This window comes from Anticarsia gemmatalis, chromosome 16 (genome assembly GCF_050436995.1).
Source record: "Anticarsia gemmatalis isolate Benzon Research Colony breed Stoneville strain chromosome 16, ilAntGemm2 primary, whole genome shotgun sequence".
NCBI classification, from domain to species: domain Eukaryota; kingdom Metazoa; phylum Arthropoda; class Insecta; order Lepidoptera; family Erebidae; genus Anticarsia; species Anticarsia gemmatalis.
Window position 1 is genome coordinate 6,525,119 of NC_134760.1, and position 55,585 is coordinate 6,580,703.

At 35.5% G+C, this 55,585-nt stretch overlaps 7 protein-coding genes and 1 non-coding gene across 8 annotated transcripts; 2 read left to right on the forward strand and 6 right to left on the reverse strand.

Moving 5' to 3' along the window:
- The first annotated feature begins 332 nt into the window (after positions 1 to 332).
- LOC142979612 (uncharacterized) lies at positions 333 to 10,230 on the forward strand. Its single transcript, XM_076124644.1, has 10 exons — positions 333 to 470; positions 647 to 780; positions 867 to 1,685; positions 1,783 to 1,949; positions 2,063 to 2,929; positions 7,289 to 7,386; positions 7,861 to 7,994; positions 8,073 to 8,885; positions 8,973 to 9,139; positions 9,261 to 10,230. The coding sequence occupies exons 1-10, from the start codon at positions 383 to 385 to the stop codon at positions 10,135 to 10,137; spliced, it is 4,164 nt and encodes a 1,387-aa protein (XP_075980759.1). The 5' UTR covers positions 333 to 382; the 3' UTR covers positions 10,138 to 10,230.
- A 1,741-nt stretch (positions 10,231 to 11,971) lies between these two features.
- Positions 11,972 to 12,043, reverse strand: TRNAD-GUC (transfer RNA aspartic acid (anticodon GUC)). Its single transcript has one exon. It is a non-coding gene; the product is annotated as a tRNA-Asp (tRNA).
- A 2,136-nt stretch (positions 12,044 to 14,179) lies between these two features.
- On the forward strand, positions 14,180 to 16,941 carry Lsp1gamma (Larval serum protein 1 gamma). The gene is made up of 5 exons (XM_076124645.1): positions 14,180 to 14,280; positions 14,658 to 14,800; positions 14,884 to 15,702; positions 15,787 to 15,953; positions 16,065 to 16,941. The coding sequence occupies exons 1-5, from the start codon at positions 14,187 to 14,189 to the stop codon at positions 16,939 to 16,941; spliced, it is 2,100 nt and encodes a 699-aa protein (XP_075980760.1). The 5' UTR covers positions 14,180 to 14,186.
- A 477-nt stretch (positions 16,942 to 17,418) lies between these two features.
- LOC142979311 (hexamerin 70b-like) lies at positions 17,419 to 20,996 on the reverse strand. Its single transcript, XM_076124158.1, has 6 exons — positions 20,828 to 20,996; positions 20,294 to 20,400; positions 19,379 to 20,200; positions 19,150 to 19,295; positions 18,933 to 19,058; positions 17,419 to 18,259 (listed from the first exon to the last, which is right to left on the reverse strand). Exons 1-6 carry the CDS (start codon positions 20,919 to 20,921, stop codon positions 17,542 to 17,544), a joined length of 2,013 nt encoding a protein of 670 aa, XP_075980273.1. The 5' UTR covers positions 20,922 to 20,996; the 3' UTR covers positions 17,419 to 17,541.
- Positions 20,997 to 22,706: 1,710 nt separating this feature from the next.
- TpnC25D (Troponin C at 25D) lies at positions 22,707 to 25,742 on the reverse strand. The gene is made up of 5 exons (XM_076124160.1): positions 25,608 to 25,742; positions 25,112 to 25,283; positions 24,158 to 24,260; positions 23,923 to 24,071; positions 22,707 to 22,847 (listed from the first exon to the last, which is right to left on the reverse strand). Exons 1-5 carry the CDS (start codon positions 25,608 to 25,610, stop codon positions 22,819 to 22,821), a joined length of 456 nt encoding a protein of 151 aa, XP_075980275.1. The 5' UTR covers positions 25,611 to 25,742; the 3' UTR covers positions 22,707 to 22,818.
- A 3,989-nt stretch (positions 25,743 to 29,731) lies between these two features.
- Positions 29,732 to 34,284, reverse strand: LOC142979614 (arylphorin-like). The gene is made up of 7 exons (XM_076124646.1): positions 34,176 to 34,284; positions 33,782 to 33,909; positions 32,922 to 33,707; positions 32,682 to 32,803; positions 31,667 to 32,582; positions 31,222 to 31,501; positions 29,732 to 31,074 (listed from the first exon to the last, which is right to left on the reverse strand). The coding sequence occupies exons 1-7, from the start codon at positions 34,282 to 34,284 to the stop codon at positions 29,732 to 29,734; spliced, it is 3,684 nt and encodes a 1,227-aa protein (XP_075980761.1).
- Positions 34,285 to 38,266: 3,982 nt separating this feature from the next.
- On the reverse strand, positions 38,267 to 41,137 carry LOC142979283 (basic juvenile hormone-suppressible protein 2-like). The gene is made up of 5 exons (XM_076124121.1): positions 41,031 to 41,137; positions 40,763 to 40,896; positions 39,813 to 40,646; positions 39,557 to 39,729; positions 38,267 to 39,468 (listed from the first exon to the last, which is right to left on the reverse strand). The coding sequence occupies exons 1-5, from the start codon at positions 41,113 to 41,115 to the stop codon at positions 38,442 to 38,444; spliced, it is 2,253 nt and encodes a 750-aa protein (XP_075980236.1). The 5' UTR covers positions 41,116 to 41,137; the 3' UTR covers positions 38,267 to 38,441.
- A 6,444-nt stretch (positions 41,138 to 47,581) lies between these two features.
- LOC142979297 (basic juvenile hormone-suppressible protein 2) lies at positions 47,582 to 50,312 on the reverse strand. Its single transcript, XM_076124143.1, has 5 exons — positions 50,215 to 50,312; positions 49,908 to 50,041; positions 48,994 to 49,827; positions 48,737 to 48,909; positions 47,582 to 48,655 (listed from the first exon to the last, which is right to left on the reverse strand). Exons 1-5 carry the CDS (start codon positions 50,288 to 50,290, stop codon positions 47,626 to 47,628), a joined length of 2,247 nt encoding a protein of 748 aa, XP_075980258.1. The 5' UTR covers positions 50,291 to 50,312; the 3' UTR covers positions 47,582 to 47,625.
- Positions 50,313 to 55,585: the final 5,273 nt, after the last annotated feature.

Below are 55,585 nucleotides of genomic sequence, written 5' to 3' on the forward strand. Positions count from 1 at the left end.
ACATAACTCAGTCAGATGAAGAAATTGAGTTTTACTGAAGTCATAGTTTTGACGAGAGTAAAAACTTTAGAATGTTTCATAAGAATACATTTTCATGTTATAATTAATAATCATAATTACACAATAGCAGAATAAACTATGATTATGTCACTACTATTTAAATTTCAGATGAAAGGCGAGCTTCTTAGTTTAATACTGTTACTATCTATCCAATGAACACTGATCTTCATTATCGAAGGGGTCAAGAGATTATAAACAAAGAAAGGAATAACATTTTTATGCAGATGATAATGCATTAAGGAATGCGATAAGTGATGCATCGATTAGTATAAAAACTCCGAATACAGGTTGGAGAAGCACAGTTGACAGCGGTTGTGGAAAGATGAAGACTGTCTTGATCCTCGCGGGGCTTGTCGCCCTCACCATGGGTGGGGCCGTGCCCGAACACCATGACTGGAAGATGAAGACTGGTGAGAACAATTTTCTATTCACTCTCCTTTTGGTATTTACGCTTCATCTAAACTTAAATTAGTCTTTTAGAATAATTTCATTAAACTTGTATCTTTCTATCATTATAAGAAGAAAATAACCACCAACACAAGCCATTTTGTTAAAATATAACACTAATATATATTTTTTCGAACAGTTGATGCTGACTTCGTCGCACGTCAGAAGAGAGTTCTGTCTCTTTTCGAACATGTAGACGAAAATGACCACACTGCTGAATGCCACAAGGCTGGTATGGACTACAGCATCGAAGCTAACATTGAGCACTACACCGTAAGTAATATTTTAGAATGAATTTGGTGATTTTATTATTTCTTTTAATTTGAGCTCATTGCTTACTAATTTCATTATTCCTACAGAACAAGAAAGCGGTCGAAGAGTTCCTGACTCTATGGAAAACCGGCTTCCTTCCTAAATACCATGAGTTCTCGATCTTCTACGAAAGGATGAGGGACGAAGTCATCTCTCTTTTCCACGTTATGTACTATGCCAAGGATTTCGAAACCTTCTACAAAACCGCCTCATGGGCTAAGGTTTACCTGAACGAAGGACAGTTCTTGTACGCATACTACATTGCTGTGCTCCAAAGGCCTGATTGCCAAGGAATCGTTCTGCCAGCGCCTTATGAACTGTACCCTCAATACTTCTTCAACATGGATGTATTCTACAAGCAATACGCCAAGTATTTCCACAACATTGACAAGTGGGCTACTGAGTATGGCATTGTTGAGGAGAACGACAAGTTTGTATTCTACACCAACTACTCCAGCTCTTTGACTTACCCCAACGAGGAGCAGAGACTGTCATACTTCACTGAAGATATTGGTCTGAACGCTTACTACTACTACTTCCACACTCACTTGCCCTTCTGGTGGAACTCGGACAAGTTCGGAGAATTCAAAGAACGCCGTGGCGAGATCTACTTCTACTTCTACCAGCAACTGTTGGCTCGTTACTACATGGAACGTCTTACCAACGGCTTGGGTGAAATTCCTGAGTTCTCTTGGTACTTGCCCTTCAAGACCGGCTACTATCCTCAGTTGAGCACTTTCGTTCCCTTCGCCCAAAGGAGCAACTACTATGATGTTCACAGTGAGAAGAACTTCGAGCCCATCCGTTTCTTGGACGCTTACGAGAAGACCTTCTTCCAATATCTGCAACAGGGTCACTTCAAGGCCGTAAGTATCTGCTGATTAGACTCATTATAATAATTACTTTGTCTTGGTGTCCGTGTCCGTGTCCTTGGTGTTTACAAATACATTTGTATAATTTCAGTTTGACAAGGAAATTGACTTCCACAACCCCAAGGCCATCAACTTCGTTGGCAACTACTGGCAGACCAACGCTGACTTGTACTCCGAGGAGCACATCGAAGACTACCAACACTCTTACGAAATCACCGCTCGTCATGTCCTTGGCGGAAGCCCCAAGCCTTATGACAAGTGAGTACTACACGCTACTAAAAACTAGCATAATTTCTTTTTATACCTGTTTTATATCTTATTTTATTTGTTTGTTTAAGTTATAAGACTAAAAAGTAATATATTATTTTCAGGTACACCTTCATGCCAAGCGCTCTCGACTTCTACCAGACCTCTCTTCGTGACCCGGCCTTCTACCAGCTCTACCAGAGAATCGTAGACTACCTGATTCACTACAAGGAATACCTGCACCCATACACTCATGATGATCTTCACTTCGTCGGAGTCAAGGTCAGCGACGTCAAAGTTGACAAACTTGTCACCTACTTCGACTACTTCGACTTCACCGCTACTAACACCATGAAGTACACTAAGAATGAGTTGAAGAAGTACCCACACGACTTCGTGTTCCGTCAACCTCGTTTGAACCACGTGCCTTTCAATGTGGACATTAACGTTAAGTCTGACGTAGCTTCTGATGCCGTATTCAAGATCTTCATTGGACCTAAGTACGACAGCAACGGCTATCCTCTTAACATGGAGCACGACTGGAACAAGTTCTACGAACTCGACTGGTTTATCCACAAACTGACCCCCGGAGAAAACAAGATTGTGCGCAAATCTAGCGAATTCATGTTCTTCAAGGAGGACAGCATGCCTACCCACGAGATCTACAAGTGGTTGGACCAAGGAAAGGTTCCTTACGATATGTCTGTTGTACCTGACAATCTGCCCAGGAGACTGATGCTGCCTAAGGGTACCCACGGAGGATATCCATTCCAGTTCTTCGTATTTGTATACCCATACAACGGTGTCAGCACTGAGAAGGATGTGTTTAAGAACTACATCTTGGACAACAAGCCTTTCGGCTATCCGTTCGACCGCCCCGTGCAAGAAAGCTCCTTCAAGCAGCCCAACATGTTCTTCGAGGATGTTGAGATCTTCCACAAGGGAGAAGTGTACCCATACCAGCTTAACACTCCCGCTTACTTCACCCAGGAGCACTAAAATGTAAACATATTTATTTTTCTATATAGGCTCTATCATCTTGAGTAATAATGTTAAATAATTGTAGTACAATGAAGTAACATATAATATTATATAAATAGCAATAAAAATATATATTAATAATATTTTGTTTCAATGATTTCTTCATGTTCGTTAACCTTGCAGTTGATAATATAAACAAATTATAAAGAGAGAGAAAGATGAAGGTTAGAAGTGAAAACAACTCGTCTGGTCGTCTGTTGCAGGCTTCGGCTTTATGTTTGGAATTAGATTTCATACATTTCTACTGCATAATATAAACACATCTACATATTGAAAGAAAATAGTAAATAATACCTGCTTCTCAAGACTAAAGTTAATAAGAGTAAAGTTAATTTTAAAAAATTACGAAGGTCAACATGGTTCCCACTGCCATTTTTTTTTTGTTATTAGTAGATTTTCACACCGAAAATAAAATGACATGCAAAAACCCAGTGAATTTATTCTAGAGTAGGCAGCGTTTGGCATTAAAAAATCTCTAAAAATATAGTCATCGTGAGATAAGCTGGTGGTGTTGATTAGTTTTTAATTTTCGCGTGCGAGAAGTCGCTCCACTGCACTTTAAGATGTAAAAGATACGAATACTATCTAAGGTTCACTTTTGCTTACACGGAGTTACGAGATTAAAATTAATATTATTGAAGGCATGCAAAGGTCCCCAGCCCTCCCCTCGTTTGGGAGGAGACCCTTGCCCAGCAGTGGGACAGTAATGGATAAAAAAAATGGTATAGGGAGACCGCGCACTAGCCACTTTTAGCATTGACAATTTATTCGCTTTTCGGAAGGGAGATGCAGCGACTAGCAACGCACCCCCACATTGGTATATCGTCTTTATAGGGAGAAAATAAAATGTTAATTGAGTTCTTAATTTCGATAACATAATTTTTTTAAGGCAAAAGAAGATGAGAAACTACTTAAATTTTTAAAGTAAGTTTTGTATTTTTTTATGTCGGTTGACTGGACGTACTGGAAGAGCCTTGCGAGGTTTCTTGGGAAATAAGTTTATGAGATTTTATAGATACTAACTAAGTTAAATATACATTGCCATTAATATATATTTGGTATCTTTAATTATTATTCTGCAATGGCCTTATAATGATCCTGTGTTTCTTTATATCAAAACCACAAAAAATACATATATTTATGCTCAAAAATGAATACTAGATATGGGAGCACTATCCTGCTTCCAGATACTGGGGAATATTAAATATAATAAAAGTTGAAATTGTTTAAGCACTTGCCCTCCATCCAGCAGTGGGTTACCAGAAGACAATAAAAACACAATATTATGGCTGAAGTTGTTTATTTTAATGAATAAATATCTATAGAAAGAACTTCAAGAATAACAAATGTGCTATTTTTACGCAGTGAAACGCAAGAATTTTAAGTAGCAAGTAAAAAAAAAAAAAAGTAAAAGCCTCATGCTTTCCATAGAAAACGCAAATAATAAGGAAAAATGCTATCACACGCAGTGTTGCAAATCAAGCACTTACACTTAGTCAAACTAAAACGTTTCAAAACATATGTACCAAGAATTCTGAATGGTGATACAAACATGCACTCCTAGAACGACGATGACTGCCGCTCTGTGAAAAGCGGGCAATGTATGAACTTACTGAACTATGCAATCATTGAACAATTAATGTACTTACTAACTACTATTATAAAAGAAGTAAGAATGATAAACGCTACCTAGTGACTAAGTTTAAAATCCTGCACGGAACTTGCCTTAATTAGTTGACCACTGAGTTGGTACAGTGCTTTTTGCCGTGTGAACCCATTTTTTGGGTGGAATGCAGGGTTATGAGGGAGTCTCCCGCCGAAAGGGCGGGCATACAGTGCTTTTAGCCGTAGGTAACCCTGGGGTTATTGGGACCTACCAGGCACGACCACCTGAGGGCGTTCGTTTTCTGTCAAAAGAACCCAACCTTTCTTCTTAAAGTTTTATATAATCTCCCAATAACTAAGCTTGTCACATTGAACCAAAGGAGTGACAAATAAATCAAAACATTGATAATAATGCGCATCCTAGCAACAACAGATAATAATATAATTAAGCGTTATTTTACAAATAAACTAAAGGTTTATCACTATTAAATGATACAAAGCTTACATAATCTGTATGAAAGCAGCTGGTGTGGTATGATTTTCAGGACCTTTGCTACTAGGCAACCAATAGGCTTGACGCGAAGGATGTATTTTTTGAGCCCTCATCAACAACCTAGCACAAAATAGCTTATTTGTGATTTCGCGGCAATTATTACAACGGCAGTAAATTCGTTTCATAGTTTTTGGAATCATGTGTCAGTATTCGATTTAAATGAATAACTTTTTTTATTTTGATCGATTAAGTGATGATTGATTTAAGGCCTAACCTCTCTCTCATCGTAGGGAGAGTACGTTGCCCAGTAATAGGACAGCAATGGGTCACATAAATAATTTTGTATAGGGGGATGAACGAATAAAATGTTAAAGATCGATCTATAATTCTAATTGAAGAAATATTTATCGAATGCTTGTAACTATTATGTTAGTTACTGAAGTTGACAGGAGTAGACGTATCATATTATTTATTTTATGGAAACTGATGCAAGATGGTGTAAGAAAACCGAAACATTAATAAAATATTAGGCAATAAAATTACTAGATCTGAACTAAGTAATTCGTTTGATTACTACGGCGGTCTATCATGTCTAGTGACTAAAAAATCCATTCTTCTGCCTATTTTAGACATAATTATGATATTAACGTTTGTTTTCAATCGAAAAAGTGGCCAAATTTAAAATACCTCACCTAAATACAAAACAGTACCTATACAATTAATTTACACAAGAAAGTTCTGGACAGTGATCATTGTTATTATTATGCTATTATTGCTTCATTTGCACTGGAATATTTTATTACGATAAGATAGTATTAACTGTCGATTGATAATGTGTGCCACGAAAGTTCTGTGACGATACTTGCATACCTATTTATGTGCTCTTTATTACATAAAAAAGTCACATGTTTTTTATACCTATAATGTAGCATTGATGCAACTTCTTAAGTATCAAAATATATCATTTTAATTATTAAGTGAAAACCCATTAACAAATCATAAAGATAAAAAGCTCACTAGGTACGGCTACTTAAGCAAATAGCAAAGTACAAGGCTGATATTTCCATTAAATAAAATAGATAAAAAAATATTATTGCTAGGCGACGCTCATGTTCATATGAAAAAGAACGCCGTGGGTTTTCTTCCGCAATAACAGGACGCTGAAACATAAACCCACTACACTGATTAAATACAGGTTAAGCACATCCCATTTTTTGAAGAACAGTTATAAATTTTTTTTTACGAAACTTTATCAAGATGGTTTCCTTCACTATTCAGAAAGTGATTATTGTTGAAACTTCAGCAAGTATTTTGGTGTATTGTGCAGGTTATTCAAACTTGAGGTATTAACTCTACTATCACGATCGTAGTCTTGTTGTTTTGGAGTTATAAAAGAAATAAGTTTAACAAACAGAATATATTTATGGTTGTATGTAGGTCCCGTTGAGAGAGAACAATCGTATTGAGTGTTTTGCTTTTAATTAAAGCTGTATCAATTTCTTATATAGGAAGTAGACAATTGGAAATTATTGTACCCGAGAGTCAAGAGTTATTACCAATTTCATATGAGTAACTGATGATGTTGTTATGTAGTCACCCATATAATAACATCACCAGTTAGAGGCAGGTGTAAAAATCAGAATAGATATACAGGTACTTTTCAGAAGCGCATTTTATTAAATACACCTAAACTGAATACGCAATCAGTTAGGTTAAAGTTATGATTGTAATGCTGACCAACTTTCAATAAACTCTTCGTGGCACAAAAAAGCTCAACTTTAATACTAGGAATCAGCTTACTAAGGACGATTAAAGGTAATAATCAAAAATATCCGTACTAAAAGAAAAATAGAGTCAGCAAGAAAACCCATCTATTTTATTTAACACTAAAACACGCACATTTATTCAAAACTAGACAACGAAAAGTTCAAATGAAACAAAACATTTTGTAATAATACCTAGTGTACGAAATACACAGGTTTCTTCAACTTAACTATTAATAAAACTCATTTCGCTGTGAAGATCTTGAACCTCGCTGATATCATTAGCTTTTATCTCACCGGAGTGCAACACAGATAATCCCTAATTTATGCAATAACTGTGAAAATAATGTTTACTTGTTTTTTTTTTATTCAGATGATAATACTGTAAGTGACTTGATAAGCTAAGGTATATAAACTGGGTGAAATTCATCGATGAGCACAGTTGACAGCGGCTGTGGAGAGATGAAGACTGTCTTGTTCCTTGCGGGCCTTGTCGCCCTTGCCCTCGGTGGGGCTGTGCCTCAACAACAATGGAAGTGGAAGACCGGTAAGACAATTTTATAATTTTCATTTTAAATATTCCTTTAAATATTTTCTTCCTTTTCTTTAATGATCCAATTAATACACAAATTTTGTCAACATGATGTAGCAATAATGGATAAATAATAGTCTGGAAAATATTTTTGAAATATTATTTTCGTCTGAAACAGATACGCTCATCTTAAACAACTCCCAGCAGCAACCCATAAATTTAACGCCAAAAGGCTGTTTGATTGGGATTGTTTATATACCAGCTATGGGTGGTTTTTAATTCTCTTTACGGTTCTTGGTGGTAATAAATTAATAAAAGTTTCTTATTGGTCAATTCGCAGTATGTTGTGACTTACTAAGTTAAATAATGTAACTCTTACTGTGATGAACGCAAGACATTACTCAGTTTAAACTTACTACGAATAGATTTGTTGTTTATATAATTCTACCTACTCTATTAGTCGTTACACATTCATCTCTTTTTTTACAGTCGATGCTGACTTCGTCGCTCGTCAGAAGAGAGTTTTGTCTCTTTTCGAACATGTAGACGAAAATGACCACACTGCTGAATGCCACAAGGCTGGTATGGACTACAGCATCGAAGCTAACATTGAGCACTACACCGTAAGTAGTTACACTGATTTGGTTTTATCATTCCTATTAATTTAAACCAATTGCTTACCAACATCATTACATCCACAGAACAGGAAAGCGGTCGAAGAGTTCCTGACTCTATGGAAAACTGGCTTCCTTCCGAAATACCATGAGTTCTCGATCTTCTACGAAAGAATGAGGGACGAAGCTATCTCTCTCTTCCACGTTATGTACTATGCCAAGGACTTCGAAACCTTCTACAAAACCGCCTCATGGGCTAAGGTTTACCTGAACGAAGGACAGTTCTTCTACGCATACTATATCGCTGTGGTCCAAAGGCCTGATTGCCAAGGAATCGTTCTCCCGGCTCCTTATGAACTGTTCCCTCAATACTTCTTTAATGTGAACACGTTCAACAAGCTGTACGAAAAGTTCTTGGGCAATATGGAAAAGTGGGACGGTATGGTAGTTGAGAAAGACGACTATGTATTCTACACCAACTACTCCAGCTCTTTGACTTACCCCAACGAGGAACAGAGACTGTCATATTTCACTGAAGATATTGGTCTGAACGCTTACTACTACTACTTCCACACTCACTTGCCCTTCTGGTGGAACTCGGACAAGTTCGGAGAATTCAAAGAACGCCGTGGCGAGATCTACTTCTACTTCTACCAGCAACTGTTGGCCCGTTACTACATGGAACGTCTTACCAACGGCTTGGGTGAAATTCCTGAGTTCTCCTGGTTCTTGCCTTTCAAGACCGGCTACTATCCTCATTTGAGCGCTAACTTCGTTCCCTTCGCCCAAAGGAGCAACTACTATGATGTCCACAGCGAGAAGAACTTCGAGCCCATCCGTTTCTTGGACGCTTACGAGAAGACCTTCTTCCAATATCTGCAACAGGGTCACTTCAAGGCCGTAAGTATCTGCTGATTAGACTTATTATAATATTTACTTTGTCTTGGTGTCCGATTCGTGTTTACAAATACATTTGTATAATTTCAGTTTGACAAGGAAATTGACTTCCACAACCCCAAGGCCATCAACTTCGTCGGCAACTACTGGCAGACCAACGCTGACTTGTACTCCGAGGAGCACATCGAAGACTACCAACACTCTTACGAAATCACCGCTCGTCATGTCCTTGGCGGAAGCCCCAAGCCTTATGACAAGTGAGTACTATACGCTACTAAAAACGGATATGACACCGTTTCAGTAAACATTATTGAATACATTAATATAAATCGGTCAAAAATTTATAATAAACTAGAAGTCTTATTGTATTATTTTCAGGTACACCTTCATGCCAAGCGCCCTCGACTTCTACCAGACTTCTCTTCGTGACCCGGCATTCTACCAGCTCTACCAGAGAATCGTAGACTACCTGATTCACTTCAAGGAATACCTGCACCCATACACTCATGATGATCTTCACTTCGTCGGTGTCAAGATTAACGACGTGAAAGTCGATAAACTTGTCACCTACTTCGACTACTTTGACTTCAAGATGACAAACAGCATCTTGTTATCCAAGAAGCAATTACAGGACATGAAGAACAACTACGTTATGCGCCAGCCACGTTTGACCCACGAGCCTTTCAATGTGAACATCAACGTTAAGTCTGACGTAGCTTCTAATGCCGTATTCAAGATCTTCATTGGACCTAAGTACGACAGCAACGGCTATCCTCTTAACATGGAGCAAGACTGGATGAAGTTCTACGAACTCGACTGGTTTGTCCAGAAACTGACCCCTGGAGAAAACAAGGTTGTCCGCAAATCTAGCGAATTCATGTTCTTCAAGGAGGACAGTGCGCCTACCCACGAGATCTACAAGTGGTTGGATCAAGGAAAGGTTCCTTACGATATGTCTGTTGTACCTGACAACATGCCCAGGAGACTGATGCTGCCTAAGGGTACCCACGGTGGATATCCATTCCAGTTCTTCGTATTTGTATACCCATTCAACGGTGTCAGCACTGAGAAGGACGTCTTCAAGAACTACGTCATGGACAACAAGCCTTTCGGCTATCCGTTCGACCGCCCCGTGCAGGAGAGCTGCTTCAAGCAGCCCAACATGTTCTTCGAGGATGTTGAGATCTTCCACAAGGGAGAAGTGTACCCCTACCAGCTTAACACCCCCGCTTACTTCAACCAGAAGAAGCACTAAAATGTAAACATATTTATTTCCCTTATAATCCTTGACACCTTTTACAGCGATGTACAAAATACGAGTACAATAAAGTTACATTACCAATAAATATTTCTGATTTTTTCTTCCCTTTTGGAAACCCCTTCCAATACGTAAACCATCGATATAAATACACAATGAATTTCAGTATAAAGCCATAGAAAGGTTGAATATCTCCAGTATTCTATTAAATTGAAAACAAATGTTGATAGCAGTCAGTTATTTTACTGCCAAGATTATTTTTTCGCACCGGTGCTCAGTTTTCTCAAGCCAATATTACGATTTTAAATAAATAAAACTGTAGGAATAGTTTGAAATAGCGTCTAAGCCAGGTTATAGGACTTACAGTCTAATATTGCAGGACGATTTTCATTCATTGAATCTATGTGCAATAGTTAGGTACATTCACTATTATTTTGGCGCACTCCCAAACTTGAAAGAAGATCAGCATCAACGTAGTTAGCTAATATATATTTAATAATAAATTGTTCTCAACAATGGAGCCCAGTCTGTTTGGATTGCAAATACCAATGTGAGAATTGCAATCGAATTTGTAAATTCTTTTTTAATTTCTACTAAATAACCAATTCCTAAACAGAAGAAAGTATCAATTAATAAGAATGAAATTATATCTTATTTTGAAATTTTTCCGTTTACTGTTAAATTGGCTATGTAAGTTAGTCGGTCGACCTTTACGTAGCGGATATAAGATGATAAGAATTTATGAAAAGATCAGGATTGAAGGACTATTTCATGTTATAAGGTCTACCTATACCCAAACCTAACCTAACAGTCTACAATACTAAGGTTTTCTTAAGTAAGAATGGACCATTAGTACCTATACTAGAATAAGTTGTAACCCTGTATTTAAAGGTATAATATACACCAATCTTGTTGCTTGTGTCTGTCATAAAGTACCGTACACACGATAAGCTTGCAGTTTCTATAAAAAATGTCACTCGAACATTATGCATGGCAAAAAATTATACATAAAAATACACCTAAAGAGAGGTGGCTGGTATATAGGAAGAAGGCCATACGCAATGAAAATGGTTTGACAAATTAAGGTTGCTCTTAAAAGAATATAATAAGGTACTTTAGTTTTAAACAGGGGGATCTGTTCATACGAACACTATAATATATGACCCCGTTCTATAATTAATTACTTACTAAATAATTCTCCTAGCGTAGTGTGTATGAAGCCTAATTCGATAATCGTTAGGTTAATTATTGATAAGGTAAAAAAGTAAAGTTCAGGAAAAGCTATCAAAGAAGATATCAGTAAGCAATAGTAGGTATCCTGGTATAATTATCAGCTGTTACGTGTGGATATATCTGTTCCTGACCTTCTTAACAGAAACACGATATAGCTTAAAAGATAGATAATGGCGTGATTTTTAATCTTTATAATATTTATTTCTTGTTTATGCAATCAAATTTTGTTAAACTTTTGTTTTTGAAAACAAGCATTTTTGGGCCTACAAAGTCTTCTTTGTAGGCCCAAAAATGCTTGTTTTCAAAAACAAAATTCTTTGCAACTGTTTTAAGTCTTTTAGGTCTTCCTAAAAGACTTAAAACAGTTGCAAAGAATTTTACAACTAAAAAGTACATATTTACGTTATGAATTTGAATAGATTTCCAAGGGTTGTTAAATTAATCTGCCACCATTATATTGTAAAAGCAAAAATTTGTTACAAATCCATATTTGTTTTCTTATTTTTACCTGTTTATAAAACAATTTGGTGTATTTGAGTATATTGTGAGTGATTTTATTTAAGCATCAGAATAAATTTAATGACAATGCAAAAAGAATCTCTCCGGCGGGGAATCGAACCCCGGTCTCCCGCGTGACAGGCGGGGATACTGACCACTATACTACCGAAGACTTGATAACAACGGTGAAATATTCGTTTGCTTTGTAGCCGGCTAGCCGGGCTGCATTTAAGAGATTTCTTCTTCTAAATCCAACCTCCCCAATACTAAAGATGATGATTACCGTAAAGCTTTGTAACTGAGGCGCGAAGTGCATTGCAAAGCAATAATTCGCGTTTATCTTTTCTCTACTGAAAGTACCAAATAGCGAGCTGTAACGCCATGAGGCAGCTTGCAACGGAAATATTGGTAAACAATTCTTAGTGACAGTGTATACAGGGTGTCCCGAAACTCAACGATAATTCGAGACAGGATGAAAGGCCAAGTCATACCGGTTCTAGGAAAAATAAAAAAAAAATTCCATGTCACTTAGTTCAGCAATAATAGACACTTTTCGAAAAAGTAGAAATTCCACACCCTTGATCGCATTTTCAAGTCCTGTGATCACCAATGTAACAATTTCGCTGTGTTTTTTTGAATTTCGTGATCTTTATTAAATATGCTATTAATCGTAATACAAATTTATGCACAAAACATTGTTAATTTCATAAAAAAAGTAAAGTTTTAGTGAGTAATGGCTCACAAAAATATAGTTAGTTAACTTTGACGCTTCATATTGAAAAAAAAATGTACTACACTACCCTTGGCAAGTTATTTCAAAAGTTGGCGCATTTAATCAAGATTTCAAAATGGTGCAACACTTGCCACGTTTCTTGCCATTAAAAATGTTATTTTTATTTGAACGACGAGTATCCTCGAAAATGTATCGGACGCAGTGGTACAATTGTATGGCGTCCTCGTTCCCCCGATCTAAATCCAGTAGATATTTTTTACTGGGAATGCATAAAATAAAAAGTCTATTCGAAATCAATAGAAAATCTATCAGAAATTCGCCAAAAAATTGACACAGCGTCAGAGGAAATAAATGCAAGGAATTTTGCTTGACTGGTGCAAAGGTCTTTTGTAAGGCGTTGCAGAGCCTGTATTCGTGCCAGAGGAAAACAATTCGGAATTACTTTAGTTTAAGGAGAATAATTAAATAAGAACGATGGTTCGTTCATTCTTTTTTTTATTATTATTACCTATTATGTTTATTACATTAAATATTGGTTATGGACTGACTCAATTACCTCTTTACTAAAAATAATTGCTTTCCTCTGGCACGAATACAGGCTCTGCAACGGCGTACAAAAGATCTTTTTACCAGTCAAGCAAAATTCCTTGCATTTAATTCTTCTGACGCTGTGTCAATTTTATGGTGAAGTTCTGATAGGTTTTCTATTGATTTTGAATAGACTTTTTATTTTATGCATTCCCAGTAAAAAATATCTACTGGATTTAGATCGGGGGAACGAGGACGCCATACAATTGTACCACTGCGTCCGATACATTTTCGAGGATACTCGTCGTTCAAATAAAAATAACATTTTTAATGGCAAGAAACGTGGCAAGTGTTGCACTATTTTGAAATCTTGATTAAATGCGCCAACTTTTGAAATAACTTGCCAAGGGTAGTGTAGTACATTTTTTTTTCAATATGAAGCGTCAAAGTTAACTAACGATATTTTTGTGAACGATGACTCACTAAAACTTTACTTTTTTTATGAAATAAACAATGTTTTGTGCATTAATTTGTATTACGATTAATAGCATATTTAATGAAAATCACGAAATTCAAAAAAACACAGCGAAATTGTTACATTGGTGATCACAGGACTTGAAAATGCGATCAAGGGTGTGGAATTTCAACTTTTTCGAAAAGTGTCTATTATTGCTGAACTAAGTGACATGGAATTTTTTTTTTATTTTTCCTAGAACCGGTATGACTTGGCCTTTCATCCTGTCTCGAATTATCGTTGAGTTTTGGGACACCCTGTATATAGGTACAATAAATTAAAGGATGTGATAAATTTTTATGATGAACTCATGATTCATGATCAACATTTGCAGCGATATCACAATGCACTTTTTACCTACCTTCCAAATACCGGGTCACCATAATGGCCTATGACCACATCACTGAAGAGTTCAAAGAAAATGATAAAATTGCATCAATAATATTTTAAGATAGTGTTTTCTTGATAAGTAATGAGTTATAGTGTATAAAAACTGCATGAATAAATTGCAAAATCACAGTTGACAGCGATTGTGGAACGATGAAGACTGTCTTGATCCTCGCGGGGCTTGTTGCCCTGGTCATGGGACACCATGGCTCCGCGTCCAAACACCATGATTGGAAAATGAAGAACGGTGAGATACACAGCCTAGCTTCACAAATTATTACTTCTTCCATATTAAAATAGTACTTACTATCTCTTAATTCTAGAACTACTTTAACAACCCTCACTAATGGAGCTAAACAGTAATTAGCCAAGCAGTTATGTCATTTTATGTTACAACTGTTAACAATGTCAAATGTATTGTTATTGTTAGGTCGCTGGTATTTATGCATATAATTATAATATCCGTAAAATAACATACATAAAATCACGCTTGCTTTTCAAAAGGTCTTCGTCTTTTCAAAGGACCAACATTTTTATTTATTATGCAATGAAACCAAAAAAGAAATCTCTGCCTTTGCTTATTCAGAAGATTTGTTAATTACAATAATGTCGTTTTGGTTTCAGTTGATGCTGACTTCAAATATCGTCAGTTAAAAGTCTTGTCCCTTTTCGAGCATCTGAACGAACATGAACAGAAGCTGGCTCCATCTGATTGGTACTTAGTTGCAAAAGAATACAGCATCGAAGCCAACTTGGAACATTACACCGTAAGTATTCAGACTATCAACAATTCTTGAACTCTATTCACATTTTTTAAGTAATAAAACTAAATAACATTCACAATTTGCAGAACACGAAAGCTGTCAAAGAGTTCCTGACTCTCTACAAAACTGGTTTTATGCCCAAATATCACGAATTTTCAATTTTCATGGAGAGAATGAGAGACGAGGTCATCTCTCTTTTCCACGTTTTCTATTACGCGAAGGACTTCGAAACCTTCTACAAAACTGCAGCTTGGGCCAAGTTGTATCTTAATGAAGGGCAGTTCTTGTACGCATACCACATTGCCGTTGTACAAAGGTCTGACTGCGAAGGTATTGTCATTCCTGCGCCTTATGAAATGTATCCTCAGTACTTCTTCAATAAGGACATATTGCTCTCAATGTACTACAAATATGTACACGGCACTGAAACAGATAATAATTACGGCGTTGTGAAAGAGAACGGTAATACCGTCTTCTACGCCAATTACTCCAGTTCGTTGAGTTACCCCAACGACGAAAAGAGGCTTTCATATTTCACCGAGGACATTGGTTTCAACGCTTTCTACTATTACTTCCATACAGAATTGCCTTTCTGGTGGAGCGCGGACAAGTTTGGAGTATTAAAAGAACGTCGTGGGGAGATCTACTTTGACTTCTACCAGCAGTTGTTGGCTCGTTACTATATGGAACGCCTGACTAACGGCTTAGGTGAAATCCCTGAGTTCTCTTGGTACTTGCCCTTCAAAACTGGATACTACCCTCATTTATATATTGGTTACCTTCCATTCGCTCAGCGAAGCAACTATTACGACACACACAGTGAGAACAACTTAGAAGCGGTCCGGTTCTTAGATTCCTACGAGAAGACTTTCTTACAATTCTTACAACAAGGCCACTTCAAGGCAGTGAGTAATCATTTATTTATTTAAATGAATATACTGCACTATTCGAATTATTGTTTGTGTCTAAATAAAATTATATATTTTTAGTTCGACAAAGAGGTCGACTTCCACAATCCTAAGGCTATTAACTTCGCTGGAAACTACTGGCAGACCAACGCTGACCTGTACTCCGAGGAACACATCGAAGACTATCAACACTCTTACGAAATCACCGCTCGACATGTTCTTGGCGGAAGTCCTAAACCCTTAGATAAGTAAGTCAAAGTGTTACTGTACTAGCAGCTACAAAATGAATTCCCGAGGCTGTTCTTGCATTTTAAACAGCTCTGTCTGATAAAATTAAATGAGATTTAATTCTTTTAAAGGTACACCTTCATGCCGAGCGCTCTCGACTTCTACCAGACATCCCTTCGTGACCCGGCCTTCTACCAGCTCTACCAGAGAATCGTAGACTACCTGATTCATTTCAAGGAATACCTGCACCCATACACTCATGATGATCTTCACTTCGTCGGGGTCAAGATCAACGACGTGAAAGTCGACAAACTTGTCACTTACTTCGACTACTATGACGTTAATATTACTAATAGTTTCTTGCTCACCAAGCAAGAGTTCGCGCAGTTTTCAGAAAGCTTTCTCATCCGCCAACCTCGTTTGAACCACGAGCCTTTCTCTCTCAACATCAACGTTAAGTCTGATGTAGCATGCGATGCCGTCTTTAGGGTCTTCATTGGTCCTAAGTACGACAGCAACGGCTACCCTATTAACTTAGAAAAAGATTGGATGAAATTCTACAAACTGGATTGGTTTGTTCAAAAACTGAATGCTGGGGAAAACAATGTTGTGCGCAAATCTAGCGAATTTATATTCTTCAAGGACGACAGCATGCCTACCCACGAGCTTTACGACTGGCTGGAACAAGGAAAGGTTCCTTACGATATGTCTGAAGGAGCTGACAATTTGCCTAGGAGACTAATGCTGCCTAAGGGTACCCACGGAGGATATCCGTTCCAAATGTTCGTATTTGTGTACCCATATAACGGCGTCAACAAGGTAGAGGATGAATTCAAGAACTACATCCAGGACAGCAAGCCTTTCGGTTTTCCCTTTGACCGACCCGTGCAAGAAACGTACTTCCATCAACCCAACATGTACTTTAAGGATGTGGAGATCTTCCACAAAGGAGAAGTATTCTCTTACGAACTTAACACTCCGAAGTACTACAATCATAAGAAGAACTAACATCTAGTCAAATGTGTATCTAAAAACCTATGAGCTCTAAGATACTGAAGTAATTATATTGTAAATACAAAATGAGTACTTTGAAATAATTTTTTTATTATTTACTATTACTAGTTTGTATATGCTTTAGTTGTAGTTTGTAACCATGTTGATAGTAAGCCCCAATATTGATCTGGCAATTTACTCACTTTGTCACCTTTAATAAATCATGTTGCAGCGATTATTCTGATTGTTTTAATTTACACTAGTATTCATAGCGCCTGAACATTACAATACATCACTTGCTGTTTAATTCTTGACTGGCGTTTTAAATCTATTGTTATATACGAATGAAGATTCATCATTAATTCATACTAGAGGCATTATACTCAAACACACTCGTTCATACTCTAACAGAATGTAATAGTAAATATCTTTTTAGGTTAGTAATTTTTACTTATAAGCATAAATATATAAATTACAGGAATAAATAACGAATACCAATTAAAATATTTATTAATACATAATAATTGCACATAATCACAAATAGTTTTCTTATAATCAGGTAACTAGCATTCTAAAATAAAACGATGATTTTTAAATCAAATGTTAATGAAACTCTTAATATAAATGAGATGAAAAGTAGCCATTGCTCGCTACATTATTTTGTTTGTGATGAACTAAAATGTTATAAAACTTGTAATTATTAGCTTCATCTTTGTAACTATTAGATGGTCTATGGAAGGGGAAACCAAGTGGTTTCGAGTCCAGTTCATTGTACAGCTCTCCGTAGAAATGGTTTGGTGGAGCAAAATCACCATCAAAAGAATCACCAGAGGGAGTTATCATAACAAACAGCGTAAGATTCATTCCGCTCTCCAAGCCTCTTGGTATTAGTAGATTTTCAGGGAACTTGAACATATTGTACTTATTGGTACCACTTTTCTCAGACGGCGATCCTTCTAAATTGTAATACTCGTCGCTCGACAACCTTGATGAAGTTTCTGGAGACCAGTTGATAATGTTCGATCCTTTTTGCAGATAGAAATCAAACGTGTCAAGTTCAAAGAACTTAGAGTATTCTTCCCAACAATTGTCACACGGTGGTCCCAAATACAATCTTACTATAACATTTTCTCTTACTTTGGAATCAACTGTAAAGGCTAAAGTGAATTGAGAATGTTTCAGTCTCTTTTGGCGAGCTGTTATTGTTAAAGGCAATTTACCATTTCCAGTTATAGCTTTGTTTATGTTGAACTGATAGTAGTCAAAGTACGTTGTTATTTTAGGAATACTGGCGTCAACAATTTTGAAGTCTTCTGTTTCGTACTCGGCTAGATTATCCTCTCAAGCGCCCGGCCACCGTGTCACGGTTGAATGTTCTACCCCCGTCAAGCGTCCCGCCACCGTGGTACGGCAAAACGATCTTACATTTAAAAAACGTAGAAACGAAATGCTAAGACTATGTTTATCCCTTTCAAACATATTTGACATTGAAGCTGATGAAACGAGACGACGATCTAATGCACACACTTGAATAAGTGGTTGATATAGGCCAGAGAACACCTTAAACAAAATCTGACCCAACGACATGTTCCTTTATGACCAATATTGTAAATCCTTTTTTTAACTAATTTTAAAGATTTGAGTATATTTTACAGTTGGATTTTAATGTCATTATTCATTAACTACACGATAAGACCTTTCGTCATATTATTTTTTTTGCCTAAAAATATTTATTAGACTTTCTTCAAACACATGCCTAAAGTACACAATATTCAGATTAAACCGACTATTGTGCTAGCACTATCAAATATTATTTGTGGTTTATTGATTTAATCTATAGCAAATTTTATGTAGATTTCAAATATATAAGGTATGTCTAGGGTGTTAGTATTAAAATATGACGGAATCGACGCTTAAACGCCAACCGCCAATTCAATTTCGCGCGCCATTTTTGGCCCGGACGCTTAACGGTATATTTGAATTTTGACGTTGGGGCGCTCGAGAGGTTATATGGCATCATAGTGTCTTTGTATTCAGTGAAATAGTTGAGTACGTATTGCATCATGTACCAATAAATAGGATCTCTTAACGCAGTCTCTGGGTGATGTAGTAGTGATGGGGCCGGGTTGTAACTGGAAAAACGAAAATATTCATTTAATATCGATAATAAAGTCTTAATGGAACCATAAATGATTACTTGTCAGAAAAATAATAGGTACTTACATGTCGTATGGGAATCCATTGCCGCCGTAGCCAAATAAAGATCTTATAATTTTAGACGTCCTCACTCCATCATAATTAGCTCGTATTAATTTTGCCAACAAGTCAACATAGTTGTCTTCTGTCATGTTAATAGTAGTTGCGTTGTCCTGTAATGAATAAAATATTAATTTTGTAGCTCACAAATTTCCAACTTATTACCTAAACTTATGTTTTGTTTGAGAATTCTTACCATTATGATTAATCCTCTAGACATACATTCCCTAATAGCAATATCAACAGCTTTAATTTTAGCTCTGTCTTCGCTCCAGTCTCCCAATGTATTTGACCTTAAGGGGAACATAAGTCCATTTTTATGAACCAAGTATGGATTGAAATCTCCGTAACCACTCTTTTTAGGTGCAATATGTCCTTGCTTTAAATGTTCTTTTTCTAGAAGTAGTCGGGCCGTGAGTTGCTGATGTGTGTAGTAGTAATGCTCGCTGTGTCTGGGATGGATCTCATCAAGATCTCGACTGCTCAACCAATATGGATGCATGAGATGTACGCCATAGTAATAGCTGTTCAATGATATGTCTTCCCTAAAATAGTTCAGTTCTTCTTCACCTCCATTATGAGGTAGATTCCAACCAGAATAATTAGTGTTAATTATTATAGTGTCGTCCATTTTATAATACTGATTGACACGCGCATCTCCTGAATTGTTTACATTGTAATTCAACTGGTTACTGAGTCTTAAGGCTTTGAATATAGTTTCCCCGTTTACGAAAAAGTTAGGCTTTCTAATGAATGGAGGAACAAATGCAGTCTTTCCAGGATGCTTTTCTCCGTACAAAATGTTCAGATCAAACGCGTACGCAGCTAAATCTTCATTAATGTCTTCAAAATCAAATAGCTTTTTAGCGTCGTAACCGGCATTGTTTACGTTTCTTATGAGTTCAAACAGTTTAATAGCTGCTTCTTTCATGTCATCATTGTAAATGTTAAACGTTAGTCCCTTTAGAGTGACACCGTTTTTCACGTATTCGACAAAAGCGTCGTAGACGGGATTGTCCTGAAAATAAGTCATAAATCAATTTGATATTCAAATATTTTGAGGGAAAATATTTTTAATACTAGATCAAGCGCAAAATATAAGAAAAAATACCTGGAGAAGGGTTTCGATTCCATCCCATGTTATTTGCGATTTTTGTGACGATGGCGCAATACCTGGGACAATGCCCATGAGATGTTTTCCATTTTGCAGTGACAGCTCTGGAAAACAGTTTTAAATTTATTAAAAACTAATAATCACTAGATTTTCTTGTTTTCGTTGCTTCTTGCGTAACGCTATCTTGCAACGAATAAAATGATTGACCTTGACAATGACCCCTTCGACCTTTAAAATCAAATTGAGATTAAATGTTTACATCCCATGAGACCAATTAGTAAACACAGTGATTTACTAATTGACCTACTTTTACAAATATTCTAATTTTGTTTTCATCAACTGTTAAAATTGAAGATATCGCATGAGCCATGGCACTGTTATAAGATTGGTGCAAATTATAAGCAGATAATAAATCTGAGAGACTTCTATCCTTATCTCTATGTAGCTCTGATATGTGTTCAGTTTTCTAGATTCTTCGAAAAATCAGAACGATTCCATTACGTAATCATAGTAAGGAAATACTAAACATACCTCCCTCGTTGACGATACTGCGGAACTCATCCGTTGGGGCCGACAGAGTAACGCCGAGACAAATGATCCATATTAGCGCTGTAGCTCCAAACATCACAATAGCTAACACTGCAGTCAACTAGTGCCAGTAAATAGTTAAACATGGCTTATATGCACACGAGACCTCATAACTGTATTTCTCCTGATCCAATTGAGATCCTGAGGGTCGCTTTAATGGGCACAATTTTCATCGTACAGTCGGCGTCACAGATTGTTTTGTTTTGTCACCTCTGGTAATTGCTTTATCTTGTGTTATATACCAGCGGCCCACCTTCATTTACTCCAAATTGATCCTAATGTGAACTATTGTCGGTATAATATTTTAAGTAAGTAAATTCAGTTAAGTTTTTTCAAAGATTTTGTATACCAATTCATTAAAATCTAGCTTCATCTTTAAAACAACACTCTAAGGAAAATGTATAACTGCCTTTAAATTGATAAACATTTATGTATTTATTCATATTTGTCATGAGCGCCACGTTTCAGGATGTAAGCGAGTTGTTTCGAATGCCTGAGGTATATCTCCCATGTAAATAATATTTTGTAATAACTTCTTAATTTAGTACCGTTAAATTCAGCTTATGGAACTAATATCTTATTTATAGGTAACTTTAGTACTCCACGGCGTACTTTGGTATCAATTATTCTTATTCAAAATATTTGTTCAAGAAGAAATATTAATTAAATCATACCCAATTATCGCCAAGTAGTAATAACAATTAAGCAATTTTCTAACTGTCCATGTCGGTAGCGTTAAAAGCAGCACGTGTCTACACAATGTAAGTATATTGAGATATCATCCAATAGCAATGTAATAAACTTTATGTTTTTGTCGCATAATAAAACAGTTTCAATGTTCCAATTGTCATAGCGAATTGTCAGTGTTTGTATTTCGGTATGTTAATAAATTTTGAGCCTCGGCCAATATTTATTGCAGAATATTTCTTCGCGCTGACGCACAACGACAGTTTTGTATCAGTAAATGATGTTCGACATTCTATTCTGTTAAAATACCGCAAAAACATAAACTAGGCGACAAGCGTACATCGCGTCGCGTAGTGAGTCTTTATTTATACTTACCAGTTTATTTTTTGATTTTTGATTAACGAGCTATTCTTTTTTCCCGCATTCCGTCTTAATCAGTGTCTTTTTTCAAATAGTAATAATGTTTATAACTTAAATGTCCACATAATTATTATATCATCGTACTTCACAATATGTTTTGTATTTGTGTTCTTCACTGTACCATATTCACAGGAAGCAAAATGCAATTGGACAATTTTTCAATTGCGAGACTTGGAACACGGCTAATTTTGGTCTGGAGGCAATTCTTCACTTTCAAACCCAATTACCGTATTACTCAGAAATATACAATATGGAGGTGGAATTATTTATACATGTGCTTATATAACGGGGGCCGCACGGACGTATAAATCATAGTAAATGACTAGACACACAACTACTGTTATATTTTCGTACTTTGATCAACAATGCCACAAATGCCCAACGCCCGCTCTCCAAGTAATGTCAAAACTATTTGTGATTTTCCACAGGAATAATTGGGTCAAGGACATCCAATTGAAACCAAAGCAAAAGACTGTTGGTGTGTATATTTGACGTTATAATATTATTATGAAGTTATTTTAGAATGATCTCAATAAAACTGTCATGCGTTATAAATATTAGCATATAATTGTCTTAAAATTCGTTTCGTGTGAATTATTCCGGAAATAATACTTTGGAACGAACTCTGACTCCTGGCCTACCCTCGTAGGCTTTGCCTTATAATAAGTGCCTATCTATAAGATAGAGTAATGTGTAAAATAATTAAACAACCATGCTAACACCGCAATTGGTTTTGTTCTATTTATAGTGTCAAAGTCTTATGTTTAAAAAAATATAACATAGCTAAATTTAATAATACTATAATATAATAAATTTTGACGATCAGCTTAATCTCCAGTCATCATCTCCATGAATTCTGAAACAAAAAATGTGTATTAAATATTTGACCTATTTTTTACAACTACCAATAAAAATAATTCTATCTACTACTACTATCCTAATAATAAATAATATATTGACGAAAAATTATGTTCGAAACTATTATTAATACAAAACTGTAACGACGACATTAGTTTCAATCATTTATATTTATCATCGAAAAATATTGTCGCGGTGACCGATTTTATTCGATGCCTACTTTGCGGTGTGATTCTTTAAAAACAATTAGTTTCATTACATATTAATCGCGAGTAGGTAACCATTTGCATAAAACTTTCTGTTGTTAGTTGTGAAACCTTAAACTTGGTAAAAGGTCGAAATAAAAAAATATTAAATATTCTATGCTAAAACAAACTAATAGAATCATCATAGTTATCATTATAAGATAAACTATAATCATTTAACATTCCAACGACGCTCATAATTTTATAACTACCCAAAAGAATTTTTATTATATACCACTCAACAATTTTGGCAAAAAGCATTCCATCTAATTCTTTGATCTGAATCCAAAACAAGCCGAACAGATTAGTACAAATGAATTAATATTGCAGTATGCGTGTGTAAAACAACATAAATTCTATCCGTCGTATGCCGCCCGCCTTCGATGCGCTTCTAATGTTTATGCATTAGTTTGAGAGTAATGTTTACGTATCTATGCTTGCTTTCGTGAATATTTATGACGAAGTTTATCTTCAAAACCAGCTGCTAAAGTATCTAGCGTATAAGCGACTTTAACCGGATTGTTTTCTTCGGACCGATATTTTAGCGGTTTTTATAATATATTGCTAATACTCTGAACGTGGGTTGATACATAGCCAAATTGTTATGTTCACGCTTTTGACATTTCTGTCTGCGAAATGGCATCAGGTAACTGCGTGTTAACTACGGAGGCCCGTCTTGGCGAACTGACAAAATGTGGGCAGACCTCCAGTCCAATATTCCAATAATACTATGATAATATTTGGAACATCAGAGTTATTTAGCACGGATGAAAACACTGACTTCGCTTAGAATTATCTTTGTTCAGGTGAGAAAATGTAAATATTTACCATCGAAGTCGACGGTTCCGGATCCGTCAGTGTCAATCTCAGCGATGATGCCGTCTAAGTCGCTCGAGCTGAGCTTGTCGTCCAGGGCAGCCAGGATCTCCTTGAGGGTGGAAGTGGTAATGTAGCCGTTGCCTTCACGGTCGTATAACCTGTAGATTGAAGTAATGATATGTTAAGAAACACATAGGCACATAAGATTGTATTGTGGGTAAAATGTAGGCGTGTGTCATCTTACCTGAAAGCTTCTTTCAGTTCCTGTTGCATAGCCTCGGCATCCTCCTCCTCCAAGAAGTGAGAAGCGATGTTGCAGAAACCATCGAAGTTAATTTTGCCGGAGCCTAAAGAAAAATAAAAATAATAAATAATGACAGACTTAAAACAGAGAGGCTGAACCTTGAGCACAGTGTTAAGAAAATAACGGCTTTATCTTTCATTAGAAGCACACTAGATAAATAAACTATGGAAACAGAGACATGCATCTTTCAAAGGGACTGGAAGCACGAGGAGAAACAGTACGGAAATAGCCTCATTAGTTCTCGCGACGAGTAAAAATATTCGGGTGTATATTTGAAAAGGTGTCGTAGCCTCGGTACGTGTGAATTCTTGTTAGCGTTTTCTGATGATTGATCATTTTTTAACAAGATACGTTTGCAGCTGTTTTGTCCAACACTCGTTGTTTATCTGATTTTTTTTTATAATACTCCTACACTAGAACTTGGCAAACAATATTTTGTGAAACAAAACATCTGACCTTCCTTTGAAACTAAGCGCAATATATTTCCTACAATAAGTTTTATTATATTTACAGAAAATACATTGTACTAAGCGATATTATTTGTTGGACCACTTAGCTATCTTCATAAAACGTCTATAAATCTGCTACGTATATAAACAAATAAAGTAGTATAAATATTTACATTACTTTTCTGGAATTTCTTCATAAAACACACATTGAGTATGTAATACCAAACAAAAATAATCTTAGAACAATAGTATGCGCATAATACTACTACTTATAGTTAATTTGCTATTGACCTCTGTCCCATTTAATAGAAATTGAAATTTAAATAAAAGATTTTAAGTAAAATAATCCGTTACCAACAACGGACAATATTTGAGGTGAACTTGAAGCTATAATAGATGAATTGAGATTGGATGAAGAATAAGGTAATTGTGCTGAGAAACTTACTTTCCGGGTCATTTTCATCGATGAGAGCCTGCAGCTCAGAGTCATCGAAGAGCTGTCCCATTGTGTTAAGGATGGTCGAGATCTTCAGGACATCGATGTAGCCCGACTTGGTGGTGTCGAACATTTGGAATGCCTTGCGGAGCATCGCCATCTTTTGATCGTCGTCTGTGTCCTAAGAAATAATACCAATTATAGGTAAATCATTTGTCTTATCTAATGCCTTCTTGAATTGAAGAGACATTATTATGAAAAATATATTTCAGTCGGAATTTATTAGACCACGTGGTTGACATTGTCATTGAGTAGAACGGTTAGATTGAAAATCTAAATTGAATATTCAAATCAGTAACTGTCCCTAAAATGTTTCACTTCTGTTTAGTATAATCTATTCAATTTGCTTGATTTTTTGTAAATTCTGATCACTTGAATATATTTTTGTCACAAATAACTGGTCACATTCACGTCCTTATAAACTTCAAATCCTGGAGATCCTCACCATGGTGTTTGTGTAGGGTTGGCAGTAGTAACAAGAACCGAATCCGAGTGCGAGTGTTGTTACACTGGATTTTACGTCGGTGTGGCACCCTTATTTATAGCATTCCTTCCTCCTCAGACTGGAATACAAAAATAAGTGAAAAACCTGCTATCTCTCTCTCCACCGTACACGTTCAGAATAGTGACGTTGTTATTGAGTTCTTCGTCAGCGTGAATTATATCGACGTCAGATGGCAAGAATGTTCAGCAAAACCTGCATTCTACAGGAAGTGAGCTGTCAGATTTATATAAACTAATTGAAATCGGCTCATTCGTAGGAACATGCTTGATGAGATCCATTTATAGAATCATGATAGCCGTTGACGAAGCATCTCACTAGCATTATTCCAGAAGCATTTTGCGCTTCAACTGCAGTGACGTATTGTTTATTCCGTTCATTCAAAATTATGAATGTTTGTTTACACCGTTTATGATTAGTAAAGCATTTCCTTATAGCCACGCTCTAAGCTGTTTATGTAAACGGTGGTTTGTAATCAGTTGCTCATATTTTTCCTAACGCAATGAGCTGGAAAACATCTTCAATTTCTGATGCTTGTTTCAAAATTGGAGGTGTGTCATCGTGGATTTTGCTAGTAGGTAAACAAAATATATATAAATTAAATGTCTATTTTTGTGTGAATATGAGTCGTTATTCTGTGTATATAAGCGTTTAATTGCTGGAGTGTAATAACTAGTTTCGACGACAGTTAACTTTGTGATAAGGATTCAAAATAAAAGATTTGAAGTTTCCTGTTTATTTTTGAAAAATAATTCTCCGACCACAAATAGCTATCTATGGATATCCTGCTTAAGAAGGAATATTTAGTACAAGAATTACTGGTTTATATTCCTGATTGCTACGCGTGAAACTGAACACATCCAAAACGTCCAGTTTAAAGCGTAGCAGAAACTCATGCGCATATAAAGTTGTTCCTTGATTAAGAGCAGGAAATTCCTTTGATGCGGCCGCCGATTCACAACAATCCCAACGAGAATATTACGTGTAGCTACGTCATCTGCAGGGATGCTCAACATTTATTTAAGAACTGATGCACTTAAATCTAATTAATTCATGGGATCTATTTTAATTTTCTGAAACTGTTAAGCGGTGTATCTTATCCAAGGTGTTTTTTTAACTTATTTTACAAACGGAAATGATATAATCAAAGTACAAAATCTTGGCATGAGAATGTAGATTGATTATTGTTCTTAAAATAAAAGATATTTTGATTAATTAACGATACAGACATTTTGCAGAAGACCGAAATTAATTTAAATTATTTGTTCAAATTTGTACAGTAGTAAATGGTTTGCGTAAATATTTGAAAAGTGCGAGTATAACAAAATATTGAGATAGACGCTGATGATTGGTGACTACTGGCGCGTGAAACGGGTTATACAGCGGCGCCCGCGCAGATATAGACTGTCGGTGATCGGCTATAATTTTTGTGTTCTCATGTGAATGCCACAATGAGAGAAACATCTAATCTGAGTCGCGCTTTACACGTCTACCACGTGTTTATCTTAAACAACAATACAAGCTTAAATTAGGTCAGGTTACAATCTATTTTTAAATCTCTTGGTAATATTTGGAATTTTATTTTTGTACAACGCGTTCCTAAGATAGTTTATAGAGGGGACGGAGTGATGAAGATTTTCGGTTGAAATAAGGAATATAGAGCTCTGAACTAAAATGGAAAACTAATTTCAGCACAAATTTTAAAGTTTTATATCTTAATTCATATTTTTTTAGTTTTCTATTGACATTCATAATACTGTATGTAAAAACCGCTATTTTTTGGATGAACGAGTCATAGTGTTACAAACTATGTAGGTGTAGCCTATTCCCTATTGCTTGCAGCTGAAACAAAAAATATGTAAACAAATAAAAAATCATAAAACTATGTTATCGATAGGAAGACATATTTCTCCAACATTGTATGAAACACTACACTCCAGTTATTTCGGTACACAATCGAGACGTGTGGTCTCCGTGGTATAACGAACTATATTATATTCGAAAACAAATGAGACAAGATAAATAATTCACACCGACTCACGTTGATTTCTCGTTCATTTTATTGTTCTCTGCAAGAATTGTGACTTTTCCCGCAAATTATTTACTACCGTTTGAATATAAAGTATGTTTTGTCTTCCCTATTTTTTTGTTCGCTTACTAATGGGCATTGAAACGATCAGGCGAACCTTGAGTCCATGCATCCTAAAACTATTTTTGATTTGTAGGAATTTATTTATATCGAGAGCTCATCCATCAATGTAGCATCATCTTCTGTTTCAGACTGCAGTGTCATTTAGAAAATACATATTTCACGTTAATAGCGCCGTAATATTCTATCAAAGCAAATTTATTTTTTTAGTTAAAGGCTTTTCAAATAAAAAAATGCAATTGACTATAAATTTGTTTAAACAAAACTTTGATAGATGCTAGTTACTTTCATCTTGTAAAAAAATGTGCTTGTTTCTTTTTAATTGGCATCAAGCATGTCTCTACTAAAATAGTTACATGTACTTAGAGAACTATTAAATCGTGATAGACAGTAGTAAACCGTGATAGCTTATTTATGATGACAAAACATAAACCATTAAATGACAGGAAATGAGGTATCGTAAATAAGTGCGCTAATAATTTTACAGCCGGTCGCACAGATGCAGCGGCCGAGACTTATTAAATTAATTTGCCGATGCGTAACCGACATGTGACTAATTTACATAGACTTAACATTCTACAATCATAATAATTGGTAATCACAGCCAAAAGTTCACACAGAGTTGCCGGCACCTCATCCTGATTCATCGTCAATGGAGTGGAAATATAACTTTATTTTGGCACGGGACATACCATTTTCCTTGGTGAATCCATCGGCTGATATCCAAATGCCAAATGTAAATAACTCTTTAAATAGTTCACAGGTAATTTGTCTTATATTTGCGTTTTTATGTAACATTTATCTTTTGAAGACATTTTTATTAATCTGGCATGCCATTTGTGCACCCGGTTGATTAATTAATTAAATAGCCGAACGAAAGTTTGTATCAATATTAAGTTGAGGCAACTTTTTGTAATCGTATTTCGACATGTGACTGTGTTTACTTATTATTTTAAAATTTAGTTAATCATAGATATTTTTGTGGTGCAAATATTATTGACGATATATGAATACCACAGCAAACACAACATATGAAAAATATACATTTACTATTTTTAATTTCAATTTTACGTACAGTAAGTATGTGTTAATATAATTTATTACGGCAATTCTTTTAACATAACGAGGAAATATTATTTTCAACAATTTATGTATTTATGCAGCGGGAATTTGTATTTAGACTGTTTGGTTTAACGATGAGCATAAAGTTTTATTACTGTTTAAAACACATGTAATCAATAATCTTCATATTCGCGTGTTATTTCAAATGATGAATTGCTTTATGAAAACTAAAACAGGATTTGTAGGAATTTGAACAAGAACTATTCCAAATGTTAATGACCTTATACTTATTGTAACGTTTGCTTTGTAAAAACTTTGTAATCAACTGTAAAAGTATTTTCTATTTGTATTCTAGCCGTTGTCACAGTAGTGACCGATGGTTTTTAAATTTTCCGAGATGAAAATAGGGAAAGCGTAACGTCGTTGTAAAATGTTTGGAACGTATCCAAAAATAATGATAGAAAACCTCGCGAAATAGCAATAATGTGCATTCGTTCGCCTTGTTTTATATACATTTAGTTTGTTTTAATGATCAATGAAAATCAACCTCACAATCTGCGGCGATCAAAGAGTTTTATGGCTGATATCGTTAATGTCAAATATTCCTAGGTTAAAAGCTCTAAGTACAACTTTTGTTTGGTTTTGTAAAAGATCATTTGACATTCCGCTTCCTGATAAATGGATGGATAAATAATTAAAAAGTAAGCAATAAAAATAAATTTTATATTATTTTTAAATCACATTTATTGTGTAAAGAATATTTAATACAAAAGTGAAAAAAAAAAAACAAAACTTAACTCTTAACAGAATGCAAACAAAATGAAATCTACTTAAACATAATGATTGAATAGCAAAACTATTCTTGTACTTTTATTTCTGCACTTTCAATGTCAGAATCTACAGTGCGCATTAAATAATCATACATTGTAGGATTACGGTCTTTTACCACTTCTAATAGCAAGATAGGGTCTTCTTCGACTGAGTCCTGTCTTATAGAGTCTGTATGAGGAACTTCCACATTTTCTTCTACACTGCTGTCATTATTTATGTCCTGGTTACCTAACTCTACGCTTTCTCTACTCGCTTCAACATTTTCTTTGGAATCGAATAACGTTTCATCAATTGTTACTACATCTTTAGTTACTGGTTTCAGTTTTCGGTCTTTAGTGACTTTTTTATCTACTCTTACAATATCGTTTTCACTGACCATTTTATTCAAATTTCCTTCAGAGTCAACGGTGTTAAATTCCGAAGTCGCTACAATTTTATCAGATTCACTTTTTGTTACCCTGTCTCTACTAATATCCTTTACAATGTCTTTCCTAAAATCGATTATTTCCACATTTTCTTCTGTATTTACATCTGAATTCATGGTGTTTTTGTTTGCTGGTTTCAAAAAGTCTTTAATTATTTTTTTGTCTACATTAACCATGTCTCTGTTGTGATCATTGGTAACAAAAGTTTCTTCAGAATCAAATACGATGGAATTTGGAGTTATAGTTGTATCTGTTTGTGTTAACAGACGATCTTTTGGTTTATAATTATCTACTACCACATTACTTTTAACAAATACTTTTTCGCCAGTAAATGGTTTCATTATGCCATCTTTTGTTATCGTACTATCTTCATTTGTATCATCTTTAACGCGATTAAATTTGGCAACATTTTTTACTTCATCGTTTTCTGTAGTCATTGCGGATACATCAAAAGGCTTTACACGGTCTTTTTTTGTTTTCGTATCTGAACTTAAGATATCTATTATGATATTTCCTGTTTCTTCATTAACGTCGGAAGCTATTATATTTGAGCTAGTGTCATCTACCGATTTATAAATCAAATCCTCTCTGACCTTGTCATTGTTCATAGCATTGTCATCAACATTTTCTACAGTTTCCTTTATATTAACCGTAACTTTGTCAACTGGTTCTAATATTTTATTATTTGCGAATGGTTGGTCTAATTTTGTAGTATCCTTATTTAGATTTACCTTACCCATTTTTTCTTCAGAGCTTATATATTTATCATTTAAAACTTTTCTAGTTTTGGTTGTGTCTACAGGCTTCATCGGAAGTTTTTTTGTGGCTACTTTTCTTTTGGCATCCTTAATTATCATGTCTAATCCCAATTTCTTTACTTTGATTTTATAATCTCTTTCAGTCTTCTTTGCCTTATAATCAAACCTTTCCTTATCTTCAAGACCTAAAGGATAAAATCACATTATTAGTCTATATTTCAATTTTTTATTTACTTGCACTAAAAATTTACGGCGTATAAATTATTCATAAACTTTTTCATTACTTTCTGTAGCAAAAGCATCAATTATATAATCATAAACGGAAGCAGTACCTTTTTTAAGCATTTGTGGCATTGGAAGTGGTTCTACATCTAAGAAATTCTCATCTCTGGTATGATCTATAGGAAATATGCGTTTCGAGACATTTATATCAATTTCTTCCACTTTATCGACTATTGTATGGAATACTTCTTCAGTTGTCGTCAAAGTATCAACAGACGGCGTGGTATTTACAACGTCTTTGTTATACTTCGTCTTATATTTACTGTAGTCTGTGCTTGTTGTATCTTTTTTGTTATACTGCGCTTTTTTCGCCTTGTAATCAAACGTCGTTGTTTTTAATTTTTGTTTTGAAGAATCGTATTTGGTAGTTTTAAGCATATTAGGCATATCGTTTAACCCAATCACGTAGTAATCGTCATCAAGATTGGTTTCTTCGGGAATTACATCGTTTGTGCCAATATTAAATTCATTCACTTTCACTGAATAGTCATTTCCATTCCATGAGTTGTGAGTTGGCCGCAGTGATGGCTCATAGGTATCTGTGGTGTACCACAATTTAGTTACGCCAGGTCCTCCGTAATTTTCTACTTTGCTGTCTCCCTTTTGGCCTACAACGACGTATTTAATCATGGCATTCGGTAGTCCAAATAGTGCTCGGTCATCAATCATTAAATCGAGTGGATATCCAGGTGATAATATCGCTGTGTTGATCTCCAAGTTATTTCTGGATGTTGAATCGATACTCGCTTTTATGTATGGCGCAATGAAAACAAACATTTGAAGTGGTAGACCTTGAGAAGTACCTTTTGGTAAGATAAGCCTTGATGGATATCCAATTTGCGATTCAATAGTTTTAAGAGGTAAAGAATCTAACCCAAATTCAGCGTCTTCGACATTTTTACGAATATTATTTAAAAGCATAAAGTCTTCAGAAAATTGTTTCATATTTTCCGATGACCTCGTTATCAAATTTGACCCTACTCTCAGGTTCACATCAAACGCATCGAGGAGAGTAAAAAGATTCTTCTTTGCTGCTAGTTCACCAGGCATGAGCTTAGGTCCCAAATAAATCTTCATTAATCCCTTTTGGGAAACTAAGGAAGAAACGTTTACCCTCAAAGTAAACTGTTTATGGTTCAATCTTGGCTGACCTATTTTAATTTTGAACATAGAATTACTTCCTTCTATTTTTAGCGCATCTGTGACGTCGAACTCAAAGTAGTCGAATGTTGTCATCATCTTTTTCACTTCAATATTCACAACCTCTACTCCGGGGAAGTATAATTCATTTCTTTCATACGAAAGCAATACTTTTAGGGCTTCATCGACCATATCCACTATTTTCTTATTTATTTTCCAAAACATAGGATCTCTTAAGGAAGTCATATAATGCTCCAAAACTGAAGCATGCCTGTAATAACACAAAATTATTAATAGCACGTCAAATCTGTGTGAAGATTTACAAATATAAACTTATCATCAAATACAAATTAATCAATTCTTAATTTACCCGTTGTTAGTAAGATCTTTGCCAAGGAGCTGCCGAGCCAATGTCTCATAACTCCTGTCACCCGTGACAAGGATTTCCATTAAGTGATTCAATATTTGTGCTTTCGTATATCCGCTTTGACGCTGAAAGAATTTTATCTTTAATATGTTATTATCATTACATTGATAGCGTGTTTAATAGAAACCTTGAACAAAGTATAGTTCAATAAAGAATTTACTATTTAATAATAATGATAGTTACCATATGGCTGACGATGGCTATAATGTTGTTTTCAATCGTTTGCAACACTTGTAAATCTTCGTTTACTGGCAGATCCAGTGTCGATGTTCGGTGGCTGAATTCATTTCCGTCCGAATATATCAACATGGGATCGTAAGGAATATCGCTCGGAGAATTCCAGTTTACGCTATCTATCTCTGGCAGCCCATTAGCGTATCTTTCTAAATTATATCTAGCCATAAATTGCTTCATCATCTGATACATATTTTCACCGAAATTTCCATTAACGTCGTCGTTAAACCACGGGGCCAATTTTAGTTTCCTCAAAAAATAATACGTATTTAATCCAACGTCTTCACGGAAGTAAGCTAGTTTGGAATCGTCGTCGTTATCATAAAACAAAGCAGTGTAATTTGCGTCAATAGTGTAGGCATTTCCTTCGTCGCGTATAGTATCAGAAGGTGTGAAATCTTCGCCAGCGAAAATTGTAGACGCCTGTATAATTACATCTTTGTCGATAAAGTAGTTAGGTATCAATTCATATGGTGCTGGAATAGATAGCCTTTCTGTGTCTCTTCTGTTTAGAATAGCCATGTACAGAGCATTCACGTATAAAACGCAGTTCAAATTTTGACGTGCCCAGGCGGCAGCTTTGTAAAATGTATCAAAATCGTTAGCATTGTATAGAACTTCGTAAACGATTTTTAATTCCTTCATGTGATCGGAATCATACTCTGTGAAAATTGTCCCTTTTGGTAGTAAGCCTTTTGTTATAATGTTTTGTAAGTTTGTTATTACTTCTGGCTCCTGAAATCAAAAGAAAATGAGATTCTATTGTCTATAATTATTCGAAAACTTATAAAAGGAATGATAATATTTACCGTGTAACCTGTGGAATCAAAGGTAAATTCTTGTGCCAACCTGCGAATAGTAGGGTAACTGCTAATTTCGCAAACATTTTCGAAAAGTGGGAGCACTAATTTCTGAAGTTGTACCCATTGCGTGTGGCCTAAAATGAAATCAAATATATTTTATTCAAGTTAACAATAACGATAAAAATTATCGTGACAGTTAGTTTGTACGATGGCCACCAAAGTATAAATCACGTGAAGGAATAGCATAAAGGAAATGTCATAATAATATTAATATTTGTACGACTTTCTACCAGACATGTAGATGAAATACAATAATTATGAACAAGATTTTCCCGTTTTTTTTTTCAAACTAACTTTAATGACTACGAAGAAATGTTAAAATGTTAAGACAAAATCTTACCTGTTGTCGTAGTAGGTGTCGCCACTGGAGCAGTGGGCACTTTTATAAGATACCCCGAAATGTGGGTAATCACCACTGAAACTACTAATACTAATGTTACCGTCTTCATCTTGCTAAGTCAACTGTGATTCTTTCCAATAATTCAACCAATTTATATACAAATTATTTTCAAAGTTCATAGACATTGTTGATAAAATAGGTGAATGCACTAGGAATGTAATATGACTAAATAAACAGGTCAACATCCCTGTGCCCTATGTAATTTGTTTATTCAATAATGCGCAACCTTTTGTAAGTGTCTAATCATAAGATATTGAACTGTGTAATTGTAGTTCATAGTACTTTCGTCAACCGTCATTTAATAAATTGACAATCTATAATTATAAATAGTCAAAACATATTTTTATGTAGTATTTTATCATAATAGATTCATAAGCGTCTGAGAAATCTCAATAGCTTTTTCCAATGCGTAGACCATGTTGCAGTTTTCTACAACGATGAGTTTTGGATTCAGTTGGAAATCAAACCTTGTGGACATACATACACAAATTCAGAAGCTCTTATAGTTACCACTACTATTACTAGTAGTTCCCTATGTACCGTATTGTTACAATGTAACAATTATACGATAATATAAACTAAATATAAACTATTCAGTTGATAATTTTTGATAAGTTAGTATAAAAGATTAATCGCCGGTGAACATTTTTATTAACATTTTATTAGCAGTGGGTTAAACTCGTTTTTGAGTTTGGGGAAAATGTTTCATAATGAAAGGTCATCACGCTGGTCTTCATTTCCATGTTGAAGCCGTAAATACAAGTATGAGCTAATAATACATTTTTTTGTTAAGTACAGATTCGGCCAGGTTAAGAACAATGGGTCCTACAACTTTTGGTGCATAAGGGAATCGAACCTACGACACGCGGATGCAATGTTATCGGAGTTTTGACCACCTTTACCATTATACCCCATTCCATCGTCTCTTACTTACTAGTGATGTAGGACTATTGAATTTTAGAATATAGTTTTTTTCTGTTTAAACAAAATACGTTATATTTTTTAGGGTAGGTAATTAATGTCTACGTGACTTGAGTTCATGATGTTCAAGAACAAACGAAAACATCTTAATCATTGACCTGTTGCCACAATAAATGCAGTCAGATGTTTCAATTCTAGATAATGAATTAATGACACTCAGTTATGCGCGGTAATACGTTAACTAGTTGAACTATTCTTAATTACTAGTAGCATCTTGCTGCTACTATATTTACGTTAAAAGATTTTCTATTATTTTCTAATTGTAAAAATCTCAAATTGGAATTTCAAAATTGTATGGTTAAAGTCTATCTCTACCTATGGGATAGCATATTTTGTAATTACCGCTCAGTTCGACAACTCGCGTTCTCATTCATATTCAACTACATTTTAATAGAACCGTGTTTGCAATGATTTGCCTATCAATATCTATAGTAAGGAGACACTTTTTGGAAAGAAACTTCAAAACGTTAGATTCAAGATTTAACTTTAAGCTTGATTAATATAACCCATGCAATTCGATATAATAGGTAGCCTAGTAGTAATCATGTACTTTATCACTTGCTTGACGTTTGGTCTATGCCGCTGACGCAAACAGCTCCCCTCATGATCAATCATTGTAACAACCAATTGTTTATAATCTGTCTCTTGAAAAGAGTGGCCGTGAAATTGGCTAAGGCTTTTTTATAAGGCTCTAAATCTCTTTCCTTTTACTTTATTGTCAGTAAATGCTACGACCAACATAGGTGACAACATTTGACCTTTATGAATAAACGATTTACTTAGGATTTATAACAACATCACTAAGCTAAGGGTAGCACATAAAGTTCATCGACATAAGCTGGATCATTCTGAATGCATCAGGTTGAACTCTGTTCAAACCGTACAAACTGGTGACTATCTCAGATACATTGCGGAGGTCAAACGGGCAATGCTCCGCGTAAAATAGCCAAGTACTAAGAGTTAATCAGTCAGATCCGGTGAGTTAAGAAGCTGACCTGATTATTATGTAACCAAAATCTTTACGTTGATGACCTACACTCGTACTGTTTTGTGTTTCTTCATTCAAGAAGTGGTTTTGACCGTCTTACGACGCTATTGTGCTGATTTTGTATGAACTGTTTGACATTTAAGATTTCAGGAGGTCCAAAGAAGCACACTGTTAACAGGAGAGAAATGTGCAATGTGTAAAGTATAGACAAAAAATCAAGTTTCAAGGAATTAACGTTGTCGATGGTGTTGTAACGGGCACGCAGCTGAAAAATTGTTTATTCACTGATGTCCACAGATCTTAAAAATCAAAGTAAATTTGATGGTTTTGTGACAAGTTAAAACCTAAATTGCCTACTAATGTTACTTTTATTACATTCAACAGTAGAAATGTGTTACCAAAGTTTCTTCGGAAAGATTCTCGGTTAATCTGAAAGTAATTCGATGATAACTATTGTTTGTTATTTAATGTCGAAATTCTACTCGTTTATCGCCGTGTCACAGCCCGCAGAGAGTCAAAGGTGACTTTGACGCTACATTTCAAGGTGAAAAATATTAACCAAGAAAAAGATTATCAATGTTAAAGAACATTGATAATCTTTTTCTTGGTTAATATTTTTTTGGCTTATAAATGCAAATCCCTGAATTGTATGCACGATGTATTGACCATGGTCTAATCAGTAAGGCTCTTACTTGGTTGAAGCATTATTATTAATTATTTTTTTTATTGGAATTTCTTCCCACACCTGATCTCGTGATACTACTGAATCACTTAAATAGCTTGATGCTTTGACTTGATTGAGAGCGAGGTAAATGCCAGAACTGTGCATAGTTACTTGCCAACAGAAACAGTTAAGGAATGATAAAATCACTAGCGTGTGTGTAACCGCAAATTATTTCGCACAGTCGGAAAGCATGTAGAATAGTGTTCTGAATTTCGGGGGCACAGAGAATGCTGAAACCATGGACACTTTTGACAATTGTGACCATTTTCATCGTGAATAGACCTCTGACAAAAGTCCCTGAATTTTCAAGCCGGCTTACCACCACGGCCAATATGACTTGCTCCAAAACGTCAAGCAGTCCAAGGTTAAAATGCCTGTTCATGTTAATCACCGATTATTATCAGTCAGTAAAAGACTTTGCGTTTCCTAGGAGTTGCTAAATGCTAAATAGTATTGTGTAGTCATTCTACAATATTTTGAAAATCCCAATGTTGTGTTATGTTACTGACCTTACCCAACAAATTCTCGAAATCAAAATCTGAACCATATCGCAGTCTGTGACCTTAAATATGAAAAATGTCAACCACGTTATCTTTACTGTCGGAGTCACAGGCCATTTAGCACCAATGTAATAATCTTTTTTTATAAACAGAAACAGTTTTATGAAAATTCATAATTATCTATTTATTAATTAAACAAAAATGACATTGTTTTAGATAATTCTGGTTTTTAGGATTTCGCACATTTAGTCTGTCTGGACTAAGTGGGCATTAAAATTAAAATCTGACAAAACACAAAATCTAGCGATTTTCATACTTAGGTATAATGTATAAAAACTAGTTTTTATCAATAAGAGCAAAAAGAACACGTTTTAGAATTTTTAACTCATCATTACAAAATAATTAAATAAGAAAGTATTGACACAACTGATTTATTAAAATTTGCAGAAAAATGTATACCTACTTTCCATAAGTTTTGTTGAAGCGCCATCTGGGTTAAAGTCTGGAAATCTAGTGTACTAAAACTAAACTGGAAGCTTGTTTTAGTTGCCAATAGATGTCTATACTTGTACACTGGTTCTATGAAAATGCCCATAATTTTCGTATACTTGGAAAATATTATATTGACTTTAAACAAATTTTAATTTGTTACATTCTTTTTGTTAAGTTATACTTGTCGATAATAAAAGATTAGGTATTATGATAATTTTAAGTATACGTTCAGGTCACTATTTCAAACTGAACAATTGCTAAAATCTGTGCACTGCTCTGCAGCCTCTCTATCAATTTCTAAATAGAGTGTTATCTCGTAACAATAAAAATAAATCTTAATTTTTTATATTATTTATTTAGAACTACAAATAATTGCACAAGCTTTTACTACACTAAAAAAGAAAAATACAAACTCAAGTCATTATGCAACTACTTTATCTGTAATTCAAAAAATAAATATTACTGCTTTCAATGTTGCCAGGGTCGTCGGTTCGATTGAAGTCATCATCAGATTTAATTAACTAAAAATCAGTCAGGTTGATGTCACGGTTGACTTTCATGTTGATGTCGGTATCAACGAAGTATGTGTCAACCATGGTCGTTCTGTCAACCAAGTTGTAGTCCTTCAGCACCCAGCGGTACCACCTGGTCTTCATGTCGCACACCATCTTCTTGTGGAACACTACTACGTCAACGAACTTCATGTTAGGTGTGAAGAAAGTACCGACGTCAATGTGACGATCCAGAGGGAAACCAAGAGGCATCTTGTCGAGAAGAACAGTCGATCTGAAGTCAACCATAAAGTCCTTGCGGTTCATGTCAAACATGTTAACGTCTACATTGTCAACCATTCTCAATGGAGTGACACAAACGTATAGCATCATGTGCATACCACCAACATGACCCTTAGGAAGCAGCAGCCTGGTCGGGAAACCAGTGTGGTAGTTCCTTAAGTCCTTGACGAACATGTCTCTGATGTCGGTGATAGTCTCCATCTTCTTCCACAAGTCCCGGGTCATGATGCGGTCCTTCACAAGGTTGTGCATGTCATATGAGTTCCTGACAATGGTATTCTTGCCGGTGGTCAGTTTGTATAAGAAAGTGTCAAGTTCAACAAAGTTAAGACGGTTAATGTTGATGTCAATGAGGCGGCCGAGATGATCCTTCTTGGGGCCGAGGAAGACTCTCACCACACAGTCGACAGTCTTATCAGACAAGATGTCGAGGGTGACCTTGAAGGGCTGGTGATTAAGACGGCGCTTGCGTACCATGAAGACCATGTCGGTCTTGGTCTTTTTCACTTCCTCGTCAGTCAGTACAACGGCGTTAGTCATGTCCATGAGATAGTCATCGAAGTAGGTGACGAGTTTGTCAACCACAACGTTGTCGATCTTCACTCCAGGGAAGTAGAGGTCTTCCTTAGTGTAGCTGGGCAGGCGAAGTTTGAACAAGCACACAAGATCGATGATGCGTTTCTGCAGTTGGTAGAATACTGGGTCACGAAGAGCAGTCTGGTAGTGGTCCAAGACAGTTGGGACAACGAAATATCTGTAAGAAACCAAAAAAAAATGTGTTGTAGTTATCATTTTCATTTTATCTTCTAAATTAGGTTCTGAAAAAATAACAGAATACTTACTTGTCAGTGTGAAGAGTGTTCAGTCCAAGGGCCGCCTTCATGACGATCAACAGATAGCGGTAGGCAACGACGTGTGTCTTGTCAAGAACAGTCTTGTCAATTTTACCGTAGATCAGTTTGCCGAGCATTTCGATGTCATCATATTTGGTCAGTTCCAGCCTGATTCCATTGATCTGAAAAAAGATTTTAACTTAGTAATTGTTACATTCACCTAATATCAACCACTAAAGACGATTGTCTAAAGGCTTAGACTTACTTCAATGAATCCTTTAATGATGCATTCCCTGATGATCCTCTCGTACTCATCGCAGAGACGAATAACATCAAGATTGTAATCATGAGCAAGAACGTAGTTGTTGAATCTGACGGGGAACTCGATTCCGTTGTGCATCTTCATCCATGGCCAGTATCCCTTCTTGATGGTCTTATGCCATGTGAATTCCTTGATTTTACCCATGCCGTTGGACAGACGTTCTAAGTAATACCTGGCCAAGATCTGTTGGTACATGTAAATAGTAAGCTCAAAACGCCTGGTCTTAACTTTGTCGAAGATTGTGTCTTTCATCCAGAACGGATAATCAATGTGGAAGTAGTAGTAGTAAGTGTTTAGGTCGATATCCTCAGTGAAGTAGCGGAGCCTGTCCTCGTCATTGAGATACACACGCTTGTCATAGATGTTCTCGTCGATGATGTATACATCTTTGTCGGTCTTCTTGATTCCATAGAAGTCGCACAGTTTCAGGTCCAAAAGTCCCTTCCTCATTTTAAGTAAGTAAGCCTTTTGAATAACATCAGCGCGCACAAAGAAGTATGGGTAGATCTCATACGGAGGAGGGAGGATGATTCCTTTGCAGTCCTCACGATGTCTGACTGCCACGGTAAGAGCGTACACGAACATGCCTTCGTTAAGGTACAGACGCATCCAGCAGGCGGTCTTGAGGAAAGTGTCGAAGTCCTTAGCGTAGTACAGCATGTGGAACATGGTGATAACTTCTTTAAGCTGACGGTCAACGTGCAGAGTGAAAATCTCTCCACGAGGCAGATATCCGACCTTGATCATTTTAAGGAAGTCTTTCACAACATCGATTTTCTGGAAATAAATAATTACATAATTAATAAATGTTGTATGCGACGCAAAGAAAATGTTTCAAATATGCTTAGGTAATACATCAGAATTATATAAAGTAAATGTAACCTTGCACTTACAGTGTACCATTCGGTGTGATCATCGATCTTGAAGTTTTTGCCCATGTCCACAAGTTCTTTGTACATAAGAGGCTCCATCACATGGTTCAAAAGCTTCAGGATAACCATTTGCCTTTGCTTGATGTCTACCGTAACTGTGATAAAAAAAATAATACATTATGAACAATTTATATTCAATGAAGAAATCACTAAGGAATTGAATACAATTTAAATTAAATTTTAAGGACCAGAGAAAATTCTGTTACTGAATTAATAAGAAGATGCTTACCAACGCCGGTTGTGACATCGTCGAACTCAGGTCTAGCCGTGGCCATGGCGGCCAGGCCGACTACCAGTAACAGGACAGCCCTCATCGTGGAGTGGACTCAGTGTGAGATCAACTGTACTCCTCCCAACATCCCACCCTCTTTTATACCAAACTTTATTGCGATAATGATACAATGTATTTTTTTTCTATCTGATGCCTTTAAACCTGAAAGGGCATCTCCTTTAATACAATGTTAGTAACAAACATAAGATAAAAGAAAAAGTTAACAAACTGATAAGTGTCCCAGGTCAAACAAGTAAGTTTTATTGGCTGTTGTGCGATACTTCTATGTCTATAGTATATACAGCAGAATAACAACACTTGCAACAGTTAAATGAATATTTTTCTTTTTTCATTATAAATCACTTATTTTTAGCTTATAAAAGAAAAATATTTGCATGTCGTGCTTCCTTGTAAATCCGTTAGTATGCAGCGTTAATACCCGTAGTATGTAATTTTGTTTGCCCTGCTCTGATTATAAGGCTTGTATTAATTCCTTTTTGTTCACCAGTGCACAACATGAATTGGTCAAAGAAATTATACTCATGATGTTTTTTTACATGTTAATGTTAACGTGTTTTCAAAAGAAAACTTACTTTGCTTATTCATAAAGTCATGTTTGATTCAAGATAACATATCATTATACCTAATATTACTGCTATCATTGCGTCGGAAGGTCGTGGGTTCGATTCCCACACGGAACAATTATTTGTGCGATCCACAAATAATAAAATTATTATGAAACTTCCTTACTTAATTTTAAGGAACTTCAACATTCATCAGCCACTAAGCCGCACTGCTAAATGTAGCAAATTTTTTACATCATATTTTATATAATCTATCCAAAGATTCTTAGTCCATTGAAATGTTACATGAGATTTACATTTATTAGAGGACGCAATTTTATTTTTGGAACATGTAGGGGAGGTCAATAGAAGCTTAACTTGAAGTTTGTGGGGTCGCCATCCTTGTCCCCCGGCCGCCATCTTGGAAAAGGGGGTGGAAACGCTTTTTTCGCTATATCTCGGAAACTATGCGTCTTACAATAAAATTGTGAAAGCATAATTTGTAGCAAATTATTTTGTCTACAAATATGTTGAATAACTTTTTGTTCTAAATTAACAATTAAAGAAGTTATAAGCCGAAAAGTGCAATTTTTTTTATAGTTATTTTCTTTATTGCTCTATGACTTTTTTTAGCGACAGCCGCGCGGATGGGTCTCTTAGGTTAAGCTACGCTTGCCGAGGTTGTTTGGTGGATGGGTGACCATCTTACACATATCGAGTTCCTCCCTATTTCGGAAGGGACGTTAAATTGTGGGTCCCAGCTGTCATTTTCGAAGATATTTGACAGTCGTTAACAGTACTCAGAAGCTTGAAAGTCTGGCAACCAGTCTTAACGAGGGGTATCGTTTTATATCCCAGGTAAATGGGTTGTGGAGGTCAGACAGGCAGTCACTCCAAGTAAAACACTGGTATTCAGCTGCATCTGGTGAAACTGGAAGCCGACTCCAACATAGTTTGGAAAAAAGGCTAAACTGATATGAATATATTTAAAAAAATTAACTCGGACCAATCTTGTAGATAATTTTGCGAGGAAAATTTAGCCCTATATTTTTTTTTATTTCATTAATTAGAAACTCAGTAACAGCGCTCCGAAATACACCGGATTCGGAAAGAAAATTTTTGTAAAAAAAAAATCACTATTTTGCTTATAACTTCTTTAATTGTTAATTTAGGACAAAAAGTTATTCAACATATTTGTAGACAAAATAATTTGCTACAAATTATGCTTTTACAATTTTATTGTAAGACGCATAGTTTCCAAGATATAGCGAAAAAAGTGTTTCCACCCCTTTTCCAAGATGGCGGCCGGGGGACAAGGGTGGCGACCCCACAAACTTCAAGTTAAGCTTCTATTGACCCCCCCTACATGTCCCAAAAATAAAATTGCGTCCTCTAAGAAATGCAATATTCGGCCCTCAAATTGTAACATTTCAATGGACTATCTGCCTCTTTAATTTATTTACTTCTACAGAACCCTTTGAAAGCAATCAGTCGTGAGCTTACAAGGGTTAAATATAAGTTCTTGCCTACAAGACAACATAATTATTATCATGTTTTAGTGCTCAATATAAAAATAATAACTTATTATTGTTTTGAAATCGCCCCCACCGAGTACAATTAATCATTTTTTATCATTATTTTCATAATACATTATTTTCACAAGTAACTAGCAGGTTGAAAATAATGTGTGTACTAGCTACTTAACGTATATATGTTACTGTAAAAGCCCGACGGTGGTAAATCCTAAGATTTTCCGGTATAACCTAAGATTTACCAACTCGCAATGGTAAAAGTCCGAACAATTCTTTTATTTCGAACTTTTACCTATATTCACTTGATGATGTCGAGATGTCGCAGGAGCCCCGCTTCGCGGGGCTCCTCCTTCTGGGTGGTTAAAAAAAAATAACCACGAAGGCTAAGGTGGGAGCTTCGCTTCGTTCGCTCCCACCTTAGCCTTCTAACCTAACCTACCCATGTCGCTTTGCCCAAAACTACTTCTTTATAACTATGTCACAGTATATAATTATACCGTGAAGTAGTTATAAACATAGTTATGAAAGAGGATTTTTTTATATACCGTAACATAGTTTCTAAACTCTGGCTTGTTCGGACTTTTACCATTGAGAGTTGGTAAATCTTAGGTTTTACCGGAAAATCTTAGGATTTACCACACTGGCAATGGTAAAAGTCCGAACAATTCTTTTATTTCGAACTTTTACCTATAATCACTTGATGATGTCGAGATGTCGCCGGAGCCCCGCTTCGCGGGGCTCTTCCCTTTGGGTGGTTAAAGAAATATAACCACGAAGGCTAAGGTGAGAGCTTCGCTTCGCTCGCTCCCACCTTAGCCTTCTAACCTAACCTACCCGTGTCGCTTTGCCCAAAACTCCTTCTTTGTAACTATGTCACAGTACATAGTTATGAAGGAGGATTTTTTTATATATCGTAACATAGTTTTTAAACTCTGGCTTGTTCGGACTTTTACCATTGAGAGTTGGTAAATATTAGGTTTTACCGGAAAATCTTAGGATTTACCACAGTTCGGGCTTTTACAGTAACATATATACAGTTACTAGTTTTTATATTTTGGCTTTTTCTTTCAAACTATCGTTATTGAGACTGGTGCGCCAAAACGGTAATAGAAAGATTACTAATCTCTTGTTTTAGAACGATTTTATCAACATACAAATTAAGGGATATAAACTATCCTAAATTCTGTAAGTACACCGGAATCAGCTTTAGGCGTTACGGTGACAGCGTGATCACTTAAATCACCGCAGACGCCGTAAATTTTCAAGAATATCTTTTTTAAAACCGTACCACATTTGCAAATATCTGGGGGCACGGAAGTGCCCCCGCAAGTCGACCAAAAAAAAGCGGCACGGCCGTAACATCCTTTTCTCGAAGCAATTCGGGCTATTTTTGACCCCCCCATAATTTCGTTGTGGATAAAACAAGAAGCCTGGATTTTCAGCAACTAATCAGTCATTGTATAAACACGGTATATTTAAAATTTCAGTCAATTCGAACCAGTAGCTTAAGAATGACAACTTGTTAAAATTTTGAATTTTGTCACTCACTGATTCACTGACTCACTGACTCACCGATCATCAAAAGTCTAAGGTACTTCTAGCAGACTTAGAAGCTTAAAATTTAGAATACAAATAGAGTTTAGTGTCTTAATCATGGGAAAAATTTAATATTTTCTAATTTCGGTCCAGTTTTCTAAATACACCAACTGCAACAATAACTTTGTAATCCAATATAAATGTATAAGATTACAAGGTTACATTTGCAGTTAATTAATTATTATTACTGTAGAAAATAAAATAAAAATAAATAGGTGTAAATAGGTACCTACTATATGAGGCATAACGGTGGGTAAGGGTGTTTAGCCCATGAAACTGAACAACATTCCCATAGGAAAATATGTTGAATTATGAAAAAAAAAAACGTCTTTCCATACAAATTGGACTTATGTTCGCTCTACAAAAAGAAGTGAGATGCCATCAAAAACATTCTGTAAAAAACCTCAAGTCTCGCCGTAAAATGTTGTGAGATCTATATAATACCAAGTCGATTAATCTATTTAGTCTCTACTTAAAGGACCTTCTGTCTTAAGTTAATACGTATGTTATTATCATGCCAATTTAAAAAAAAATACCTTTAAAACAAATAGATCGACTTGGTCATCGCAAGAAAACACAAATTCGCCATTAACATTTTCAGGAGCATTAACTTCTCGTCGTGCTGTGTAGTGTGATACATACTAATAATCAAATCATGCGATGGCCAGGTCGGTCTATTTGTTTTAGAGGTATTTTTTTTTAAATTGGCATGATAATAACATACGTAATAACTTAAGACAGAAGGTCCTTTAAGTAGAGACTAAATAGATTAATCGACTTGGTATTATATAGATCTCACAACTTTTTACGGCGAGACTTGAGGTTTTTTACAGAATGTTTTTGATGGCATATATTATGCTCTTTACAGGAAAGTAGTCTAAAGTTTAGGACTCCTTTCGGTTTTCCTAGAAAATATTTTGTTTGACCTATCGATTGTCTCAGGATTTTAGAGAATAACCAGAATGTTTTTAGTTTCTCTCACTCTATTAATATACATTGGACTAATATTGCAAAATGCGTGGGTGTGTTTCACACACACGTCTGCCTACGCCTTCGGGTATAAAAAGCATGATATTTTTTATGTATTTTTAGTTTTCTATTATATTGAAAAAAAAAGATCACTGATATTGATTTTGCTAGTTAACGGTTTCGTTGTTTTATCATCTGGCGATGTCTTATGACCGCGCCGGTATGACTGACGAGAGCTACGAGCTGTGTAGCTTTTAATAGAGCTGAACTATAGACAACTCTCAAGAATTTATAACAAAAATACTTAAAAAAATCTGAATACGGAAATAACCATAGAAACCGAGGATCAAGTTATTAGCTAAAATATCATTGTTAAAAGCATTTCATAATAAAGTGATTAAGTAAGATGCTACTGGGTTTAAGGATTGGACTTCCCTTAATGTCCATATTTTAACGGGATACTTATATACACCTTTAATTTTTTTACCCGCTTGAGAGCTGAAACGATAACATCGATTGACAGAACAATCAAAAGTTCTGTCGAATGATAACCATTGTTTGTATTTAAGAGCTCTAAATAATAAGTGTTTTTTGCCCTGTAGTGCGATGTTTTACGGCTGGTACGAATATGTATTTTGACTTTTAAATTTCTCAACGGTTAGTTACTACAGCTTTAGTTTTTCAGACATAATTAAATAATAATATTTGCTAGTCTGTGATAGATCATAACCAAGTTAGAGGTACATATGAAATTTGTTATCTTTGTTATTAAAAGTACGGAAATACTTAAATAATCCCTTGAAGCCTTATACCGACCATGTAACATTTTTGCAGAGCATCTGAAGCATGTTGGAATCCGACCTGTGGTCTACACTCAATAGAAGAATCATATATTATTAAAGGTTAAAAAAAAGCTGTTCATTAAAAAAAATACGTAAACACACGTCTGTGTGTTTACGTATTTTTTTACATTTTATTTGTCCTGTGTTTTCCTTCTACCAGTACCAGCGGGGTTATCACGTATTTCAGTTGACAACTGGTTTACGTCAAATTGATAGCCACTATTCAGTACATTGCTGCTTGCACGTAACGTGTTAATACTACAATCTAAGGAAGAAAACAATGTGCAACATAGTGGCTTTTAAAAAATTGTCAACTGAGATACGTGATAGCCCCCCAGAATGAGTTTAATTAAGTTTTGTAATTTTCATTATCATTTCTATATTTGTACCTGATAAATGTATTTTTTTACAACACATATAACATGATCCGATCTATATTTTCTTCGTTCGTGGCCTTTTTTCAGTAAATAACAAGCCCATCTTATAATACGACTAGCTGACCCGCGCAACTTCGCTTGCGTCACATAAGAGAATCATAACTTTCCCCGTTTTTGTAAAATGACCGTAGCGTGATGTTATAGTTATAGCCTATAACCTTCCTCGATAAATAGGCTATCTTACACTGAAAGAATTTTTCAAATCGGACCAGTAGTTCCCGAGATTAGCGCGTTCAAACAAACAAACAAACAAACAAACAAACAAACTCTTCAGCTTTATAATATTAGTATAGATTGGGAATATTGCTTTAACTAAATAAATTGAATTTGACCTGATCAAGTTTATGTCTATTTTCAGAAACTTAGCAGACATACCCCTTAATAATTCATTTAATGTTTGTGTAGTGCTGTAGTGTATATGAATTTTCATGAAATATATATAAGTAGCTTTAGTTTGTAGCTAAAGCGACATATTTTTTGAGAAAAAAGGAGGATTGTAGGATAAAGAAAGAAAAAAGGTTTTATAAATACTTTACTTTTATTTTTTTACATTTTCTACATTGCGCTCATTTTAGCCTTAACATCATTTTGTGTAAGAATTATCGGTGAGTTGTCTAGAAATCGAACAAATCAACGTTGCGATCCATCTTCACCTTCAGATCGGTGTCGACGAAGTATGTGTCAGATACGACTGGAGTGGTGTCAATCATGTCGTAGTTCTTGAGCACCCAACGGTCCCACCTGGTCCTCATGTCACACATCATCTTCTTGTGGAAGATCATTACATCAACAAACTTCATGTTAGGAGTGAAGAAGGTGCCGACGTCAATGTGACGATCCAGAGGGAAACCAAGAGGCATCTTGTCGAGAAGAACAGTCGATCTAAAGTCGTACATCAGATCCTTACGGTAGATGTCCAAGATGTTCATGTCCACATTGTCGACCAATCTCAACGGAGTGACACAGACGTACAGCATCATGTGCATACCACCAACGCGACCCTTAGGAAGCAGCAGCCTGGTCGGGAAACCAGTGTGGAAGTTCCTCAAGTCCTTGACGAGCATGTCTCTCATGTCAGTGATAGTTTCCATCTTCTTCCACAAGTCACGGGTCATGATACGGTCCTTGACGAGATTGTGCATATCGTATGAGTTCCTCATGATAGTGTTTTTACCAGTGGTCAGTTTGTATAAGAAGGTGTCAAGTTCAACAAAGTTGAGACGATTCTTGTTGATGTCAATGTAGCGGCCGAGATGATCCTTCTTGGGACCGAGGAAGATTCTCACCACACAGTCGACGGTCTTGTCAGACATGATGTCGAGGGTGACCTTGAAGGGCTGGTGGTTAAGGCGGCGCTTGCGTACCATGAAGACCATGTCAGATTTTGTCTTCTTAAGTTCCTCGTCAGTCAAGACAACAGCGTTGGTCATGTCCATAAGATAGTCATCGAAGTAGGTGACGAGTTTGTCAACCACAACGTTGTCAATCTTCACTCCGGGGAAGTACAGGTCCTCCTTAGTGTAGCTAGGTAGGCGAAGTTTGAACAAGCATACAAGGTCGATGATGCGTTTCTGGAGCATGTAGAAGACCGGGTCACGCAACGCAGTTTGGTAGTGGTCCAAGACGGTATTGGCAACAAAGTACCTATAACAAAAAATCAGGCTTTAGAAAGAAAATAACACGCAGAATACGCTTTTTCTGTGAACTTTCATGTATTTTACTTACTTGTCAGAGTGGAAAGTGTTCAAGCCGAGGGCAGCCTTCATAACAATCAAAAGATAGCGGTAAGATTCAATGCGGGTCTTGTCAAGACCGATCTTGTCAATTTTACCGTAGATCAACTTGCCGAGCATTTCCATGTCTTCGTGTTTGGTCAGTTCAAACCTTACACCGTTAATCTAAAAATTAACAATGAAATATTAGTAAACTTAATTTGATCTCGAAATACTAATAATACAATGTAAAATAGTGAGTACACTTACTTCGATGAATCCTTTAATGATGCAGTCCCTGATAATCCTCTCGTACTCATCGCAGAGACGAATGATGTCAAGATTATAGTCGTGAGCAAGGACGTAGTTGTTGAACCTGACGGGGAATTCGATGCCATTGTGCATCTTCATCCATGGCCAGTATCCCTTCTTGATAGTTTTGTGCCAGGAGAACTCCTTAATCATACCCATTCCATTGGAGAGACGCTCCAAGTAATACCTGGCCAAGATCTGTTGGCACACATACATAGTAAGCTCAAATCGCCTGATCTTGATCTTGTCAAAGATCGTGTCCTTCATCCAGAATGGATAATCAATGTGGAAGTAATAGAAGTACGTGTTTAGATCGATGTCCTCGGTGAAGTAACGGAGCCTGTCCTCGTCATTAAGATACACACGCTTGTCATACACATTTTCATCGATGATGTAAATATCTTTGTCGGTCTTCTTAATTCCGTAGAAGTCGCACAGTTTCAGGTCCAAAAGTCCCTTCTTCATCTTGAGTAAGTATGCCTTCTGAATAACATCGGCGCGGACGAAGAAGTAGGGGTAGATTTCATAGGGAGGAGGCAGGATAATTCCTTTGCAGTCTTCGCGATGTCTGACTGCCACGGTAAGAGCGTACACAAACATGCCTTCGTTAAGGTAAAGACGCATCCAGCAGGCGGTCTTAAGGAAAGTAGTGAAGTCCTTGGCGTAGTACAGCATGTGGAACATTGTTACAACTTCTTTAAGCTGGCGATCGACATGGAGGGTGAAAATCTCGCCACGGGGCAAAAATCCAACCTTCTTCATTTTGACGAAGTCTTTTACAATATCGGTTTTCTGTAAAAGAAATGTTACTATAGTTCAGGGTTACCGAAGTGTTTTTTTACAAAAGTCTACTATTATTATTGTTTACGTACTGTGAATAAGTTGATATTTTCTTCAAATCTGAAGTTTTTGCCCATGTCTACAAGTTCCTTGTACATAAGAGGCTCCACCACGTGGTTCAGTAACTTTAAGATGACCATTTGCCGTTGTTTGATGTCCATTGTCACTGTAATAAAATATATAAAAATTATACTCAAAATTCTGCATTTTGGAGTCCAAATGGGAAATTCAAAGAAATATAAAGAAACGATGATGAACGCAAGTAAGACTGTTCTTTTAAATATGTTGTTTTTTAATAGACTGGACTATGATTTTATAGAAAAAATAAGAAAACCTTACCCATGGTGGTGTCGTCGATGTCCCTTGCCATGGCCGCGCCGGCCAGGCATACTACAAACAGTATGACAGCTCTCATCGTGGAGTCGACTCAGTGTGAGTTCAACTGTGCAGGTAGAACAATATCATCTCCTTTTATACAAGATTTGAGTGCATTAATCTATTAATGTATTTGTTTTTTATTGCACTAAAGGGCATCTCTCCTAAGAAAGTGAAAGGCTATCAGTTGAAATAAAAACATTTATTTTTATGAGGTCGATTAACTAAGTTATGTTTTGAATAAGCGTGTATAAATATGTGCTTACATTGTTGCAAGTTAAGTTTAGGCCAATACAAGTTTTATATGTGAAAAAGATACTTCAGCTAACACAAACATTTTAAATTACTTCTGTAGGTTTTTTGAGCGAAAAAAAACTCAGGACGTAGAATATTAGTCTTGTTTCTAGTTTTGGCCTGTGGTTTTATAGCAACAATTTGCTTACTAGTATTTGTAGATATTTTCAAGCATAATGTTTTGTATTTAATTTACATTTTAAACAGCAAAGGATTTTGTCTCACGTGTAATCTTTTTTTGGAAATGTACTAAAGCGTAAAAATTCTCATTTTCGCAAAGCCATTATTTTTCATTTTGCATCGTGGTTTTTAATTTACGTTCACTTTAATTTACTTTATTTAAGCGACCGGACCGTGAACTGTGAACCTATCGTTTTTTAGACACAAGAATTCTAAAATTACAAATGTGCTACTAATTAATATCTATGAGATCGACTCAATTAAATGACTCTTTCTACAAAAGGCTTTTCATGTAGGTTCAGCATATAATTTCTCCTAAATTTTGTTTATTGTTTTCAAATAATTCAGAATTTGCTACCAAATCGTTAATCAAATCATTTTACATGATCAATTTAATCTAAGCCATAATTCATCGGCTATATACAATATATAGAGCGTAAACCATATAGGAGCATAATCGGTTTAAGTTTATTAAATCGCTACAAGGTTCTGATTAAACTGAGAGAGTGCACAAAGGAGACGAGAGTAATAGTTAATTGATTTCATAGCTATCGGGAATCCAATTTTCTCTTCACTTACTTGGACGACGGATATCTTCCTTGTGTAAGTTATAGATCATTCAGGAAGACATAAATTTTTGACTGGCAATTTAAAAAGCTGACTGATTGGATTCAGACCTAGTAAATAAAGTTGTTTACCACTCCTCCAGAAATTATAGAAAAAGTTTTGGGCGTAATTTCTACTATGGTGGTCAAGATCGAAACACTGAAGTGTCATGGGTGAAATGCTTAAGTATTGAATCCTCAACTATTTGCATGGATGGCGAGTGCTTTGACTTGTTCTCCTATTCCTGCCTTATACATTTTGGCCCTTTATGTGCCCCCTGCAGGCAATGTTTCTTTCCAAATCTCTCTTTCTTGTGTCATATCCCACAAAGATAATATAAGTTTAATGCCGCTTGATCGTCGCCTCCCCGACACCGTTTTCGACCAATAATCAATAACATTATTTCATTTCGTTTTATTCTAACCAGTTAATATCTAGCTTATCTTTAAAAATATAGTTTTATATTCATTTTATTGTTCACCGTTTTACTAGAAAGTTTAATTAGGTTTGTTTGCAGTTGCCACTGCAATTTAAACTCCCAAATTGCTGGTTCTTTATTAAAACGGCCCTTTGTTTCAATGTCCCTCTAGAAAATAGAGATTGTTCGCTTAAGAAACTTTGTTTGAAACCACTGATAGTGAACTCCGCAACGAAAAAGATAGATATACTTAGCTATAAATTTGTTTTATTACTTTGTTCTACATTAGGTTATCAGTTTGAATAATTGTCACTAGTTAAGCTTCAAAGTTTTATGTAAAAACTAAAATTTATGTCGATTTATTTTTAATATCAAGTATGTATGCTAATGAACTAAGCATGTTGGAATAATACATATTAGCACTACCTACTTTGAATCAGCAGTCCTGTGTGACACGACGCATGCATGCGTATGAAGCAAAGAAAGTGGTAAGGATCATACAAGTGGCTTTATTTCGTCTCTACCTACCGCTACAGGATAAAGCCGTGATTTTTTGTATGTATGTAATTTTGTAGGGTTTATAAATTAGTATACAATATGCGAAAGATGAAAGTGATCATTAAGACACACCTCCATATAAATTGACCTCTCTTTATCTTCATACATTGTAACTACATTGTTGCTGATGCGATAAAAAACAAGTGAATATGCACTTGTATTTATTATCACCTACATTTACGATCGTCCCAAAATATCGAAACAAAGATAATTGTTGGCAACTGTCTCTTGTCGCTATGAAAGTGGAAAAATTTTATGTATTTCACTATTACACAACATGATTTTATTAGTACTTGCTTTTTAAAACATTTCACCCCAACCAATGTCGTTTGATTTTGAATCTTCGGGACTTTCATATTTTAATGCAACAGGTCTTAAGCGTGATTGAAAATTGAAGGTTACCATACCTCATTTGTTTACTGGACGGTGCGATCGAGTTACCACGTATCGTAACTCGACCTTTAATTTTCAAGCTCAATTTTCGCGCTTCAGACCTGTGGCATTATAATATTGCAATGTCGTCCGCTTTTAAGTACTAGTGTTGCATAGTTATTACATGAATAACGTGGTTATGATTTTTTTCTTTGGTTTGCTTAACGTTTCTGTGCACGTCCAGAGTAACATTTGACATAATCTGGCATATGAGTGTCTGGAAAATAGTAACATTATAATTATTTCATTTGGTTAGTCGTCAACCTAGTCAATGTCTAAGTTGTGCAAGCCACTCAAACATGATAATACAGCTACGTTATTTTAACTGACTTCAGTCGGCACCGACTTTTAACGTCCCTTCCAAAGCACGGAAACACTCAGCTCAAACACCAATACGCAACCCATCTTCGTAATGGCCGAGCAAAAGGTTGCTTAAGCTACTGATCGTCTTCTCACCTAGCAACTACTAATTCCTTAAACAAAACAAACTTTCTAGAAAATATTGTAATCGAAATACTGAATTAAAGTACTGATTAGATACCCTAAAATTTATTGAATATGTTCCATCGTATTAACGTGCTCTATTATTGTACTATCACATGTAAAGTCAAGTAGAAGTCAGTTTGATTGAAGTTATGTCGATAACAGACAATGTTCAGTTTCTGTTGAATCTGAAATAGGTATAATGCCTATCAAATCACAAGTGATGTTATTGTGCGAATAGGGAATGTTTTGAAACTGTCAAACATTAATAGGTACGCAAGACGGTCTTGTGTTCACCACTCTATAATATCGATGCATCATTATGTTGATATTTCGAATACAAGTTACGTAATTATTCCAAACAAGTTTTTTTATAAGAATTTTGCATACTACTCTACACAGTTGCTAGCCAAACTTACAGTATTGACTTGATCGACAATGCGTTAATGTGTAGCATTAAATAACATTTTCTTAGAGTTAGAAATCCAACTTATTATGTAGACTACAAAATCAGTTATAAAACAAAATAATAAATTGTTTACCTTCCTTTTATGTGGGCGTAGTGGAATCTAAAAAGATCAAACAACGTAGTAAAAAAAAAGAAAACATTTGTTTTCAAAATGTTACAAGAGTTAGGTCACATAATCCATTTTGGTGTTAGCCAGATTGATGGAATGTGTTGAAGTTACGAAAAACATCAGTCAATATGTTTTTTCTTGCTACTAGGTTGATAAATGAAAAACATTTTTTACGAACTAAAAACTGTGTTACGTAAGACTTTGTACTCAGATTTGTCTTTGGGAAGGGAACTATCCAGAAACGAATACGATGAATGTCGTTTTTTATAAGTATAATAATATGTACGAATAAATGGAAGAGTTAAGTTGAATGCGTTTTTGTTCATATAACGAAACTCTACTCAACATTAATATTGAATAATAAGATTATTATAAAGTAGGAAGTATTTAGTGTCAATTTGCAAAGTCCATTTATCTAAGAACTTCTACCTCGATGACGCTACATTGTTATGTTTTAATACTTCCTACCCTTTTAGCAGCGATTTTCAAATGTTCCGCGAGCTTCAATCTCAAAATCGTATTAATAATAAATGTTTCATAGTACAATACATCTACGTGAATAAATAAATCCGGACGGTAACTAGGTTATTCTCATTTCTGGTATCCTAAACCATCTTCGCAGTTCATAAGCTAGAATTAGGTAATATAAAAGAATGTTTTCATCTCCAAGCTAAGTGAGTAATAACACTTTATGATGAGAATTCCTCAAGATCTAGTGAAAGTTTGAGAAACATGACGTCACTTGGGAGAGTCCATTACCTGAATACGGTTACTTTTTCAAACAATATTTACGTAAAAAAATACCTTGAAAGTTAGTCTTAAACTCGCTGTAAAAGGATGTCTAGACATCAGGGAATCTTATTTGAAATTCTTTATATAGTTTATACTAACTTCTGCTAAACTCGTTTCCGTTGGCCGCTTTGTATTTTCGTCATCACCTTTACCGTGTTTCTTTTAATGAAAATGCTCCTTTCTTCTTACCTACTAATACACAAGTGAAAGTTTGTGATAATGTTTTGTAGAAATGTTGGAAACTTTTAAGCGCAGACGCATTTTTGCGAAATTTGTGGCAATAAAGTCTTGACACTGAAATAATGAAAGCAATATTATAACAAAGTATAGTGTAAAGTGAAATAAAATAAAATATTATACTCCCTACTCATTTGCAATCGTACAAAATTATATACAATACTAACTAACTATACGTACACGAAAAATTTGTATAGTATCTAATAATTACATTCAATATATTCATGTCTTAAAGGATAGAGGTTTTTCATACACCTCATATTCTCTACAGCTGTAACAATATGAAACGAAAATAGTAGTAATATAATATTAATAGGTTTTATGGGCAGATAAAACGTCATTATGGAGCCAATATTTGTTCAATAAATTGTACAAACGTTGGTAATAAAGCTGATATTAATATTATTATAGGAGAATTGCTATCTGATATATAAAGTTCACCCGCGAGCGGTGATGTGAAATTATCTTTATATATTTTTTTATGCTAGTATATGTTTGTGGTTCCATCTGTGTTTTATGTTTAATATAAAGACATAGTCACCAATCAGCTTGTCAAGTAGAAAGAATATATAACATAACATAAAATGCAGACAGCTTGAAAGGATGCACAGAACTATCCAACCCTTTACTTTTGAACTATCCAAGACTTTGTATGTTAGTATAGTTAGTAACACCCTAAGAATCGTAGAAACTGCTGTACCTCGATTCTGTACAACTATCGACTACCGACAACCGGCTAGCTATCGAAATTTTGATA

Excerpts from the sequence above, each read along its gene's own strand:
- LOC142979612 (XM_076124644.1), top strand. The coding sequence starts at position 383 with ATGAAGACTGTCTTGATCCTCGCGGGGCTTGTCGCCCTCACCATGGGT. Across the intron at positions 471-646 it reads TGACTGGAAGATGAAGACTG|TTGATGCTGACTTCGTCGCA; the intron begins GTGAGAACAATT and ends TTTTTCGAACAG. Across the intron at positions 7,387-7,860 it reads ACAATGGAAGTGGAAGACCG|TCGATGCTGACTTCGTCGCT; the intron begins GTAAGACAATTT and ends CTTTTTTTACAG.
- Lsp1gamma (XM_076124645.1), top strand. The coding sequence starts at position 14,187 with ATGAAGACTGTCTTGATCCTCGCGGGGCTTGTTGCCCTGGTCATGGGA. Across the intron at positions 14,281-14,657 it reads TGATTGGAAAATGAAGAACG|TTGATGCTGACTTCAAATAT; the intron begins GTGAGATACACA and ends TTTTGGTTTCAG. Across the intron at positions 15,703-15,786 it reads AACAAGGCCACTTCAAGGCA|TTCGACAAAGAGGTCGACTT; the intron begins GTGAGTAATCAT and ends ATATATTTTTAG.
- LOC142979311 (XM_076124158.1), bottom strand. The coding sequence starts at position 20,921 with ATGTTTGGAGCTACAGCGCTAATATGGATCATTTGTCTCGGCGTTACT. Across the intron at positions 19,296-19,378 it reads CTAGAGGATTAATCATAATG|GACAACGCAACTACTATTAA; the intron begins GTAAGAATTCTC and ends TATTCATTACAG. Across the intron at positions 18,260-18,932 it reads GACACTATGATGCCATATAA|TCTAGCCGAGTACGAAACAG; the intron begins CCTCTCGAGCGC and ends TTGAGAGGATAA.
- TpnC25D (XM_076124160.1), bottom strand. Across the intron at positions 24,261-25,111 it reads CGATGAAAATGACCCGGAAA|GCTCCGGCAAAATTAACTTC; the intron begins GTAAGTTTCTCA and ends ATTTTTCTTTAG. Across the intron at positions 24,072-24,157 it reads GAACTGAAAGAAGCTTTCAG|GTTATACGACCGTGAAGGCA; the intron begins GTAAGATGACAC and ends TTCAATCTACAG.
- LOC142979614 (XM_076124646.1), bottom strand. The coding sequence starts at position 34,284 with ATGAAGACGGTAACATTAGTATTAGTAGTTTCAGTGGTGATTACCCAC. Across the intron at positions 33,910-34,175 it reads GACACCTACTACGACAACAG|GCCACACGCAATGGGTACAA; the intron begins GTAAGATTTTGT and ends ATTTCATTTTAG. Across the intron at positions 32,804-32,921 it reads TAGCCATCGTCAGCCATATG|CGTCAAAGCGGATATACGAA; the intron begins GTAACTATCATT and ends AAATTCTTTCAG.
- LOC142979283 (XM_076124121.1), bottom strand. The coding sequence starts at position 41,115 with ATGAGGGCTGTCCTGTTACTGGTAGTCGGCCTGGCCGCCATGGCCACG. Across the intron at positions 40,897-41,030 it reads CGATGTCACAACCGGCGTTG|TTACGGTAGACATCAAGCAA; the intron begins GTAAGCATCTTC and ends TTTTTATCACAG. Across the intron at positions 39,469-39,556 it reads AACACTCTTCACACTGACAA|ATATTTCGTTGTCCCAACTG; the intron begins GTAAGTATTCTG and ends GGTTTCTTACAG.
- LOC142979297 (XM_076124143.1), bottom strand. The coding sequence starts at position 50,290 with ATGAGAGCTGTCATACTGTTTGTAGTATGCCTGGCCGGCGCGGCCATG. Across the intron at positions 50,042-50,214 it reads CATCGACGACACCACCATGG|TGACAATGGACATCAAACAA; the intron begins GTAAGGTTTTCT and ends ATTTTATTACAG. Across the intron at positions 49,828-49,907 it reads AAAATATCAACTTATTCACA|AAAACCGATATTGTAAAAGA; the intron begins GTACGTAAACAA and ends TTTCTTTTACAG.